The 72,089-nt window shown below is 47.1% G+C and overlaps 1 protein-coding gene across 1 annotated transcript; it reads right to left on the bottom strand.

The window, feature by feature from the left end:
- Positions 1-567: 567 nt before the first annotated feature.
- LOC120383130 (urotensin-2 receptor-like) lies at positions 568-33,310 on the bottom strand. Its single transcript, XM_039500752.1, has 2 exons — positions 32,168-33,310; positions 568-681 (listed from the first exon to the last, which is right to left on the bottom strand). Exon 1 carries the CDS (start codon positions 33,308-33,310, stop codon positions 32,219-32,221), a length of 1,092 nt encoding a protein of 363 aa, XP_039356686.1. The 3' UTR covers positions 568-681; positions 32,168-32,218.
- Positions 33,311-72,089: the final 38,779 nt, after the last annotated feature.

Genomic DNA, 72,089 nt, shown 5'->3' on the forward strand with positions numbered 1-72,089 from the left:
ATTTGCTATTGGCCCAGAGACAGAGCAAGATGCAGGATCCCTTTGCCTGAAGGGTCTAAGTAAGGTGTTTAGTGAATGACTCAGTCAGTTTAGAGGAAGTTCAAATCAATTTGCAGAGCTTTGGCCACTCTTTGCTTATTACAGCGAAGCCCCTCAGGCAAACTCTGTGCAGCTTCCTGGCCAAGTAGCAGCAAGACAGTACCGAAGCAAGCACAGGAGAGCCAGAGACTTCATGCTGCCTTCATGCATTGAAAAGCTTTGGCAGGGACACAGCTGGATCTAGACAATTGTAGGAGCAGGGTGCTAACCACCACCTCCAAAATCCAGCATCCAAGGGATTCTGATCAATGCTTAGGTACCACAGAGGCAGAAGCACTATAAAAACCATCAAGAGAGCCTGAAAAGAGCAAGTCCAAATTGTTCTCTTTGTATTGATTAAAAAGGAATCCAGGGTAGTATCTAAATTGAAGTGATTAAAAATCCCTCAACTAGCCTTTTATATAAACCAAATAGCAAACTGAGCCTTACAAGGTAGCCTGCAAGGCTGTTTTTCAAAAGACTTTTATGCACCAAAAATAAAAAAGGAAAGTTTAAAAAGCCATGCTTTCAAAAACATTTCCGGTAAGGAGCTGGTCTCATTAACTGCTCTCAGCAGGATTCAGAGAAGGATTGGCCGTTGATCTGAAAGGGAATAAAACCCAGAGTTACAACAGTAATGATTAAATCAAACCAAGAAAGCCAGGGCTAGATCATCAGCAGGTGTAAATTGGCATAGTTCCATTGAAGTCAGCCAACCCCCACCAGGTGAAAATTTGCATAGAGTACCAGTATCTGAGAGAACATCACTTAGCCTACAAGATCTATATAGGATTATAGCATAAAGTTATTTGACTAGCCTACTGCAGCTATATTATATATACCGAATACTACATGCAAAGTACAGAACCAGTTCCATTTATGTACTCCAGGAAATACGCTTATTACTAGCCCATATGCAGTTTGAAACTTGAGTGATGTATTTAATATTCCCCTTTAAGGGGTTTAATGTTGTTTCTCTTCCTGAAGTCATGGGATCTCTATCTGAAGTCATAGTTCTCTTGAAGAGATGTTTTGCATAGTTCTTCAAGTGGTTCTATTTTTATTCAAGTAGATTCCTCACGGAGCTCCTTCTTCTCAGCAGCCCAGACACAGATTGGATGAGGCACATTCATTTGGAGCACTTTGGTGAAACATTCAATTAAGAACAGCAGTGGAGTATTTTACTATTTCTCTTTCCAGATTGTTTCCTCTGCCTGTTTCAATGTTACCATCCTCAAGAGGGTTGAATTCTATTTCATTCAGAAATTTTGTAACAATGGGTAACTGTTGAGCTGACATGACTCTGCTTTGCTATAGGGATGCTGTCAAGGTTGTCATGTTTTCAAATTAACTTGCTGTGGCAGTGCTTTCATTTCACAGCATTTATCTTAAGATTTTTGTTCTCGGAGAAGTTGGAGTTTAAAGCAAAAAACACCCAATATATTGTGAATGTACATAAATGGTGCATGTGGGCTTTCCCTTCACACGCGTGTCCCGATTTATTTAGACACACGCACTCTCCAGTTTAAAAGATGATCAGAAGAAGTCTAAAATAAACAAGCCACCCTCTCTTGGTCAGGGGCATGGCTTAGTGTGGACTGATCTGCCTTTGTATTTCAGACGTCCAAGATCAGAAGATCGGAGTAGTTTGAGATCAGCCCCAGTCTCTTGTCAATTGCAGGATCCATTTTGATCTTTTTCTCTTGGAAGTTCATAGAATCATAGAATCTCAGGGTTGGAAGGGACCTCAGGAGGTCATCTAGTCCAACCCCCTGCTCAAAGCAGGACCAAACCCAACTAAATCATCCCAGCCAGGGCTTTGTCAAGCCTGACCTTAAAAACCTCTAAGGAAGGAGATTCCACCACCTCCCTAGGTAACCCATTCCAGTTCTTCACCACCCTACTAGTGAAAAAGTTTTTCCTAATGTCCAACCTAAACCTCCCCCTCTGCAACTTGAGACCATTACTCCTTGTTCTGTCATCTTCTACCACTGAGAACAGTCTAGATCCATCGTCTTTGGAACCCCCTTTCAGGTAGTTGAAAGCAGCTATCAAATCCCCCCTCATTCTTCTCTTCTGCAGGCTAAACAATCTCAGTTCCCTCAGCCTCTCCTCATAAGTCATGTGCTCCAGCCCCCTAATCATTTTTGTTGCCCTCCGCTGGACTCTCTCCAATTTATCCACATCCTTCTTGTAGTGTGGGGCCCAAAACTGGACACAGTACTCCAAATGAGGCCTCACCAGTGCTGAATAGAGGGGAATGATCATGTCCCTCGATCTGCTGGAAATGCCCTTACTTATACAACTCAAAATGCCATTAGCCTTCTTGGCAACAAGGGCACACTGTTGACTCATATTCAGCTTTTCATGCACCGTAACCCCTAGGTCCTTTTCTGCAGAACTGCTGTCCAGCCATTCGGTCCCTAGTCTGTAGCAGTGCATGGGATTCTTCCATCCTAAGTGCAGGACTCTGCACTTGTCCTTGTTGAACCTCATCATATTTCTTTTGGCCCAATCCTCTAATTTGTCTAGGTCCCTCTGTATCCTATCCTTACCCTCCAGTGTATCAACCACTCCTCCCAGTTTAGTGTCATCTGCAAACTTGCTAAGGGTGCAGTCCACACCATCCTCCAGATCGTTAATGAAGATATTGAACAAAACCGGCCCCAGCACCGTCCCTTGGGGCACTCGACTTGATACCGGCTGCCAACTAGACATGGAACCATTGATCACTACCCGTTGAGCCCGACCATCTAGCCAGTTTTCTATCCACCTTATGGTCCATTCATCCAGCCCATACTTCTTTAACTTGCTGGCAAGAATACTGTGGGAGACTGTACCAAAAGCTTTGCTAAAGTCCAGAAATAGCACATCCACTGCTTTCCCCTCATCCACAGAGCCGGTTATCTCATCATAGAAGGCAATTAGGTTAGTCAGGCATGACTTGCCCTTGGTGAATCCATGCTGACTGTTCCTGATCACTTTCCCCTCCTTTAAGTGGTTCAGAATTGATTCCTTGAGGACCTGTTCCATGATTTTTCCAGGGACTGAGGTGAGACTGACTGGCCTGTAGTTCCCTGGATCTTCCTTCTTCCCTTTTTTAAAGATGGGCACTACATTAGCTTTTTTCCAGTCATCCGGGACCTCCCCCGATCACCATGATTTTTCAAAGATAATGGCCAATGGCTCTGCAATCTCATCGGCCAACTCCTTTAGCACCCTCGGATGCAGCACATCTGGCCCCATGGACTTGTGCTCGTCCAACTTTTCTAAATAGTCCCGAACTACTTCTTTCTCCACAGAGAGCTGGTCACCTCCTCCCCATACCGTGCTGCAGAGTGCAGCTGTCTGGGAGCTGACCTTGTCTGTGAAGACAGAGGCAAAAAAAGCATTGAGTACGCTAGCTTTCTCCACATCCTCTGTCACTAGGTTCCCTCCCTCATTCAGCAAGGGGCCCACACTTTCCTTGACTTTCTTCTTGTTGCTAACATACCTGAAGAAACCCTTCTTGTTACTCCTAACATCTCCGGCTAGCTGCAACTCCAAGTGTGATTTGGCCTTCCTAATTTCACTCCTGCATGCCTGAGCAATACTTTTATACTCCTCCCTGGTTATTTGTCCAATCTTCCACTTCTTGTAAGCTGTTTTTTGTGTTTAAGACGAGCAAGGATTTCACTGTTAAGCCAAGCTGGTCGCCTGCCATATTTACTTTTCTTCCTACACATCGGGATGGTTTGTTCCTGCAACCTCAATAAGGATTCTTTAAAATACAGCCAGCTTTCCTCGACTCCTTTCCCGTCATGTTATTCTCCCAGGGACCTTGCCCATCAGTTCCCTGAGGAGTCGAAGTCTGCTTTTCTGAAGTCCAGGGTCTCTGTTCTACTGCTCTCCTTTCTTCCTTGTGTCAGGATCCTGAACTCGACCATCTCATGGTCACTGCCTCCCAGGTTCCCATCCACTATTGCTTCCTCTACTATTTCTTCCCTGTTTGTGAGCAGCAGGTCAAGAAGAGCTTTTCCCCTAGTTGGTTCCTCCAGCACTTGCACCAGGAAATTGTCCCCTACACTTTCCAGAAACTTCCTGGATTGTCTGTGCACCGCTGTATTGCTCTCCCAGCAGATATCGGGGTGATTAAAGTCACCCATGAGAACCAGGGCCTGTGATCTAGCAACTTCTGTTAGTTGCTGGAAGAAAGCCTCGTCCACCTCATCCCCCTGGTCTGGTGGTCTGTAGCAGACTCCCACCACGACATTACCCTTGTTGTTCATACTTCTAAATTTAATCCAGAGACTCTCAGGTTTTTCTGCAGTTTCATACTGGAGCTCTAAGCAGTCATACTACTCTCTTACATACAATGCAACTCCCCCACCTTTTCTGCCCTGCCTATCCTTCCTGAACAGTTTATATCCATCCATGACAGTACTCCAATCATGTGAGTCATCCCACCAAGTCTCTGTTATTCCAATTACATCATAATTCAAAACAGTCTTTCACCCTCAAAATACAAAGGTGATCAATCTGCAGATGGAGGGTGAAGGACTTTGATGGCATTGGTTCTACTTTTTTTTTCTTCTCCTAGATGTCTCCAATTGACCTCCACCTCAGCGTGAGAATAGCTGTATTAGTCTGACTAGCAATAAACTGGCTGGCAGCCATTACTAAGAGCTGTAAACAAGCACCTCCTTCCAAAGGGTTTTACTCATAAGGAAGTTTTCAGTGGAGGGCACACTCTGCATCATCTTCCATTGAAGGGGGAGCTGTCTTCACACTCATCCTCCCACCCAGGGAAAAAACATTTTATCCATGTATTTTCCTTAGTGGCAGGAATCTATCTGGGAGCCACAAGGCTTTGCTGGGGGCTTTCAAGATTCATCTCCACTCAGAGCCAATGTGGGTGTGTGGCGGGGCAGTTACCCCACTCCAGAGAGAAAAGGCTAGGCTGACTGGGGAAGCAGCCACAGCTGGGGCCACTCCCCAATCAAGCCACAGCTGGCCCTATAAAAGAGCTGTGAGCGAGGGGCTGAGGCAGTCTCTCTCTAGCTGTAGAGAGAGAAGGACCTGGCTGCCTGAGAGAGAAGGGGACCTGACTAGAGTAGTGCTGGAGAAAGGCAAGAGGAGCTCCAGCCTGGCAACTCCCCAGGCTGCAGGCCCTGAGCAAGGCCTACAGAGGTACTGAGGCTACACAGGTGTAGCCTGGGGCTAGGCAAAGGCAGCAGGTTGGAACCCCCCCTTGCAAGTGATGAGTGGTTTACAGACTGCAGTCTGCCCCAGTGAGCGGGGGCTAGATGAGGACTGGCAGTAGCCATTGAGGCAAGGTAGGGATAGAGGGTTGGGGGTTCCCCTGGGAGGGGAGACCCAGATTGTGGGGTACTGCTGGGGCAGAACCCTGAGGTAGAGGGGCACCGGAGTCCGGGAGGGACACAGGGGCCAGCGACAGGTGAGATACTGGCCAGGAGAAGGCGCTCCGTATGCTGGAGAGCTAATTCCTAAGATGACCAGCAGGAGGCACCGCACCGGTGAGTCATCGCTTCGCTAGAGGATGCTTCAGTGAATCTGTTTGGAAGTTCTATGTAAAGTAAATAAGGTTTTTAAAATGTTTAAGAAGCTTCATTTAAAATTAAATTAAAATGCAGAGTCCCCTGGACCAGTGGCCAGGACCCAGGCAGTGTGAGTGCCACTGAAAATCAGTTTGCCTACCCCTGGGTTTGAGCATTCATAACTGAATAGGAGGGAGGAAAGGAAGGGAGGTCTTGGATGGTACCATCAAAGACTTTGTCCTAGAAGATTGAGGTCCATTGCTCTGACTACAGAAGTTATATGGTGGATCGTGCAAATGCTATTCTGAGTCTGAACACACATTCTTACAATGATGCACCTTATCCCTCTCAGATATAGATATAATTTTTTTTGCATAGTGTATCTATAGAAAGTTTATTTGATGTAGAATGTTGCAAACAAAGTTTCAGGCAGGTAGAGTATTTTGGATTTGCAAGCTGTAGTAGAGAGAGAGCCTGCTAGTTAGTTAAGTGCTTAAAGCCACTGGCATGTCAACAGTCTCTTCATTGCCAAGAAATTGTGTGCAGTGTCAGCTGTCCTTTTAGATTCTCTTTGCTTTACACATTGCTGCTTCTGTGGAGTTAGTAATACAGTGCAATTTAAGGGGACTTCACTGTCATGAAAGGAAGAAGTTTTTGAGAAACTTTTTGAAGAATCCAGAAATTAAATCCTTTCAGTTAATAGCCTGAGTGAGTTTTCTTAAATGTTTGCAGATACTTCGGTGTGGTGGCATTTAAATCTCAATGTAGTAACATCTTTATTATCAAACTTTAGGACACTGCAAACCCCAACCATTAAAATAATCATGATTTTTAAGCCAAATGATAAGTTTAGGGTTCTTTTTATTTCCCTTTTGGTTTGAGCCTTTGGGTTTGTGTTTGAGCTTTATTCTGCAACCAGGTGGGGTAGATTTTTATTTTATTTTTATTTTTAAGTCAAGATTCTCGCATTACCTGACATCAGTGTTACAATTCTGGAGTTAACTGCACATCTGCCCCATCCGTGGTCTGCTCAGGGGCTCCCAGGCCTTCAGCTGTCACCTTGCTATGTGTAAGCGGGGGAATGGTCCCGCTATTGTGGGGAACTTTCCTGGCTTCTGCACTACCCCGGTGAAGTGGGCTAGCGAAAGGATCTGAGTCCTCGCTCCCACTTCCTTTACCCAGAGGCCTCCCTGCCCTTGAGGACTCCCCTTCCACTTTCCTGTTCGGCAGAGTTTTCGTAACTCCAACAGGGCTGGGCCCCCATCCCTGCTGTGGTCACCTAGGACAGGGGCTAGGGTGTCCCCACTCCGGGGTACCCTCTCTGCACTGATTATTCCATACAGTTTAAAGCAAATACAAGTTGTTTGTTTAACAATTAATTTTAAAAAAGAATAAGGAAAAATGGGAAAGGTTACAGGAGAAAACATCACCCTGCTCTGTGGCAGGGAACATCACAAACAGTGTCTCTGGAACGTCAGGGCAGTTTACAGTCTGTTCCTTGTAGGTCCCAGGCCTCTGTCTCAGGCCCTGGCTGTGCTGCAGGGATGCTGTGGGTTGGACACTTGCAATGGTGGTGGCCACACACCTCCGGGCTTTGGGTGGTGGGACCCTTCTTCCCAGCGTCAGCCCCCTGTCGGGTTAAGAACCCCCTCCCAGCCTGGCCTGCAAAGGCCCTTGGCTGGGGTTGTCTTTCTGCGCTGGGCCCTTTACCCAAGGTCCCCCCCTTGGCTGGCCCCAGTTGCTCACCACACCTGGCTCTATGGCTGCAGCTCTGCTCCCAACACAGGATCTGCTCTTCCTGGGCTGTGCCTCTGGCTCTGTGGCTGCAGCTCTGTTTCCAGCACAGGATCTGCTCTTCCTGGGCTGTGCCTCTGGCTCTGTGGCTGCAGCTCTGTTTCCAGCACAGGATCTGCGCTCCCTGGGCTGTGTCTCTGGCTCTGTTGCTGCAGCTCCGGCCCCTCTGGATCTGGCATGGCTCTGCTCTCCAGCTCAGCTTTGAGCCCCTGCTCTCTCCTTAGCTCGGCCCCACTCTGTCTAACCCAGGCAATTTGAGCTCACAAGAAACGGGACCCACCCTGGCCTTCTATCTTCTTAATTAGCCTGCTCACCCTGTCAATCAGGCTGACCTGGAGCATTAGCCTCTTGCCATTGTTCCTGGGGAGTGTCTCAGGGTCCTGATTTCCCATCAACCTCCTCCCCTTTTATTGCTGGGAACTAGCAACCAAAACACCCCCACTGAATGTTAGTAAGGGGGCAACAGTCCCCTTGCATATGGGAGGGAACTCATGTCCCTCTCCCTCCAGGCCAAGAATTTAGACTGACAGTCCTCCCTGCCATTCACTGTGACTATCCCAGCAGGTCTGACCTTAGTCCGACACCTGTGGTTTGCTGTCTCTTACAGGCAATAACAGGAGTACCAATGCCCAGCCAGCTTCCACAGAGCACAGAACATTTATTTTAGGAAAAAACATAAAACAATAAACAGCCTATACACATACTAGATGTCACCCACTTTCCAGCGGAAGACCCTGCAGGTCCCAATCCTTCAAACCCTGTAGCAGGGTTTTGTCCTCTTGGTTACAATCTTATGTCAGTTTTTGGATCAAAATGAAGGACCCATAGTCAGTCTAGACTTTCTCTTTATACCCCAAACTCTTTCTTTGTCTCCTGGGCCTCTTGAATCCAGTCGGACTCAGTCTGTGCAATTCCTCCACGGGGTGGCACTTCTCTGGAGTTGTTTACCTGTGCCAGGATCTGCAGTGATTACTCCCACACAAACACTAATTTTAATCCTTGGTGGGGAAGCTGAGGAACCCCTGCCCCTGCCAGGACGTTAGAATCCAGTCCCTAGCTCAGAGAACATTTATAGATACAAAAGTTTATGACTAATCCTGGTGGCACATTAATAGTCTTTTGAAATTTCCATGCTTCTAAAGTCTCGCCAGTGTCACATCCAGGAGCTGGGGCTTTAAGAAAAACCCACAGCAAGCGTTGTGAGATTTGTAGTAAAGTCCTGGGTTGGCAACACTAGAAGGGAAGAGATCAATTCTGAGCACCTTTCTCTACCAGCCCACACCACATAATCAGCCCTGGCTGCTCCTCCTTCCTTTCACTCCCTGTAGCTTGTCTGAATGCTGGAAGAGTCCTGATTACTAGGCAGAATGCCTCATGCTCCATCCCTGCTTTGCCTTTGCCACTGGTAGCATTCCCTGTGTGGTGCCACTCTGGACTCCAAGGGGGAACAGAACCGGGGTGTGAGGGGAGCTACCGAGACTCAGCAAGCAGTAGGGGGTAGCTCCAGATTGGCAAGGGGCATCCCAGCAGTTCCTACCGCAGCTGGTGCCCGGTGCTCTCTTTCCGCCCCCTCCCCTGGTAGCTGGCATCTTGTGCACTGATGCTCCCCTGCCCCCTAGGTGCTGGGCCTTGTCCCCCACCCCTCCCCAACAGCTAGCACATGTGCTCCTGCCCCTCCCCGAGGCCAGGTGTCTCCTCCAGGACCCACAGTGGCTGGAAGGCAAGGAGAGGAGAGATGTTGCTACCTGCTCCCTGGTGGCCAGCGCCAACTGCAACAGAACCTCTCTGGGTCCCACAGCTGCCTTCACCTCCACCCCCCACGCACATATGTGTAGAGGCAGAAACAGAGCCAAATCCTGCTCTCGCCTTTGTGGGATATTGTGGAGGCAGAAAACATTTTTTTTGGGGGGGACACACAATACATTAGATGCCCGCCAAATATTTCTATTGTGGGGGTTTTAGCCCCTCCTTCCCCCCTGATTCCACTGCCTCCGCTGGTCTCCATTCTAGAACCTCTGTGCTCCCAGCCTTTGTTGCATATGGCCTCAGAAAAGCAAGAGGTTTCAAGAGCAGTGGGGAACAGTTGCAACGCACTGCAGGCAAGAATCACAGTATGGGCCCTGAACTTAGAAACCCCATCCTCTCCTTTCAGTACAGCCCCAACTAGCAGACCCCCCCTAACCTCCTGGAAGTCCCCTGAAGACATCCTCCTGGTGTGAAACTAGTTCCCTAAGCATTCATTATTTGCAAACTATAAAGAGATGTGTTGCATTAGCTCAGCAATAATAAAAAGAGTGCAAAATCTATAAAGCCTTTCCCTGTGATCTAGCTCACAGGCCTCTGTTAGTCTCCTACTTCGCTCATTCTCAGGGCTGCCCAGAGGGGGGTAGGGGCAAGTGGGGCAATTTGCCCCGGGCCCTGCAGGGGCCTCCATGAGAATATAGTATTCTATAGTATTGCAACTTTTTTTTATGAAAGGGCCCCCTGAAATTGCTTTGCCCCAGGCCCCCTGAATCCTCTGGGCAGCCCTGCTCATTCTGCCTGGAGTTTATTTTCTCACCATATAATAATTCCGTAAAACAAGGCTTCAGGTGCATACGTGGCTGTGAAGGCATCTCATGGAAGATACTTCAGGAGGAGGATGGGAAATAATTTTAGACTCTGAATCTTACTTTAAAAATTACTTCCCAAGAAGAAAAATTATTGTGATGTTAAGTAGCTGAAGGATAAAATGACCCCATGTGATCTGTTGCAATGCTACAGCACCTGATTCTCACTACATACTACATAACAGAAATTTGTTTGCACACATCCCTATATCTGTTGCCACTAGCAATGCGTATACATAACTGTTGTGCAAGTAAGAGTTAATTGCATCAGAGTCTGAGGGACAAGAATTATAGGTCTGTTCCCATCTCTAGCTTCTATTAGGCCATCTAGTGTCCATCCTCCTGTGAGGATAGGATTGTTCTACAGAGTATGAGCCAGATCCTCAGCTGATATAAATCAACGTTGCACCATGGAACTCGATGAAGCTATGCCAGTGGAGGATCTGGCCATATATATTTTCTACTGGTTTATCTGGACTGATGTTTCCTTCATATTTAACAAGGCATCTGGGAAGGGATGCGTGAGGAAAAGGGTGACTGTATTTAGGGGTTCTAGGCTTAGTGGAAAGTTGACCAGAGATCACTGGGTTGTGCAAACAGCATAGTATGATAGCTATACTGTGCCATTTACAAATACAAAAATATATGTAAATGCCTAGAGCCAGAGCTAGGTACTTTAATTATATATAGCTAAATAACATTAAAAGCCTAAGTGTTCTCTACTGCATCTCAGTACTTCTAGATACAGTACACTATATGCTTCCTTGTAGTACCATGCTAAACGCTAGACACTCTTCTTGATGTTTTTGCCTTTCAGTTATGTCCTTGTATCAGCCCCAAACTACACATCTTTAGCTCCTTCAGGCTTTCCTCATAAGTCATTTTTTCCTCCAGTAAGCAAAAATATTCCATTAACGGATCAGCCTGTCTTTCTAATTCCAAACTTTAGAGATGTCCTAAATGAGGGAAGCCCCCTGGACTCTGGTTGTACTAATGCTGGCCAGGTAACCAGGCTCATGTTTCTTGCCCAATCTTAGATACTTTTCACACTTGCTCCTTAAGGTACCTGGTAATTCTCTGGTGTTGAAGGAAAACTCCATCAAAATAGGAGAGATTCAGACTGCTTCATGTAATTACAAAAAAGAAAAATCCCAGGGAAGACTGTTAGGGCTAGACTCTGTGATCCACTAAGGCCAGGTAAATAGTGCAGAGTGGACTTAAAGCAGCCAAACCTGTGCAGGGGAACTCTGCAGAGCTACCTCCAACACCAGTTATTACCCTCCTCCTGGTGTAAGGGGAAGGAAGGGGTGTTGGGGTTGTGAGCAGGTCAGGGGAAGGTGGGAGCAGAGTTCTACTATGCTGAGTCCATCCAAACAGAGCTCAGATGTAATGGAGAATCAGGGCCTAAGCATCTTAAAATATGAATAAAAACCAGTCAAACAGGAAGGGGCCATCCTGAAAATTTAAAGCTGCAGAATAGATTAAGAATATTATTTCCCAGTTGAAAGCCTTGGAAATCAGGGGCTCTGAAAGCTGTGTAGTAAGGTAAGCTCTGTTTTGGACAAGTACATTTAGTCATGGTCAAACCAACTCTTAATTAACCAAGTGTTCTCCCCCCCACACACTCAGTTTTCCAAATTATTAAATAACAGACCAATTAAAATGAGTTTAGCATGTAATTACTATCTATTCCAGATACTGCTGTCACCAGTTGCAGCTTCCTAAACCACCATCTGTTAACATGCTGAAAAATAAAGTCCATCATGCAGGGTGGATTTGTTTGAAATCAAGGCCATTTAAATCACCAAGTGGATTTATTTAAGCAATTACATAGCTTAATATTTTCAGATTCTTATTAATTGTACATTTTATATGTTAGAAAATGGGAATGAGATATTGCTCATTTACTAGATAATTAACTATTCATGATTTCTCCTGAGCTTCAATAGGATAGTAAATAGAATTTAATTAAACACACAAAACAGCATATTATTTTTTATTAACTAAAACCCTTAATACAATACATGACCTGTTGTGCATATTTATATAAAACTAACTAAAAAGTTAGAGGGTTTTCTCCTGATTTGTTTTTTATGCAGAAAAGCAATCTTTAACTCAAAACTTTTGACAGAAGCTCATGGATTCAGAACATTTATTTTTTTATTTAAGATGTTTTAAGAGATAAGTTTAGGCCTTAAATTTTATATTAAATTCAGATTTTATTTTAAACAGGTTTATTTTTAAAAAGGAAAATATAATTTTAAACAACAAAACAAATCCAATTTAAATTAAAAAAAAGATTTGTTTTTGGATTTTTCAAAAACTCATTAATTTTTATCCACCTGCCCTCATGCCTAAGTCAAATAGCTGAGAATTGAAAAAAACCAAAACTACCCCACCCCAGATTTTAAGAAGCAAACATAAAGAAAGGTAAAATCTAGAGAACTAGAATGGGGTAAAACTTCCACTAAAGATTTAACACTTCTCAAATAAGATCAGTGTCCAGAACTCAATGTTTTAAAGCATAGTATAAACTTTACAGCAAAAAAGTGAAACTTTCTAATATTGTCTAACAGTGAAGCTGATTTTTTTTCAGCTCTACTTTGCATCACAAGAAATCTTTATATAGCACCTTCCAGGAAGCCTCATTAAGCCTGCAAACAAAACAAAAAAAAAACACAACCCCCCACATCAACAGTTCTACGCTCTGAACTAGAGATAGGGGAACTGCATAACAGAGCCCTGCATCAAATTTTAGAGCCTTGGTGCCAAACACCCACTCTTGGAGATGTATTCACCTGGCCTATTCAGGCTCTGCAGAATCTTAACTTTTGTTTGAAAAAGGGAAAAATTAAAGCGATTATCTATATTAGAAAGTCCCACCAGTGAAACAATAGGGATTCTAGATACACTATATCTTGATGCATATAGATGAGTTTAGATTCACTCTTTTACCAACATTTTAGCTAAATCAAAATGTGTGAGGTTTAAACCAGTTTAAGTGCATCAGCATTAAGGATTTGCACCAGTGTAACCTGCATGAATTTAAATAGAATTATGCTGATGCAGCTTGTCTCCTGTAGAACAGCCCTAAGACTCTAGCTCCTGTGCCTGCAAAGATACTTGATTAAATCAATGAAATGTTATCTTCTGGTGTCTGCGTGGCATCTGAAACAATAGCTGGGAGAGGTGTAAAAATGGTCCCTAAAAATGTCATTGGGGGTTAACACTAATGTCTGATAATGACATTAAATATCAAATATCAATAAACAGTTTAATTGCCCGTAATTTTAGCAGATGAACGAGGAGTGGGGTGGGACTGGAGTCCATGGAGGAAACTAGGAGCTGCCTGTTGAGATGGAAATGCTGAGGGAAGAAAGGAGGATGAGAAACAAAGGTCAGAAATAGCAACATTTCTGAAGAGAAGCTGATATTCCCACTGAATGACATGGTACGTGACAATAAGGAACTGAACAAATAATAAATAACTAAAAGTTCAATTACTACAAAGGCCATATATAACCCTTCCCTTTTGTGGAGCCCTCTCTTTGACATCTGGGGGAGTTCCAATTGCTGTGCATTGAAGAGTGTCCATGGTCCAGAATTTATACCCCAACCAAAGCCTATAGTGAGATGGGGAAGTCAGTCTTCTACACAAATAGAGTTTGAACCCCATGCTTTAGAGCTTTTCAAGATGGGGTCCCAATTAGGATGTGAGAGGAAAGAGAAACTAGACATTTTCTATTAAGAGCAGAGTCTCTCCCAATACTATTTCCACATTTTCTTGTTTTTTTTTAAAAAGACCATTGTCTTCAACTAGGAGCAAGTAGCAGCTTTGATGCTCTTCTTGAGTCAGAGGTAGTGAGTTGCTGCTGTGTATCTCCACCTGCTCTTTTCATGCCTTTGCCCTGTCAGTAATGCAGTTTTTTTCAAGAATCTCTACTGTTTTGTTTCCCCACTAAATTCTTAAGACATACAATACCACTGCTGGGTCTTAACGTTCATAACAGCTCAGATGGTTTATATATTATATTATGCCTTCCTTGTATGCAATACAAAAGCAATAGTCCGATCATGAAAAGAATAGGGGATATGATGAAAAACTGCTGATCAGCTGCATTCTGAATGGGGCAAAGGATGTTGTCAGTGCAGATGCCCTTTCTTAATGCCCTTACATTTCCCGTTGCATTAAGATTCACTCTGACAGTGGAATGTCACACCAAGAAGTAAAAACATCTGGGGCTTGACTCATGCCAGTTAGTTGGACTGGACAGGGGGCTGTATGGAGGGGTATCTCTTTCTGCTAACAACCATCTACCATGCTGGGCTAGGCTGTCAGTCCTGCTTAGAACACACATCCAGTGTTCAGCTTTGAATTCCAGATATTTCTGAAGAAAATAAAAGCACCAGTTGTTTTATGCCCTTAGATAACAGGGACAGTAGAGATACACTACCTGGAAATAGAAACAAGTAGAGCTGCTGGATTGGGTCTGGCTGAGTTAAGGTGACCAGATAGCACGTGTAAAAAATGGGGACGGGGTGGGGGGTAATAGATGCCCATAGAAGATAAAGTCCCCAAAATCGGGACTGTCCCTATAAACTTGGAACATCTGGTCACCCTAGGCTGAGTACATGTTTTAGCAATGGGAGTAACTGTGACTTCTCTTCAAGTTCCTTTCATGATATTGTTTCCCTCACCTAATGGCAGTTAGAGCACTACAAGCAAGTACCTTTACAGAGACATATTAAATCCGTTGGACAGTTAAAGCTTTTGGCTGCAGATTTTAAATGTCTGAGGTGACATTTTGGCTCCATTAAAGTCAATGGGAATCTTGCCATTGCTTCCTGGTCCCACGGGAGTGCAGTGAGTATGAGTCAGTAGGAATTTAAAATGGGTACACACACTGGCTAAGCCATAGCCCAACCCTCAGCACAGCCATATTTTCCCTAATATAGTCTTGGTAATTAAAACAAAAACAAGAGCAGAACTTCCTAGAACTTAGGACAGGCAAAGGACAGAATTCTCAAGAAATCCACTATGGATAATCGATTCAGTCATTGCTTAGTTATGTGGAAATACCCTAGCACAGTACGATGATTAGTGCAGCTGATGGAGTTACTTGAAGACACAGTATCTAGCAGAATGTAAGTAAAGAACAGGGATAACAAGAACAATCCTGACAGCAGGGCCGGCTCCAGGCACCAGCATTCCAAGCAGGTGCTTGGGGCGGCAATCTGCAAGGGGCGGTAGTCCCTGTGTTTTTGCCCCTAAGCAGTGCGCCGAATTGCCGCCGCAGACGGTGGGGGCAGTCCGTACGCCGTTAGAGCGGCACGCGCATTTCCTCAGTGGCGGCAATTCGGCGGCAGCTTCTATGTTCAGCTGTCCGCGGCAGTGCAGCTTCTTTCTTCTGGCTGAAGACAGAAGCTGCTGCGGAAATGTGCGTGCCGCTGTAACAGCACACGGACTGCCCCCGCCATCCGCAGTGGCAATTCCGTGCGCTGCTTGGGGCGGCAAAAACAGTAGAGCCAGCCCTGCCTGACAGTGAGATGGCCATAAGCATTGTGGCCTCCCAGAGACATTAAAAATCTGCATACCCTGGCAGAGATGCCCTATGCCAACTTCCACCAATAATCACTTCAGACACTATCTTGTCATATTACATGACATGTGCATGCTCAACATACAAAGGAACGTCGTATGCAAGAGTCAAAACTTGCAAGTTTCTCCACTTTCCTGCTCTCTGTGGGGCAGTTTCCAATGGTGATTTGTGATGGAATGGCCACTTCCAGATAGCATGTCCAACAGGAGTGAATAGCCGCAGGGTTATTGTTGGACCAGCTCCTTCACTAAAACAAGAGAGTGACAAACACAGCATGAAAGCGCCGGGCAGGATTAACTGACCTTATTGGCAAGAGAGGGAACAGTGTGCCATGCTAGCTAGAAATAATGAAAGCAGGCATGCATTACAGCCTATGGCAGCCCAGCTACCTTCTCCCTCTCCTTGCAAAAGGCATGCAGACCCCACATCACTGCCAAGATTGCCAGAAGTGAGAGAGGTTTGCTGGTTTAAAGGTTGATCTAATTGCATTGGGCTAAATCCTGTTCGAGTCCCAAGTTACAATCCGAGTACTGTGTACTTTCACGCTGTGGAATTTGCCATAGAATCATGCTCCAGAACCACAGCTTTCATTTTTTAAAGAGTTTCTAGCACTCATGATTGTGATAGCCTTGAAAGCAGTGTGTAAACTGATGCAGTGCTGTCTCCCCAAGTCTGCAGCCAGCCTAAAGCAATAGCTCAAAGGGCTGCAGTGGTCTATCCGTCGTAACCAGCAGTTAACGTAGAAACCTGAACATGAAAAGTTAAATGCCAACATTAATCCTCCGGCTTCTGTGATTCATTTGTATCATGTCAGTACAAAAATCTTTGACATATTGAAAACAGAAGTGTCAGGACAGCATCAAAATAAATGTAATGTAACCCTCCCCCACTGTACAGCACTGATTCTATTTTCAGATTTAATTAAATTTTTTTAATGTAACGTAGGCTTCTGCAGAATTTGCAGAGACAAGGTGGGTGAGGTAATATCTTTTATTGGATTACCCTCTGTTGTAGTCTGTGCTGCTGGAGTGCTACACAATCTAGGGGCTTTGCTGCAGAATTTAAGTGCAACTTGCTATGGAGGGCATGGGGCCTTTCTGATAAAATGGCATGAACGTCCTGGCTATTTTGCGATGCAGGCTGTGATACATGCATCGGACTGTTTTCTGGGTCTCTTCAAGATGACCTGCTGAAGGAGGCATTCGTTGTCATGTCCTAAACCTGCTTTAAATCCAGTGACAACCACCAACAGGCAAGTTGAAATTCAATGAGACACTGGTGTTCAGGGAGGCTAGCTAGGTACTGCATGGAGGGGGACTTGGCTATCCTAGTTTTTTTTATTTCAGTAGCGGTTTGGGTTAGCCTGAGATTGTATCAGTTCTCCCTGACAGACTAGGTAAACTCCTGGAACCAAAGTGTGCATGGGGAGAGAAAAGGAATTGTTTGTTTTTTCCCCAAAACTGACTCATCAAAATGAAAGAGCAACTTAATCCCAAAGAACCCATTCAAAACTGTTCAAGGAGGCACTAAATTCAGCAGTCAGAATGACCGTCTGCACTCAGATCCCCAAGAGTCTTTCAAAGCAAGAGCAGAACAGGGAGCCTGTGGGATGCAGCAGATGTTCCAGCGGCTGCTTATCCTCCGTTAGGGGTGGGGAGCAGGGCCGGCTTTAGGGGAAGTGGCCCCCAACATTTTTTTTTTTTGGGGGCGGCGCAAAAAAAAAAAAAAAAAAAAAAAAAAAAAGCTTTTTTTCTCTAAACGGTTCCTGTAAAAAGTTCTGCTTTAAGGGATGTGCCACAGTATGTATTGGATGGCGATTAAGAACCAAAAAGCTGGACATGTCTGGAAAAATACAGATGTACGTTAACCAGAGACCTAAGTTCTTTTTAAAAGATGAGCAGATGTCCATTTTTAGGGACAGTCCCGATTTGGGGGGGTTTTTTTTTATATAGGCTCTGTTACCCCCCCCCCCTGTTCCAATTTTTCACATTTGCTCTCTGGATCATTGAGAAGGTTACTGCCTCTGACTGGGCAGCAGCAGTGGACATGGGGCTGGCTGGAGGCAGGGGCAGGGCTGACTGGAGGTAGGGTCTGTGGGCTGGACTGGCAGGTAGGCTGCAGGGGGGTGGCAGGGGTTGGGGCGCTGGACACAGAGGAGTGCGGGACTGGCTGGCTTCAGGCAGGGGCGGCGGTGGGGAGGATAGTCACACTCTTCAGGAAGACCTGATGGGAATTTCAGGGAATATTCTAGGCCTCAGTGGTTAGAGCCCTATTGATTTTGGGGAAAATCAGAGAACCAAAAATGAGAAAATGAGGGACACATGCATTTAGGGTGACCAGACAGCAAGTGTGAAAAATCGGGACGGGGGTGGGGGGGGGGGTGTAATAGGAGCCTATATAAGAAAAAGACCCAAAAATCGGGACTGTCCCTATAAAATAGGGACATCTGGTCACCCTACATGCATCTCTCTGTCTTGGTACAAAGTTCCCATCATGCTAGACTTGGGAGACAGGTGATCCGAAACAGGCTGAAACAGCTGGTGCTGGGAGTCAAGGAACCAAGACTCGATCTTCCCTCCACACCTCCTATTGCAGGTTCTTACCCTGGGAGCTGTTCCAGAAACTGTACTGATGCTATGGAACTGAGAAATATTTTTAGCAGCAAAATTATGTCAAGCCTGTCAAGCATAGCTGTTCACACCGGCACTTGTTGCGGCAAAAGTTTTGTCTTTCAGTTTTTTGTTTATTTTTAACTCCTCTGAAAGATAAAAGTTTTGTTGTTCAGTTGCCAGGGTAGACATAGCCTGAGGCTGTCTAAAGTAGAGAGCTTACAGCAGCGCTGCTGTACCAGTGCAGCTGTGCCGCTGTAAGAGCTCTCATGTAGGCACTCTGGAGCTCTCCTGTTGACATAACTAATCCCCCCCACAACGAGCGGTGGTAGCTGTCTCCTGCTGACACAGCGCTGTTCATACTAGCACTTATGCTGGCGTAACTTATGTTCTCAGGGGGGTGGAATATTTACATCGCTGAGCAACATCAGTTTTGCCCACAGAAGTTGTAGTGCAGACACAGCCTTACGCTAGAGTGAAGCTGCAGAAACTCTTGTGAAGTCACTCAGGATTTGCGACAGAGTAAACTGAGAGCAAACTTCACCCCCAACTCTTAAAGGTTGAATAAATCCATTGCACAAGCTCACAGGGCCTTGACCTGGTCGAGGTGCGGAGGGGGAAGTTTTCAGAGGCACAGGTGTCCCAATTGCCCTCTTCTCTCCTCCCAGGCACTCCTGCAATACAAATAGTTCACGCACTTGCCCCTTCTTCACCCCTCTACGTTTTTGGATGACGTTATATTCAATCAAACCTGCAAAGTAATTACTCTAGAGAAAACTTGGTTAGGATATAGTTCGCAGCTGCAGTCCTGATGGTTCTCAGCTGTGAAATTAACAGTTCCAAATTAAAAAAGAGGGTGAATTACAATGAGTTTGCCAGAAGTTACTATTGGAACATGTCCCCAAAGCTGTGACTCAGTGGTGTAAGAAGGTCCCAGAGGGCCCTGGTGCAAGAATAGGTTAAAGGCCCTCTTCCTGATTCTGCAATCCACCCCCTTCCAGCACCCCCATAGCCCCAGCTCCCTCACAACCCACTACAACCCTCCAGCTCCCTCCATGGTCCCCCCTTGCTCCCCTCCAGTTCTTCCTCAATCCTCTTCGAGCCTCCTTCAGTCCAACCCTAGCTCCCCCAACCTGGATCTAATCCCCCCTCCAGCCCCTTTTAGCTCACTGCCTGCCCCACACTTCCTGCCTCTCCAGGCCCCCACAAGCCCTCCCCCAGCTCCCCTCCAACCCTCCTCTCCCAGTGTTGATCCAGACCCTCTGAGCTCCACTCCAACCCCTTTTCCCCCATCCTCAACAACTCCAGTTCAACTCCCTGACCCCACCTCCCCAGCTCAGATCTCGGAGCACTGGGGGAAGGAGAGCTGGGAGGCAAGTTGCCAGTTCCTCTTCACTGCCACCTCTCCCATACAAAGTGGCTGATACTTCTACCTTGCATGCCACTGGGGGAGGGGGAGTAAGGGGAGTGTCTCCAGGCTGCTCCCAACCCCCAACATTGCGATGCCCCCATGCCTTCTCTGCATATCCTTGCCAGCTGCTCACATCTGAGGCCCAGGGTTGCCCCAGCTGGAGGGGACCCACCTCTCAGCTGCCCCCTTCCTCAGGGGCCAGCGGGCCCCGCTCTCCCCTGCAGGCCTGTCTCCTTTGCTGCATGGCATGGCTTGGCTCAACTTCTGCCAGGCTGGTGGTGGCACAAATGAGGTTATCTATGTGTGGCTAGATCCAAGTGTTCTACACAGCTAGAAGCCTCTTTCAGCATCAGCACAGACAGTCTGTCACCCCAATTTCTGGATACCTGCATTCTGTCCAATGGAGGTGGTCTGTACCTACCAACTGGTTACATCTCCAGGCAGTAGGTATCCAGATTCCTGGATGCGTGGGCCCTATCCACTGTACTAGTTAGGGGTGCAGTCCCCTTATCTCCAGACCGAGCATGGCACCCCACTTGTCTCTCTGGACTCCTAGGTTCTAAATTGAAATAGTACTCTGGTTGGGTCCCTATAATCTTGTGGTCCCTGGCCAGTGACTGCACCACTTGCACCACTGTAGTTACACCACTTGTGGCTTTCTCCAGTACTCCAGGCTTACAGACACACAGTTTAGTTGTAGTATCTTTGCTTGGATGAATCACAGTTATTTTGAATCAGAAATGCAGGCGCTGACTTTGAGATGCCAATCCGGATGCATGCAGAAAGCCTCATTGGACCCTAGAGCCTGAACAACGAGCGGTGATCAAGCAACTAGCAAAGTGGAGTTTGCTTTGCAACTTTGGGAACACCATGTAAATTATAAGTCACAACAGCTGCCAATGACAGCTAATATTGGAGGCCAGTTAATAATACCCATGTATAGGACACTGATAAGTGGTTTTATTCTGCTGAAATTAGTTATTTTGGGTGAGATCCACAAAGGTGCTAAGGAGCCTAAACTCCTGATTTAAGTGTGTGAGTCCTAGTTTTCATGCCACTATGATCCACAAAACTCCCCTCAAACCTTGTAGGTGCCTAAACACACTTGGTACCTAAGTGTTCAGGGTAAAAGTTCCCTCAGCACCTATGTTTCTGCCTCTGGGCCTGTGTCTTGCTGCCTCCCGCTAAGTGTTCAGATGCCTGTCTCCCACCTAAACCCCAGAGCAGCAGCAGCGACGGTAGCACTACCCAACTTATAACTATTATCCCAGTGGTTAGAGCACTCACTTGGGATGTGAGAGATCCAGGTTTCATTTCCCCCTTCTCTGCCAGAGGGGAACAAAGATTTGAACAGTGGTCTTCCACCTCTCCAGTGAGTGCTCTGAGCACTGGGATATTCTGACATGGGAGTCCCATGGTCTCCCCTGTTTGTTCCAATGTAGGTAAATAATGAAAGAGTGATTGGAGTAAGGGGAATAGATCTTGGCTTTCCCAGCTGGGTGCCCTCACCACTGGACTAGGGAGTCATTCTCACTGTCCCTCGCGCCCTATGGCTTTGAATTAATAGAGAAGATGGTGGCCCAGAAAGCTGGTTTGTGAGATGGTTAATTTCTATTAAAATTCCTTTCTGGGTCCCAATGAGGGACAGAGAAATAGGACCCAATTGCAGGGAGTGCTCTGCAGGGGGGTTCTCCTTTCCTCCTTCCAACTGTCCTTATCTAGAAAACAAAACAAAACAGGGACTGACATATTTTCACCTTGAGGTACCACACTGGTGATGTTTTTCTTGGCAGCGGGAAAGGCTGCAGCATTGGCTAGTAGCTGTGAGGCTCCATATTGAGTCAGGTGAAGGGGGATGATTGGCCAAAACCTATTAGGAGTGGGCTTAAGGGACTATACAGATGGTCTCACACAGGTGCCAATTTCAGGTGGAGAGTCAGTTTAGCTGGGAAGCCTGCTCCAGGAGACGCTCCTTCCAATTGGAGGGTTTAGCACAGCCCAGGAGCTCCCTTCAGCTGGAGAGTGTGACATAACTCAGAAGACTTCTGGAGCCCAGAGTTTAGTTCAGCTCAGAGCAAGCTCCTGGCATGAGCTTCGGGAGTTTACTTCAGGCCTGAGAGCCCATTCCAGTTTCAGAAGCTTCCTTTGGGTTAAGGGTTCAGTCTGACTAGAACCTAGAGCGCTTAGGTACTTTTATTACCCCCACTTCCATAGTGTCAGAGCCCCTCACCATCCGTAATGGATTTATCCTCACACACCCCCTGTGCGGCTGAACGTGCCATTGTCTCCATTTTACAGGTAGGGAACCGAGGCCCGGGGAGCCTACATTCACAAAGGTACTTAGGTGTGATGCTGGTTTTCTGTGCGCCTAGAAAATCACAGTGTGAGTCACCAAGCCTCCGTTAGGTGCCTAGGCTCCTGTACAATGAATGGGGAGAAACAGGCACCTTAGATTGTGGTTTACAAAAGCCTCTGAGCACACCGAGTGGATCGGGGCCCACACGTGACTTTTGCAGCCAAGCATCTATCTTCCCCCAGATTGTGAATCACAAGCAGAGATAGGCGCCTCCTTGCAGCCCAGATTGAGGCACAAAATGCCATAAAAAGGCCAGGGCTTAGCATATGCATCTCCTGTTGGCATTCCCCATTGGTTAGTTTAGACGGCTCCCCACATAGCATGCTGTTTTTTGTGGATCCTATTCTAGAGTACCTCCCTGTCCCCATTCATTGTATAAGAGCTTAGGCACCTAAACTCAGGCTTTGTGGGTCACAGTGTTGTTCCTGTGACTTTCTGGGTGCTGCAACACTGAGTAACACAACACCCACGTCTCTTTTGTGGAGCTGGGCCTCAGTGACTCACCCAAGGTCAAACAGGCCCTAACCAGGGAGCCATTCGTCCTCACTGTTAGCTTTCAGTTAGAACCCTTCTTGCCTTTAAAGGAGGATGTGTAAAGGGGACTTTATGAAGATGCCAGTAGAATTTTGTAAATTAAACCAGCATTGGTGCACCCAGTCCCCTCTCTCCCCCCAAAAAACATCCCCAAACAAACATCTAAATCAGCCACCAATGTTATGTGGCAAATTAAAATGTGTTAGCTCCCTCTGCTGCAGCAGCTATGCCAAACACTAGTTAGTCCCATGCAGGATGACCAGACATCCCGTCCTGATATTAGGGGCTTTGTCTTATATAGGCAGCTATTCCCTGCCCCCCCCCCAAAGTGTCCCGATTTTTCACACTTGTTATTGGGTCACCCTACTCCCAGAGCCCTGCTCCTTTCTCTGGAGGCTGCCAGTGAGGCTGGTGCACATAATCACAAGACTGGAGCCAGTTTGGATTCTGCCCAGTTAGAAACATGAGGGAGACAAATCAGGCTTTGAAAATACGATCTCTCTCCTTAATGGCTTTCTTCTCCGTGTGACACCATGAAAGGAATATTACAAAAGAAAGCAATATTATGACTTCATTAACTACAGCCAGGCACCTTTTAGAACTGGTGAGGGCAAACTACAGCCCGGGGGCCGCATCTGGCCCTTCAACCGTTTTAATCCGGCCCTTGAGCTCCTGCCAGGGAGTGGGGTCCAGGGCTTGCCCTGCTCTGCGCATGCCATGGCTCCACATGGCTCCCGGAAGCAGCGGCATGTCCCCCCTCCATCTCCTATGTGTAGGGGCAGCCGGGGGCTCCCCATGCTGCCCCGCCCCAAGCGCCACCCCCTCAACTCCCAATGGCTGGCAACTGCCGCCAATGGGAGCTGCAGGGGAGGTGCCCGTGGATGGGGCAGTGCGCAGAGCTGCCTGGCCGCTGCTTCTGGGAGCTGCTTGAGGTAAGTGCCACTCGGAGCCTGCATCCCTGACCCCCTCCAGCTCCCCAACCTCCTGCCCCAGCCCTGATCCCACTCCAAACCCCTCGGTCCCAGCCTGGAGCACTCTCCTGCACCCCCAACCCCTCATCCCCACCCCAGAGCCTGCACATCCAGCTGGAGCCTGCACCCCTTCCTGCACCCCAACCTTCTGCACCAGCCCTGATCCCCCTCCTGCCCTCTGAACCCCTCGGCTCCACCCTCCTGCACCCCAGAGCCCATGCCGCCAGCCAGAGTCCTCACCCCCCAACCTGCACCCCAACCCTCTGCTCCAGCCCGGAGCCCCCTCCCGCACCCTGAACTCCTCATTTCTGGCCCCAATCCAGGGCCCGCACCCCAACCCCCAATTTAGTGAGCATTCATGGCCCACCATACAATTTCCATGCTCAGATCTGGCCCTCGGGCCAAAAAGTCCCCCACCCCCGCATTTTAGAAGCTGAAGTGGGCAGTGAATTTTTGCCTCAGGTCATCCATAGGAAATGCCCTAATTGACCACTAGGGGACAGCACTGCTCCCCAGAAATACAATAGAAGGCACATTTAGCTGGATGTCAGTAGAGCAGCACAACAGTTAGGAAATAACTGTCCTAGGGTGGTATTCTCTAGCCCCTGCCATTCCAAACCCACGTGGACCTTTCATGAAATTATGAGCTATTTCCTCCATCCTCTTTCTTTGAAGGAAACATTTGTAAAATAGCCTAACTTGACTGCATATTTAACACTGACAGTGGGGAGGGTTTTTTGTTGTGTTGTTTTGGGTGAGGAAAAGATACACATTCCAAAGAAACTGACAAAGATTAAAGAAATGGCTTCCCAGGATTCTTTGGGAGCTGAGACATCATGGATGGGATACTGTAGGTTGTGTAAAAAGAACAGGAGTACTTGTGGCACCTTAGAGACTAACAGATTTATTTGAGCATAAGCTTTTGTGGGCTACAACCCACTTCATCGGATGCATGCAGTGGAAAATACAGTAGGAAGATATATATACACAGAGAACATGAAACAACGGGTGTTACCATACACACTCTAAGGAGAGTGATCAGTTAAGGTGAGCTATTATCAGCAGGAGAGAAAAAGAACTGTTTGTAGTGGTAATGAAAATGGCCCGTTTCCAGCATTGACAAGGAGATGTAAGGAACTGTGTGTGTGTGTGTGTGTGTGTATGTATGTGCGCGCATGCGCGCACGGGGATAAACATGGTGAAATAGTTTTACTTTGTGTAATGGCCCATCCACGCCCAGTCTTTATTCAAGCCTAATTTGATGGTGTCCAATTTGTAAATTAATTCCAATTCAGCAGTCTCTCATTAGAGTCTGTTTTTGAAGTTTTTTCGTTGTAATATTGTGACTTTTAGGTCTGTAATCGAATGGCCAGGGAGATTGAAGTGTTTTCCGACTGGTTTTTGAATGTTGTAATTCTTGACGTCTGATTTGTGTCCATTTATTCTTTTACGTGGGTTGTGTGCATCATGTGTTTTTGAACAGCTTATCATATCATTGCTTATTATCTATTTACTGACTATGCATAGCAGAGAGGGCTGCTTTGCCCAAGGGATGGCTTTAGGATTGACAAAAATCTAAATCACCAGATGCAGGAATATCCCACTGCTAGAGGGCTGGGATGGGAAGTGGCTTTATGCCTTCTCCTCTGGTCTTGCTGCTGGTGAGGAAATTGAGCATAAATTCCTGGTTCTGTATGGAAAGGAAGATCCAAGAATTGTTCATCTTGCTAGTGCCTCAGGCTGGCCCTGCCTCCCCCTTGCTATGAATTTAAGGGCCCTCTATCTAGAAAGGCTACAACATGTTCTTAGAATCACTCCTGTTATTGTTCCTCTTTTTATGTTCAATGACATATTAATGAAAACTGATGTTAAAACACGACTTAGGAAAACCTAAACCATTTGATCCAAATATTAATCTCTGAATCAAACATCCTGCAAACTCCCTGCCACATGTGTCAGCTTTGAAGTACCACCGAAGTCATTAAAAATGGACAGCAGGCCCTTCAATTATTTATTGGGAGCTTATTTTAAAAGGTGGAAGAGCCAGCAACAAACGGAAGTGTCAGCAGCAACTCAGCAAGGTTCAAAGAAGCTCATCTGCTCCTGGGAAACCAGAAATATTTTCACCAGTCCCACAGAAGAGCACTGTTCTTTTTTCAGCCCGAAGGTAGAAAAGCTATAGTGTCTGCAACAAAGAAACTAGCTGAGATGAACGAAGGGGAAAACTTTTTGGGGGAACTGCGTTGACTAGTGGTCCTTTTCATGGTTATTATTTTACTATAAACACATAATGAGTCTGGAAAAGTTTTCTCATGATGAAATTATTGATTTTGTTGAGAAATAGGCACAGTGTTTTGCAGTCGCAAACTCTGGCCAAACAACAACAAAATGCTGTACTACCTAAAACTGCTACTTCCCACTTCCCTGGAAAACTAGCTGAGACCTGGGCCTGTAAGTTTAGATCAGACATACCAAAGCCCTGTCTCAGTGGAGTTTGACCTGCATCATTTTTAAAAATATAAGGTTAAAAGTAGTTTCTGGTTTTGCCTGGTCAGACTAAAAATGAGCAACCCATGTACAATTGTTTTCAGATGTTAGAAAAAGTTTTCTAGACAAGGAGTTACATGTTTCTCTCAGTTACAAGCTAATTGACACCAAGGGAGTTACTTCTTATTTACAACTGGTTGCTAACTTTTGTGATTTTATCATTAGTCTTATGATATCTGGATTTTTTCTTAAAGCCCCAGCTCCTGGATTCATGTTATTGTGTGAAAATCTCAGCTTTCTTTTTTCTTTTCTTTTCTTTTTTTTAAATTAGGTTTCTAGCCCTTGTGGTTGTAGAAAAAAGCTTGAAAGCATGAAGCCAGTGCACCCTAAAAGCACAGAAACCTGGAGCCCACAAAAAGGACCTAAAATCTCATAACTTACTCCTATCTCATGATCTCTGGGGCCTGACTCATGATTTTTCCAAGCTTGAGGTTGGCAATAGTACAACTTAGTCTAAAAAAAATTTGCTAATACTGTTATAAAAGAGTTTTGTCTGGTCCATATTCACTAAATTTACCATGTTTAACAGAAACTATTCCAACCCTGTGTGGATTAATGGGGTCCTACCATGAGTCCAACTCCAGCGTGAATTGACGCCAAAATTGCAGGCAGCTTGCTGCACCACCCACACCCTCAATGTATCCTTTGGGTCCTACCTGTTCACTATTTAGCTATCCCTAGTGGCTAGGGAGGTTTGTTTGTCCACTTGGGTGTCCTATTGACCATCCGCCCAGGTCTGCTATAGTTAAAGGCAGCACTAAAGGCCCATAGGCCTCTGGGCCTTAAGGACTATTTCAGCCTCAATTAAGCCTTTGCTACTAGGGGAGGAGTTGGTTAGACTCATTCCAAAAGCCCTATGTGCTAGCACCTTAATTAACTGGGGGGAGGGAGTGTTAAAAGGAAGATGTATGAAGTCTTAAACCATTTTTGGAAAGGGTACTAATTCCTAGTTTCCAAAAGTAACAGACACCTCAGTTAAAACAGCAGGAATGGCTAGGATCAGTCAGACACAGCCCCAAGGAGCTGGTGTGAAATCTCCCCTCTATTTCTATTTTTGAACAGGATCAGTGCTCCCAAGTTTGGTAGTTTTGCTACTCCAAGGAAACAGTGAGAGAGGGGGTTGGTTACATACATATTCACTTGTTTACTAGAATTCTGTTCACTGGGAATAAGAGAAATTCCTGGGAAGTCACGTTTGCACAGGACTACAAGTCAAGCTGTAGTGGTAGAAGGCAGTTAGAAGGTACATTTAATGGCATAAGACTTGCCTGCAATGCTGCTAGCACGTTGCCGTTGAATGGCACAATGATAGTCACTGCTGGAGTCTGGTCCCTGGCCACTTTTACTTGTTACACTGGGCTCTCTTCCACCTATCCACTTAGTCTGCATTGTCTGCCTCTCTGTCAGTGCCCTGAACTTGCACCTCCAGAAGCAGCCTCTCCTGTGGCTCAGTGTGAAGGAGACATTATTGCTTTTGGAGGACAAGCTTTTGCAGCCACATGCTTTGGTGAATGTGAGTGATTATAGTGAGATCTCATGTGGAGGAGCCCCCCCAGAGATGTGTCAGAGCCTGCCAGCTAACTGCAGGTGGATGGCGATGGTTTAGGGGTGGGACTAGATTGAAGCAAACACTGTAGCACCAGCAGTGCAATGTCAGAATTTATATCTTCCCTTCTAAGACAATTCCTTCAGCCTTTTATTGCTGCTTTTCTCTGAAATGCCTTTGATTTGTCTAGTGTTCTGGAAATATGACATTCAGGGAGTACTCTAACTGCACTGTCATCAATGTCATACAAACTGGGTCAAACCCTTTCTGGGGCTGTGGCATCATGTGATACAATTACCCTTTCTTCTTTACTTAAGCTAAAGCATAGGCACTCATACTGTGGTATTGAAGAACCTAAATAGATTAGAACTTCAGAAGACTATCCTCAGATAGTAAGACTAGCATTCCAAATAGGAAATACCTGGCTAGGCAGCAGTGCTGCAGAAAAGGATCTGGGGCTTATAGCAGATCACAAATTGGATGAGTCACCAGGGTAATGCTATTGTGAAAAAGACAAATGTCATCCTAGGCCATATTAACAGGAGTGTTGTATCTCAGACATGGAAGGAAGTTGTTACACTCTTCTCGGCACTGATGAGGCCTCAGCTGGAGTACTGTGCCCAGTTTTGGGGCACCACGCTTTAAAAAAGATATGAACAAATTGGAGTGAGTCCAAAGGAGAGCAACAAAAATGATAAGAGGTTTAGAAAACCTGGCCTATGAGGAAAGGTTGAGAGTACTGGGCATGTTTAATCTAGAGAAGAGAAGGCTGAGGTGTGCATGATAATAGTCTTCAAATATGTCAATGGCTGTTATAAAGAGAATGATCATTTGTTCTCCATGTTCACTGAGAGTAGGACAAGAAGTAATGAGTGTAATCTGCAGGAAGGGAGATTTCAGTTAAATATTATGAAAAACTAACTGTAAAGTTAGTTAAGCACTGGAACAGCTTACCTTGGATGGTTGTTTAATCCCTGTCACTGGAGATTTTTAAGACTAGGTCATTAGACACACATCTGTCAGAGGTGGTCGAGGTATTCTTAATCCTGCTTCAGGGTGGGCAAAGGTCTCTAGATGACCTCTTGAAGTGCCTTCAGTCCTACATTTCTATAATGTACTTTATTCATCCACAAAGACTGATTTAACATCTTCCTAACTCGTTTAATCAATGGAGAATAAAATTACAAACAACATTTTTGCATGGGACCATCTTGTTACATAAGTGGCCTTTAAGGGCCTGTTCCTGTGAGGTGCTGAGCAATGGAAGTCACAAATACTCAATTCTTCACAAGAACAGGTTCCAGTCAGTGTGGGGTTTTTTCACTGTGTGGTCATGAGGAAACATCCCCTTTGTTCAGATATGAGCAAGCTGCAAGGACAACGTCTGCAATCTATATGGCCTGGTTCTCCTCTCACCTTCATATTGTTCTGTTCCTTGAGAGCAGCATTCCACCCACTACCAGCATGAGAAAGAGACACTCAGATCTTCCCACACCTCCTTTCAGAATGAAACTTAACCTTGTTTCTTTTTAATGGGTGGTGTTTGTCATGAAGACAGGCCCAGAAATATGAAACAAAGGAAAGGAAACAATTTGTTACAAATGATGAATCAAACGGTGGGTTAGTTCCAAAAAAGGCAAGTACTTAAAACGTTGTAAAAGTATCTGGCACATTGTGTGTCCTAATAATGCTCTTGTCATGGTACCTAGAAATCTCGGGGATAAGCACCTTAGATCAGTGTAAATCTACCTAAAGCTCACGCTTCAGGGTTTCAGCAGGCCAGTGTCCAGGATAAGTAAGGGATTCTCCCCCTCCCTGGTCCCATGTATTCTGAGACGGTTTTTTAAATCTCCTTTCTCTGAAGCATGAGGGATGACCACGGCTGGAGATGGTGGAGGGGGGCAGAGGGAGGTTGGGCCCAGTGGCGGCTCCAGGCACCAGCGCTCCAAGCGCGTGTCTGGGGCGGCAAGCCGTGGGGGGCACCCTGCCAGTCCCTGTGAGGGCGGCAGTTAGGGAGCCTTTGGCGGCTTGCCTGCGGGAGGTCCACTGGTCCTGCGGATTCGGCGGCAGGTACACTGAATCTGCGGGACTGGCAGACCTCCCGCAGGCAAGCCGCCGAATCCACGGGACCAGAGACCTCCCGCAGGCAAGCCACCGAAGGCTGCCTGACTGCCGTGCTTGGGGCGGCAAAAAAGCTAGAGCTGCCCCTGGTTGGGCCAGGGCACTGCGGTGGTGCTGAGCGTTCTTTCTCTCCCACTCAGGTGCTTGACTGGCTGCTTGTTGCTCACATGCTCAGAGTATAACTGATCCCCATATATGGGGTTGGGAAGGAATTTTCCCCCAGGTCAGATTGGCAGTGACCTTGGGTTTTTTTTTTCCGTTTGTCTGTTTTTGTTTTTGTTTTGTCTTCTTCTGCAGTGTATGGGTCACTTATCAGGATTATCTGAGTACATCTCAATGATTTCCCTGCCGTGGCAGGGGCCTTAGATACTGGTGGACCTTCTTTTCTCTGGGTGGTGCTGGTGGCCTGTGATGTACACAAGGTCAGACTAGAGTGGTCCCTTCTGGCCTTAAACACTATGATTCTATGACACTTTAGCTAGCTAGCTAGTCTGCACGGTACGGTAACAGTACAGGCTGAAGCAGTGCGTCCATGTCTTAGAGGAAGTGGTAGTGTTAGATGGAGTACAAGTACCACCTGATGGGAGTTAACATTTTTTTTATTATTAAATGCAAAGCAAATGTTGCATCTCTATTAATGAGTGCATGACTTATGGTGCAGTAGCCATGTGTCCTTGGTATTCAGCTCCAGTATGTACCTGGCTTTCTCCTTTTGTCTACCAAAAAGTACTGGACTAGTCTAACGTCTAAAACCCAGAATGTGTCGGTGCTGAATTCTCTGGTCGCAATTCGTGGCTGCGCTGAGCCACCCTGTGCCTCTGGTCCAACACAAAGCTGTCCTAAACCCGGCTTCAATGGACTCAGCAGGGATCACCCTAGTAGAAAGAAACTGTTCAATAGCAGAGAGTTGATGTAGTGGCTCCTCTGCCATGCCTCTCTGTGGCTGGACTGGGGTGGTTGGGGGACAGGGAAGATGGCTATGGCTTCCGTGCGCCCTGATCATTGCCGGCTGCTGTAACAGTCCCTGGGATCACTGGCAGCTGGTATAATTTACAGCAGCCCCTAGAGTGCTGTAAATTATCCCAGGGAAGTGACCCAAGATATGGGGAGAGGAAACATGGCTTAATGCTATCTTTGTCCCCACTCCTCCACTCCATGTTACACTGGGAGCAGGCCTGCTGAGAGAAATATGAGGCCCTGGTATATCATGTTCTCTGGGGTTTCAACCCCTCCCATTTCATCCCAGTTAGACATTTTGGGGGTGACTGTGCTTGGGGTCCTGGTACAATTGTCCTCCCTTTCCCAGCCTCTCATCAGCCCTGACTGTAGCAGCCAAGGATCAGGGTCTTTGGCTCTCATAATTACAGACCCTTGTCCTGAGTAAAGAAGTGATCAGTCGACTGAAGGGAAAACCACTGATGAACCATTTCTTCTTAATAATCTTGTCTGAATTGAGGTTTTACCCTTTTAAAAAAAAGGCTTCAAGCATATTTTTGAAATCAGTGTGCTGGAGGTTGGCTATTAGAGGTTAGGTGGAAGAACAATAATGAGTAGTTTATACTGAGCCAAAGTGACTTCAGTGGAGTTACACCAGTAATTAATTTGGCCTATTATTGTGCATTTCTGACTGAATTATCCCTCTTTTCTCTTAAAATGCAGTAGAAAGGTTCAAGGCTGCAGAGCAATTTCTGGTTGTTGAATCACACAATCAGGAAACACCAGCATGATATTTAATTCATTAAGTTCCTCATCTTGCTCTTAAAAGAGACTGGTGCAGACTGCATGGAGATTCTGGCATGAACATTGTTCTAATGCATGTCCCCCACAACTGTGTCACCAACTGTCACTGTTTTATCATGAGTCTCACAATATTCTTTTTTTTTTTTTAAGCCCCAGCTCCTGGAGTCAGGTATTTAGAGAATCCCAGCTTTCTTTTTTCTTTTTTAAAGTTTCTAGCCCTCATGATTACAGAGAAAAGCTTGAAAATCTGATCCCTAAGAAAGGAAAAAAAAACAGCAGCAATAACCAGGAGGCCAATAAAAAGAACCCCACCTGTCGTCTTATTCAATTTCACCTGGCCCATGAGTTTGTCATGCCTGGGGTTGGCCATACTGCCCATACAGCCTTTCCCCACTTCTGAGAAGAGTTTGATCAAAGTGCAGAACACTCTATAAAAGGGGAGTTCAAGTCCAAGATGAAATAAGAAAAGGGTCTTTAAACCGTTCCTGAGACACATTCTGAACAGTTAACAGAACTATGTACAAGCCAAGGGAGATTTCAGACCGCCAGGTTTCTAGTCCTGGAGCCTGGGCACCGGTACCCAGAACCAAAGTAAACCAACCGTGGAGCAGGAGCTAGACAAAGCTTGGAAGGAGTTTGCCCAAGATGTAAAGGAAATACCCCGAGAGCCAATTCCTAGCGGTACCTTGGCTTTGTGGGTCCCTTCAGCCTTACCTTGCACAGATATTCCTCTGGTTCCCAGGTGCCTGGAGCCCCTCACCCTCCTCACTTGTCCTTCAGCGTGGCCATGCCCAGGGACTCCGAGCCGTAGTCATACTGGTTGCTGGAGGACGGGGCCCTTCCCCAGGAGCACTGCAGGTTGGAGCTCCGCTTGCGGAAGGAGGAGGTGAAGCGGTAGAAGCTGCGGTGCCTGTTGCGCAGGTACTCCCGGTAGTTCTTGGTGAGCAGGGTGTAGAGGAAGGGGTTGATGCAGCTGTTGCTGTAGGTCAGGCAGGTCACCAGGTAGTTAATGCACTTTTGGGTCTGCGAAGTCAGCTGCAGGGAGCTGTGGTAGAGGCGCACCAGCTGCCAGACCCAGAAGGGCAGGAAGCAAGCCCAGAAGACCAGCACGATGCTGAAGACCATGATCAGCACCTTCTGCCTGGGGGACCTCTTGCCCTCCTTGTGGGGCGGGTTCCTCTGGGACTCCAGGTAGGTCCTGGCCAGGCGCGTGTACAGGTAGCCGATGATCACCCCCGGGGCCATGATGCTGGTGCTGAACAGCACGGTCAGGTAGGTCCTGTAGGCGTCGGCGCTCCACGTCGGGGCGCACATCCGCTTCACCTTGCCCCCGGCCTGGCCCGCCTCGGTCAGCGTGACCATGAGCATCATGGGCAGGGTGAGCAGCAGCGAGACGGACCACACGGCGCCGGCCGTGGCCTTGCGGTAGCCCCGGGCGCGCTTGAGGCTGTCCAGGGGCCGGGTGACGGCCAGGTAGCGCTCGGCGCACATGAGGGTGAGGGTGAAGATGCTGGCGTGCATGGTGAGCAGGTCCAGGCTGAGCAGGACGCGGCAGCCCAGGTCCCCGAAGTACCAGTCCTGCGCCAGGTAGGTGCAGACGATGAAGGGGATGGTGGAGAGGTAGAGCAGGTCGGCCAGCGCCAGGCTGATGATGGAGCTGTACATGGGGGCGGCGCAGCGCGCGGAGTGGCACATCACCGCCAGGGTGTACACGTTCCCCGCCACCCCGGCCACGCACATGCAGGACAGCACCGTGCCGAAGGCGGAGGTGATGAGCAGCTCGCTGCCGCCGCCGCCCGAGCCCGCCGCCCGGCCGGACGCGTTGCCTGCCCCGCCGGCGGTGAGGTTGGGCTCCATAGGGGCTCAGGGCAGGCGGCCTGCGGCTGCAGGGCGCATCGCGCGGGCTGCTGCGCCCTGCCTGGCGCGCTCCCCGGCGCTGCTGCTCAGGCGGGACAGGGGCCGCCCCCGAGCCCCTTCCAGCGCCCAGCGGCGCCCTTCCCCCGGTGCCCTCTGCAGCCCGGGGGCGAGTCGGCGAGGGGCAGGGCTCTGGCTCCGGCCCCCAGCCGCCGCCGGGGCTCCGCGCCTTGGGCACGGGCGGGCGGCGAGTGGCTCCGGGTTGCGAACGCTGCCGGGAGCAGCCGCGGCGGGGGAGCAGGGGGATGTGGCTATCGGACGCTCGGCTCGTGATGGGGGTGAGCTGAGTGCGTGTGTCTGGGCGTGCCCGGGTCACTCCGGGCGTGGGCTGGCCCCGGGCTCCGCCAGAGCCGGGCAGCTGCTGCTTTTCACACCCATCCCAGGACCCGCGGGGAGCGCCCCTCCCCAGTCACAGCCCCGGGGCCGAGTGAAGGCGAAACTGGGGACCCACGGACGCGCCCCACCCATCCCGGCTCATCCCGGGGGGAGGCAGGAAGGGTGCTGAGGGGCAGCGGGTCAGACCTCAGTGGTTTGGATCCCTGCAATGGGCAGAGCCCGGGGCACAGATCGCCGGCTGCATCCTGGGAATGAGGCCACCGGTTGCCGAGTGACAAATCCTGGGCAATAATTATTAGAGTGTTTTACAAACCCGGCTCCTGTTCCTGCCCCTCTGCGGAGGGCAAAGGAGCGGCTGGAGCGGCCAGGTGAGAATGACCCCTCCTGGTGTGAAGCCACCTGAAGTTCGTAGGCCTGCCCCCCGGGGAGAGGGGTTCGGGAACTGGGAACTGAACATTAGAGCAGATCCTCTGGAGGGGGAAAGGGGTGACAACATGGCAAGGGGTTTAGAAAACCTGATCTGTGGAGGCATGCGCAGTAGTCTTGAGGGGAGACCTAACAACAGGCTTCAAATCAGCAACAAAGGAGAGTTAGCTAGATTGAGATGTTAGGGAACTTTTCTGTTATAGGGACAGTTAAGCAGTGGAGCAGCTCACCTGGCTGGTTGGCTCCCTGGAGGTTGTTAAGAACAGGTTGGAAAAACACCTGTCGGGGATGGTCTAGGTTTCCTTGCCCCTGCCTCAGTGTGGGAGGCTGCACTAGAATAAATGACACCTGGAAGTACCTTCCAGCCCTGTGATTCTATAAGTTACGCTGGAGCTGGACCAGGTTGAGAATGAGATAGGCATAACCACCTCCTTGACTGCTGCCCTGCCCTTCCCTTCCCCCCTACACCAAGTTGATCTTGGCACAAGGGTCTTATGTATTTAGTTTCACAAAGACGCCCACCAGGAAAGGAAGGATCATTAATCCCCTCGTGAAGGCACATAGGAGCTGGAACTAGGGGTGTTGCTGTACTCTCTGGTTTGAAGTGGTTTCCATCAGATACAGCAGGGGTGGGCAAACTTTTTGGCCTGAGGGCCACATTGGGGTATGGAAATTGTATGGTGAGCCATGAATGCTCACAAAACTGGGGGTAAGGGTGTGGGAGGAGGTGAGGGCTCCAGCTGGGGGTGTGGGCTCTGGAGTGGGGCGGGGGAGGTGGGGCTTGGGGTGAAGGAGGGTGCTCCAGGCTGGGACCAAAGGGTTCAGAGGGTGGGAGGGGGATCACAGATGGGGCAGGCTGTTGGGGCATGGGCGGGGGGTGAGGGCTCTGGCTGGGTGTGCAGGATCTGGGGGGGGCTGGGGATGAGGGGTTTGAGGTACAAGAGGGGGTTCTGGGCTGAGATCAAGGGGTTCGGTGGGCAGGAGGGGGATCAAGGCTGGGGCAGGGGATTGGGGCACAGGGGGGAGGGGTTCAGGGGTGCAGGCTCTGGGCGGCACTTACCTCAAGCAGCTCCTGGAAGCATGTCCCCCCTCTGGCTCCTACATGGAGGCACAGCCAGGCGGCTCTGCACGTGCTACCCTCTCTGCAGGCGCCACACCCGCAGCTCCCATTGGCTGGGAGCCATGGCCAATGGGAGTTGCAGGGGTGGCATCTGTTGGCGGAACAGTGTGCAGAGCTACCTGGCCGCACCTCTGCATACTATGTAGGAGCCGGAAGGGGGTCATGCTGGCTGCTTCCTGGGAGCTGCATGGAGCGGGGCAAGCCCCTGACCCCGCACCCCGGCAGGAGCTGAGGGCCGGATTAAAAGGTCTGATGGGCTGCATGTGGCCCGTGTGCCATAGTTTGTCCACTCCTGATATACAGGGTTTACAGTTTGGTTTAAGGGCTCTCAGCACCTCCACTATACAAGTTGTTCCAGCACCCCTGTGCAGGCATGACTTTACTCCTGGGGGAATTCTGCATCACTGCACGTGAGCAGAATTCATGGCCCCCCCAGATTTCTTTGCTTCCCTGCAGAAAAATTACTTCTGATGGGGAAACTGCAAGAGCGGTCATGCGCCCCTCTCCGACAATGCAGACAGGTCGGTTTGGGCACCCAGTAAATCACTGTTAAGGGGTAGGGCTGGGCAGTTGTACAAGTGAGAGACACTCTCTCTCGCTCACTATTGCAGCACACTTGGTTTGGAGGGGCAGGGCTTTGGGATGTTTCTGAGGAGGTAGGCATGGGGCAGGCTCTGTCCCCTTGGGCAAAGCAGAATGTAGCAGCCTGCATGATTAGTGAATTGTTCCCATTGTTCTTAGTGAATTCCCCCAGGAATATAAAACAGGTGTAAACATTTTAAGGCTCCTTTACATTGCCAGAGTGGTGTAAAGGAGCCTTATTGTAAAGGCCCTAATGGGTATTATAAATGCTTATGGTGCTTTAGGGATTAGAACTGGTCTAAATTTTTGGACTGAAAACATTTAATCAAAATGTGCCCCATGAACTGTGCGCTACTGACTTTTCTGGCAGTAGCCAATATAAATTGTGAGTTTGAGTCCCCAGCCCTCACTTGCTCTTCAGTTGCCTATGATGTAACACTGAGCATATGGCTGCATATATTTGTTGACGAATAACTATAAGTAAAGGGTCAATGCTAGCTATACTACTATTAGACAAAGGGGGTTTGGGGATTTCCTCCAATGCTCCCCACTCCCATTCTCCATCCATTGTACTGTAGTTTACATAAATTACCAAAATAATGGAAACCAGTGTGATTATATTGTATTATTTTGACAAATAAAATATGCAGAATTTTAAAATATTGTGTGCAGAATTTTTATTTTTTTGGCGCAGAATTCGCCCAGGAGTAATGACTTGCCCAAGATCATACCGTGAGTCAGTGGGCATAGCCTGACCTAGCTGTATGCGTTCATCATCCTGGCACAACTGAACTGCTAAAGCCACATGACTGTGATTGGTCAACACCATCCTGAGCTAGAAAGAGTAGCAGTGGAAGCAGAGAAGTTAGCGCTAAAGATATCACATGAAACAACAAAGACAATGGTGACATCTAAATCCCTATTAGTCTGGTACCCTCCCACCCCACAGGGTCCTAGAGCCCAGGCTCCAGCCCGAGTCGGGAAGTCTACACAGCAATGAAACAGCTCCGCACCTGAGCCCTGGGTTTTTTTGTTTTGTTTTTTTGTGTGCTGTGTAGACATATCCTAAGAGGTTTTCTGCCTTTGAATTGAACTGCTAAAGGGGATTGCTGCGTGTTAGCTATACTATGCATATGACGAACGAGGCAGTAATCTGCCAAATTTACAGCATCATTGGAGTGATACCTGATATTATCAAGATGACGAAAACTTGAGTTTGTAGGACTTGTGCGTTGGATGAGCAGAGTATTGCGAATGTATGTGTTGCAGGTTCTGATGTCAGGGGCTGGGGCTGGGGCCAGGGGGGGTGGGAGGGAAACCCGCAGTGACATGAAGTGGCTGGCTGGACAGGATGCAGTCTGACGTGCTTCTCAAGGCTATGTAAAGAATGCAAAGCATGGAGGAAGATTGCTGGCCAGTGACTCATGTGTTGTGTTTATTGTTCATTGTAACTTGACTCTATAGTGGTTTGCACTATGAGATTGTGTACACAGCGGTGTAATGCAGCCTATGGGAGTGTGAACTGTAGAGTGCGCTAACATGTTGAGTTCTATCTGCTCCTTGATGACATAGTAACATAGTCCAGTTTGAAACAGAATTACATCAGTGTGAACTAGGTACCTTTAGTTTGCACCAGCAGGGTCTACACATAGGGCAGTCGGAGCACAACTCATGCGCTCGTTCTGCAATTCATACTCCTGTAATCTGTAGTGCACCACTGTGTAGACAAGCCCTGTGAGAGAATGTATGTGTGCATGTAGTCTGGGTATAGCTGCCCTCACCCACGGTGGCGCAAAGAAGTTTCATGAGTGTAATCCCTGGAGCGCTCCCCAGAGAGCAGCCCAGCGGGACATTGCTCCCTATTATACAGGTGTGTGGGTGCATAGAAGTGAAATCTTAATAATATTTAGCACTCACTTTTAAAGGACTTTGCAAAGGTGAGTAAGAAGTAAACCAAGGCACCGAGGGGCAAAATGATTGGCGGTGCCTATGGAGATACGTGGGTCGGTAGTAATTAACATCTTGGTCCAGGTTGTGGAGCAGTGGAAACTCACAGAAGCTGAGTAGCTTAAACCTTTTATCCCTCTATTGCTCAAAGAAATAAATTATTAAGATATGGACTTTAATATGTCAGACTTCTACATGTGAGATTGACTGTGACACCAGCAAAGGCATATACTGCTTAACCCCCCCCCCACACACACAAAAAAGAGTGACAGCAAGATAGGGTGATCAGACAGCGAGCGTGAAAAATTGAGATGGGGTGAGGGGGAAATAGGAGCCTATATAAGAAAAAGACCCCAAAATCGGGACTGTCCCTATAAAATCGGGACATCTGGTCACCCTATAGCAAGATTTAGACCAAGATATGGATCTTTCATGGGCTTTTCCTTGCCTTTTTTTTATTGCCATTTTCCTCTTCTTTCCAGCATTTCCTTCTTTGGCAAGTGCCAACTCAATGCCTTACCTTAAGTCTGCCAAATGAATTGAAGCAGATCACCCCGTGAACAGCAACAGAGAGAAACAGAGACAGAGGTAGCCCTTATGTTTCTCAGCTACTAAGTATGTATCATTCTGGGCATATTCAGAGACAGACCCTGACAGCGATGGCCAGGCTTCAAGAGCAGGGACCGTACTGAGGAGGCTGAAGGAGCATACCGATTTTGTTTTAAATGTCTGGTGGTTTAAATCTTGTTTGTTCGCTATCTGCTTTCAGTATCAAGGGAGTATTCTAGCTCAATTGAAATCTGAGCTTTAACGTGACAGCTGATTCATCTTGCTACCCTCAATTACCTAAAGGAATGAATGAGGTTTATAAGAAAAACGTATAAAACGATTTTGAAAAGAGAGATGGGCAAGGGTGTAGTTTTGGGCTGCAAAACCAGTGGAGGTCTGGATTCCGGCCCTGGTTTAAAGACTGGTGTGGGTTTGGGCCATCCGTATTTAAAGGGGAGATTTTCCAAAGGCAAAAATGGGAATTAGCCCCCCAATTCCTACTGACTAGGAACTGGATGCCTAGCTGACCGTTGTGCTTTTGAAAACCTCCCTGTATCTCCGGCCTGTTGAGATGATGCCCTTGTTTGTTGATGTTATTTGACCACAACTGAAAATGTTTGAGTGAAAGCCCCCGGCTCAGTTTTGTAGCTTACTACAAAGTGGCAAAACTCTCATTGACTTCAGTGTGACTAGGATTTGGCCCTGTGAAAATATTCGATGGAATTCTCATCTGTAATTTACTACACAGTCTGACAAGCAGCCACAGCATCAGGCTGTGCTGCTGTAACCACAAATATGTGTCTGTGTCTTCACAGCTAAACAAACTTTTAAATTACCTTGAATAAAGAGGCTGGGATAAATGTGATTTGAATCCTGCGGGGGGAGAGCGAGATTCTTCAGTACAGTTCGGCTGGACAGGGATTAACTTTAAGTGGTTCAGCTTTGGTATCAAAAGAGTTTAGAGCCAGGTACTGAGACTGAAATTCTTTCCACCATAAAGTCTGAATTCACCCCATGCATCCACCCTGTGCAAGGCTACATGCCATCCTGGCAGCTCAGCTGAGCAGCCGGGAATTCAATCGACTGTTTATAAGGCCAAACGCTGGTTGCACTGAAGTTAATAAGAGTTTTGGCACAGACCCCAGGGAGATCAGGATATGGCATAACTAGATTCGTCTTGAATGGTAGGTTGCATAAAACGTTTGCGATCTTTTTTGTTTTGAACCTGTTGTCTTTGCTTTGGCCCCATACTTCATTTTAACAGCCAGCACATGGCCAAAATAGGAGAGAATAGCTATTAATTCCTCTGCCACGTTATCTGGTTTTTTTGGGTGATCAGACATGATGGTAAAGACCAGCATTGTGACACGCTTTCCCTCTCTTGCCCCTACATTCTCCTTTCTTTTCACATGCTAGGGAGAGCAGAGACTGCAGCGCAGGATGTGTTAACGACCCAGCAGCAACATTTAATTATAAAAAGAGAACTTGAAAATGTGGTTAATAAGCTTCTGCTTTCTAGATATATTTTTGTTTCAGTGAAAGAATATTTAATTGAACAACGCTGAGCACTAATGAATCCCCAAAACGCTTGTTCTGGGAAACATGTGGGAGACCTCACACAGATTGCAGGGCATTCCTGTTAAGCTTTCATAAAGAGCAGTCTGCTCTCTGCCGTCATTCCGCAGCAGAGGAATACCTGGTCCCTGGAAAAACATGCATGTCTTCTATCGCGGGTTCAACTCCTGCCCACCAGTGGGAGTTGATGGTACACAGCACTTTGCAGGAGTGGGCCCACCATGTCTGAGAGAGACTTGCCTAATCAGTGTAGGGAGTGGGACTGTGAGGGAGAGAGAAATGAAGAAGGTTTGTACTTGTTGCTTTAAACAAGGCACAAATTAAGGGACATATTTTTAATAGTCAGAGTCATTAACTTTTGGAACAAGCTACCAAGGCAAGTGGCAGATTTTCTGTCTCTTGAAATCTATAAATTAGGACTGTGGATGCCTTTCTGGGGGATATGTTTGACTAAAGGATAAGTTATTGGGCTCAATAGAGGAATAACTGGGTGAAATTCTGTAGGCTGTGTTATATGGGAGTCAGACCTAATGGTCTCTTCTGGACTTTAAATCTAAGAAATCCCACACATTTTATTGGTAATTTCTTAAAATAATAAAATATAGAATATTAGTAATATCTATTAATTTATGAGTTTAATTTATTTACTAACCTTCCCCTACTGAGGTACTTGGGTCACGCACAAAAATACAATGCAGATAAAACCATCTTAAACTATACTTGACCTTCCATTTTATTGATCATCTGTTTTGAGAGGTAATGTTTTTTTCAGGTACTTAGAGCCTACTTATTAGAACTTCCGAACTAACTAATCTATTCACTAGGAAAAGAGTAGCAGTGGTGTACGTGATGGGAAAGGAATGAGGAGTCATGTCCCAGGTAATTTTTGTAACACCACTGGATTACTCAGCTAATAGCTGCTACTTCATTATCTACGGGTGGAAGGCGAGTGTGTGTAATTTGGGAAGCTGAAGGCCATAGCATTTGTAAATTGGAAACAGGCTTTGATTCCTCCATTCAGGTTTGACAGGCTTCACAGCTAGAAAAGAGGAATCACTCCTGGGTTGTGGCTTGAATGCCATGACCATTTTTTTTAAGTAGGATCCTGTTGGTTTTGATTCATATTTAGGATGAATTACATGCCTAGGATAATTACATGCCATCCCCCCCTCCCCACACACACTTTAAACTTCAGTGTCCCGTGTTTATTTAAGCCCTCCAGCACACCCTCCAGCCTTCTGAATGAGGAGGATTGGATGGGATTTCTTTCAGATCCAGCAAAGTTGTTCCCTTATCTGCTCAGCTGAACATGCTGCCGTAGCTGCAGGCTTCCTGTCTCAGCAGGGGCAGTGACATATCTTGACTCAAGGTTTATCAAGCCTGAATCTTCCACTTGGCAGTACATAGCTCCCACCAGGCACCACAGGCTAAGGGCCTTGTAATTCTGCTTTGCTGAAGAGATCATCTTGCAGGATTTTCATGCCTAGGTTTCAGACAGGTTCTACAAGCTCTAAAGGAGCAGTGGGTGGAAGGACGAATCCCCTCCCCCATTCATGTTCTTGTGTCATCTCAGAGCTTAAAGGCTGATCTTTGGACCCTTCTGTCAGTTTCTGATTTAACAGGAAGTGAACATACTGCACCGACAAATTAGCCAATCACCACACAAAATACCTGGGAAATTAAAAGTGCTCAGTTTGTGCTGAGCTCTCAGCACAAGGGCAGGGCAAGGATCGAAGGCATTCGAGACATCTTCAGAGATGTCCAGAGACTGAGCTGGCGAGGTCCCTGAGCACACACTGCCAGCTGAGGCGCCCCAGATCCATCTCTCAGCTCTGAGCCTGTAGGCTCAAGACTCAAAATAATCAACCTTGTAAGTGCTTTGTAGCTTTAGAGTAGAAATAGATGAGAATAAGGTCAGATTCTCAGCTGGTGCAAACTGGTGTAGCTCTGTTGAAGTCCAAGGAGCTACACTGGACTACACCAGCTGTGTATCTGGCCTATTGGGTATTCTCCCATGTGTAGAGCACGTCACTCCTTAGAGCTGAGCACAGTGCTTACAGCTGTATATAGTCTGACTCAGACCACATGGGGCAAGAAGTACTATGGCTTAGTCGTAGGTGTTTGTAGGATCTTGTTTGGAGTGTCTGAAAACAGATCTCACCCACTGCCATTGATGGAGAGCATAGCTTTCATGCCCTTTGGGCAGAGGTTAGAGTGCTGTGAAGAATTTCAAAGAATAGAGCCAGCCTCTGAAAGGACTGATGTTCTTAGGGTTAAGGCACTGGGTTTGATTGTACTTCTGCCGTGGGCTCCCTATCGGACCTTGGGTGAGTCACTTGATCTCTCTACCTCAGTTCCCAATGGGTAAAATGGGGATGAAAATATTTCCTTTATCTGACTTGTCTATTTAGATTGTGCAAGGGGACTCACTCTTACTAGCTGCCTAGCAGGATGGGGACCTAATTTCATTCAGGGCCTTAGGCACAACTGTGATACTACTAATAGTAATAACCTCAAGCCATTTCCTGCAGAGGCTCAACACCCCTCCCCCACGCCATTACAGCGAGATTTGGGAAAAACCCCTCTAGATTCAGGACCGTACACTGAAAGGCATCGATCAACCTCCTTTGCCACCCAAGCTAGTGCAAGGGAGGCAAAATACTGGCTGTTGGAGAGGTTTTCTGTTACACAGTACATCAGTGTACACAGAGCAATCTGTGCCAAACCGTTAACGGGCCTCTGCTCCAAACTGTGTGAATTGCAGCGCCAGGCAAAGAAGCAGGTTTGAGCTGGGAACTTGAACTCCCTGACGTTCTGGAAGCAGAATACCCTGGGTAGACATTGCTGCTTTTGCTGCTTGATCCATCTTTGTTCAAGTGAACAAAACAATCTAGGAAACAGTCGCCAGAATCTGCACCCACACATTTCTCTCCCACTGAGGAACAAATTCACTCCAGAGTGTGAACTCTTCTCTGACCTAACACATTTGGAAGCTGGGTCAGTACTCTTACTGCCCTTTGTAACCCAATCCTGCATTATTAAAGGGTTTCAAGTACAGACAAGGCAACTGCCCCTGCTGGTATCCACCTTCCCTTGCTGGAGGGACATCCCTGTTAGAGTAGAACAGGGATGTCTCTTTCATAGTCTTTGCTCCGTCTCTGTAGGAGCAGTTAATACTTAATTGTTGCAAAGTCAAGGTAAATACATTAAATATGTGTGAGGAGAGAAAGGGATTTCCTCTTGTTAAATAAATGGTTCCTGGTCCAGCCTTACTCTGAAGACCCGATTCAAAGCCCACTGAAATCTGTGGGACTCTTTCCTTTGACTTCAGTGAGTTTCAGATCAAACCTATGCTTCAGAAACAATGAAGTCATTGGGCCAACTCTAGAAATCACGAAGCAGTAATAATAGCTCTTGGGTAGCGTGTTGTATCTTGAAATCTCAATGTAAACCACCATCAAACCTCACAACGCTCCTGTGAGGTAGAGGCCGTGTATAAATCCAACCTTCTCACCTGCTGCTATGGTATTTATATCCCTTTCATCATCTGCTTCTTTCTCTTTTACACTTCTCTCCCCGTCTCAAGCGGCACCATGGAGGCACACAGTGAGGGGAAAAGAAGAAAGAGAACATGAAACAGCCCTCCCCAGTGAGAGAGGATTCCAAAAGCTGCCAAAATCCTCCAAAAAGCCAGACTTTCATCCTGCTTCTTGCCTCTTCTGCTTGGGAGTTTGCAGTCTCTGGAGATCCCCGGAACAGTTTGTGATATTTCCGTGCTGATGTCTCTGCATTGTAATTATTCAGTGTCACGGGTTTGAATCTGTCACTTTCAGAGGTTTCTGCCAACAGGGATTTCTGCCCAGGAAAAGCTGCAGCTAAGGGGTCTTGGCACGTGAATAAACATCAGCAAGTAAAATAAATTCATCATAATCATCAACTTTCGGGCCGCTCGCTTATGCAGCTGCAGCTCACCTGGAGTCAGTAGAGTTAGGATCATTAATATCAACCATGAATTTGACTTAATGTCTAGAGTTGAGTCAAACTTGTTTAGAAAAGTCCAGGCACCAGGCTAAACAGGACAAAATGGGTTAGTTACTCCACGTGTGCCCCTTACATTTATATTTTTGCACCTGTGTGACCAATGGGTCGATGGAATTGATGCACTGTTAGATGCTTCTTTTGAGCCTACATGGGGTTGTTACCAGAGTTCCCTAGATAAAGGGATCCATATAGGAGGCTGCACACAATGCATAGAGCTGCTACATTGTGCCACCATCTACTGACTGCTCCATAATGCAGAATGGAAGCAGATGTCTTTCCACATGCCTCCTTGCCAGCCCATGACATGGGGTTCTAGGGAAGAACTGGTTCTGGCAAGGATGAATTGAAGCAAAGTGAAAGATGCGGTGATGAAGAAGTTGGGTTTTTTTTTTTAATACAAGGATTTAAAATAAAGGATTAGAGAAATTCAATATGAAAACCAATGTCAGGAGACCGGATGGTTTGAGAGATAGGCATTATAATACACAGCCTTTCCCCTTTAGGTTATAGATGACCAGAGTCTTAAACAAGCCACACTTCAGCGTGGCAGGTGCCAGGATGAGACAAGATTAGATGATTTTCATGTTAAAATACTGATGCTTTTATTATTGCAAACAGCTTGGAGCACAAGCCCCGAGAGTTTGTCTATAAAATGGAGTATTTGATTTTTCCCCCCCACTAGAATCGTGGTGTTCTCATGTCCTGGCAGCTAGTGCAGAGACTCTGAGGTACATGACGTGCAAGAAAGAGAACATCAAAATCTTCCATGCTGTATAATCAGATCACGTTGCAATGTGAAAGTCTGGCATATTGCTCCATAAAGCTTTGGGGGCATAAAACGTCATTCCTCGCGTCTCAGGATAAATTCATGCCTTTTCCGCAACTTGTTTGGAATAGTCATTTGTATTTCTTCTTGTGACGTCTCCTGCTTTGCTTTCCTTTGATTTAAAGTGTATTTAGGGCCTGTCAAATGAGCCTGTTTTATAGCTCTGGAGACCTAAGTCCTCTGTTCTTCTGCAGAAGTACTGGTGCAAGCTTTCCCCACCAGTGTCCCTGTCTGGCCTGATGCCCAGGGCTTGTTTCTAAGGGACAGGAGAGTAGTTCACTTACTATGGGTCATTCAGACCTTTAGCCTTCCTTTCCTAGTCTCAGTAAGGGCCCTCCTATAGTTTGTCTCCCATCACATATATCAGCTGTCATAGTAAGGGGGAATGGTGGATTGTTCCCTCCACTTCAAGAAATTAACTATACAATAGTAAAACAAATCCTGCCTAACAGAATACAACAATCTTCCTCTTGCTCCGTCCAATCCTGCCCAATGCCTGGGGAAAGGAGCATGGCAGGTACTTAAGCATGTCAATTGATTGTGGGAGATTTTTTGGCGGAAAAACCCTTCCAGTAGGAAACAGTCTGCATAACATCTCTATCAGTTGGTAGCAGTTTTCAATCCCCATTGATATGGGTGTGATTTGAACAGCTGGCTTAGAAATGACAGCCACCATGGGCTTTTATTTTGTTGAAAATATTTATTGATGGGCCCAGCATCCTTCACCATAACATGTGAGCACCTCACAAATGGGAAGGAATTGAGCCTCCCAACACCCCTGGAGAGTAGGTACATGTTATCCCCAGTTACACTCAGCCAATGATTGGTGACTTCACCTCCTTGTGTCTCCATCCATGAAACACAATGAGATAGTGCTTACCTCCATCCCTACCTGGAGTGCTGTGCAATAAGACCTAGATTCACAAAGGTGCCACTAAATACCTTTGTGAATCTGAGGGTACGTCTACACTACGGGACTATTCCGAATTTGCATAAACCGGTTTTGTAAAACAGATTTTATAACCACACTAAACACATTAAATCGGTGGTGACGGTCCGAGTAGCGTCGATTTCTGGAGCATTGCACTGTGAGCTATCCCATAGTTTTGGCATTTCCGGGTTGAGATCCCAGTGCCTGATGGGGCAAAAATCATTTGGTTCTGGGTACAGCCTCACCTGACAGCGGCAGACAACGCTTGGTGAACCGTGCAGACGCCATAGCACAGCAAGCATGGACCCTGCTCAGCTCCATACCGCAATCGTGGATGTTTTAAACACCTCGCGCACTCGTGCAGTATATGCTGAACCAGGACCTTCGAACCGAGGCGAGTAAGAGGCGGATCGATGACAGTGATGAGGACGTGGACACAGAATTATCTCAAACCTGGCCCCGGCGCTTTGGAGATCCTGATGGTAATGGGGCAGATTCTATCCATTGACCGGCCGGACGCGATTTTGGGCCCGGGAAACAAGCACTGACTGGTGGGACCGCATTGTGTTGCAGGTGTGGACGATTCCCAGTGGCTGCGAAACTTCACTTTCATGGAACTTTGTGACTTGCTTGCCCCTGCCCTGAAACGCCATAATACCAAGATGAGAGCAGCCCTCACAGTAGAGAAGCGAGTGGCGATAGCCCTGTGGAAGCTTGCAACACCAGACAGCTACCGGTCAGTCGGGAATCAATTTGGAGTTGGAAAATCTACTGTGGGGCTGCTGTGATGCAAGTAGCCAAAGCAATCACTAAGCTGCTGCTAGGTTGTGACTCTGGGAAACGTGCAGGCCATAGTGGATGGCTTTGCTGCAATGGGATTCCCTAACTGTGGGGGCGATAGATGGAACCCATATCCCTATCTTGGCACCGCAGCACCAGGGCACAACCGGAAGGGGTACTTTTCAATGGTGCTGCAAGCACTGGTGGATCACAAGGACGTTTCACAAACATCCACGTGGGATGGCCAGGAGGGTTCATGATGCTCGCGTATTCAGAAGCACTACTCTGTTTAAACGGCTGCAGCAAGGGACTTACTTCCCAGACCAGAAAATAACAGTTGGGGATGTTGAAATGCCTGTCGTTATCCTGGGGACCCAGCCTACCCTTGATGCCATGGCTCATGAAGCCATACACAGGCAGCCTGGACAGTGGTCAGGATCTGTTCAATTACAGGCTGAGCAAGTGCAGAATGGTGGTGGAATGTGCATTTGCAGACCTCAGCCAAACCAATGTCCCCTATGTTATTGCTGCTTGCTGTATTCTCCACAATCTCTGTGAGAGTAAGGGGAGACCTTTATGGCGGGGTGGGAGGCTGAGGCAAATCACCTGGCCGCTGATGCAGCCAGACACCAGGGAGATTAGAAGAGCACACCAGGGCATCAGAGAAGCTTTGAAAACGAGCTTCATCAATGGCCAGGGTACAGTGTGACTGCTGTGTTTGTTGATGAACACCCAACCCCTTGATTGACTCAGTCGCAACTCCCCTCCCCTTCGAGTACAGCTTACTTATGCAAATAAAGTCACTCTCATTTAAAAGCATTAATTCTTTATTTTTCATTATAAGAGGGAGAGAAGTAAGGGTGTGCTTTGGGAGGAGGAAAGGAGGGATGGAGAAGGCCATTAAAACATCCTTCTGGTTGGGCTGTCCACGGGGTGGAGTGGGGTGCGGAGCCTCCCCCGCGTTCTTACACGTCTGGGTGAGGAGGCTAAGGAACATGGTGAGGGGAGGTGGTTATACAGGGCTGCAGCGGCACTCTGTGATCCTGCTGCCGTTCCTGAAGCTCCACAAACGCCGGAGCATGTCAGTTTGATCACGCAGCAGCCCCAGAGTTGCATCCCGCCACCGCTGATCTTCCTGCCGCCACCGCTGATTTTCCTGCCGGTCTTCCTGCCGCCACCTCTCATCTCGGTTGTCCCTCCTGTCCTCACGTTCATCCCTCCTGTCCTCACGTTCACTGGCCTCTTTCCTGTAATTTGAAACCACGTCCTTCCACTCATTCAGATGAGCTCTTTCATTGCGTGTAACTTCCATAATATCTGAGAACATCTCATCTCGCGTCTTCTTTTTCCTCCGCCTTATCTGTGCTAGCCTTTGGGATGGAGGAGGGCAGCTGCATGAGGGAGATAAATATTTAGAAAGATACATTTTACAGAACAATGGTTATACTCTTTCACAGTGAAAAGCACTATTCACCTTACATAGCACATGTGATTTCCTACAAGGTCGCATTTTTCATCTTAATAGTGACTGCTTGCATCTCTGGGGTTACAGATCTCACAGACACAGGTCCAGGCATCAGGATTCAGCTTGCATGCGGCCATGGTAAGCCACTGTCTCAGTGATTTACCCTCCCCAACGCATGGCTAATACCACGCTAGCTCCTGCTAATCAACAACCTTCCCTCCCCACCCACTGCTTGTCCGGTAGCTTGGGGAAGATCGCCGGTGACCAAACAGAAAAGATCATCGGCATTTCACCCTCCCCTGCTTCGCTACGTGCAGGAAAGTGTTTTTAAGCTGCTGCATTCCACAAACCCAGTAGAAAAAGGCCACCCCCTTACTTAAATTCCTGATTTTTAACCAGGTTATCCTGAACGATATCACTTTGCTGAGGATAACAGAACAAGATAAAGAGCGGATGCTTCTTGAATGCCAGCAGTCCCGGGACCATACGCTGCGATGCTTTGCAATGATACCTGATTACTTGCTACATGCATGGCATGGTAAAGTGTCCTACCACGGTGGGCAGAACAAGGATGCCTTGCCCAGAAACCTTCTGCAAAGGCTTCTGGAGTACCTACAGGAGCGCTTCATCGAGATGTCCCTGGAGGATTTCCTCTCAATCCCGGACATGTTATCAAACGTTTCTAAGTAACTATACTGTCTGCGAATGCATCCCAAGTCCTCAGGGCAAATCAATCATTAAAAAAGGCTTGCTTAAAAAACACTGTTTGCTATTTGCAAAGGTACACTCACCAGAGCTCCCTTCCAGGGCGTCATTCTCTGCAATAGTTGCTTGCAGGGCTGGGAGCAGGGTAATTCCGTCAGGGTGATAAAAGCTCCTGGCTGCTGGGGTCACAGTGCTGTGTGCTCTCTGCGGAGGTCTTCCTCTTCTTCTTCCTCTTCATCTTCCCGTCTGCATAATCCTCAGACATGGCAGAGATTACAACCCCACCTCGGAATCCACAGTCAGAGCCCCTAAAATTGCATGCAGCTCAGCATAGAAGCGGCATGTTGGACCTTCCATTTGCTTCTTTGGTTTTCTGGTAGGCTTGTCTGAGCTCCTTAACTTTCACTCTGCACTGCACGGAGTCCCTGCTGTGGCCTTTAGCAGTCATAGCCTTAGAAATTCTTTCAAATACTTTTTCATTTCGTCTTTTGGAACGCAGTTCTGTTAGCACTGAATCATCTCCCCATATAGCGATCAGATCCATTACCTCGCGGTCCATGCTGGGGCTCTTTTCGATTCTCAGGAGACTGCATTGTTAACTGTGCTGATGAGCTGTGCGTGGTCACCTGTGATGATGAGCTCTCCACGCTGTCGAAGCAGGAAATGAATTTCAAAAGTTCGCGGGGCTTTTCCTGTCTACCTGGCCAGTGCATCCGAGTTGAGAATGCTGTCCAGAGCGGTCAGTGGTGCACTGTGGGATAGCTCGGAGCAATACCCGTCGATTGCGCCACACTAACCCTATTCCGATATGTTAATACCGATGCGCCTACTCCTCTCGTCGGGCAGGAGTACAGAAACCGATTTAAAGAGCCATTAAAATCGATATAAGGTGCCTCCTAGTGTGGACGGTTGTGGCGTTAAATCGGTTTTACACTCGTAAAACCGATTTAAACGCCTAGTGTAGACCAGGCTTGAGCCTAGGTGTTTGGTGTTAAGTCAGTCACTCTTGTGAAAACAGAGCAGGATTTGGCTTATTATCTTATAGCAAATAACACACAAAGGTTCGATGTTTCTGAGGACTAAGAAGGGATGAGGAGAGGACAGTTGGTGTTGTGGTTCAGACATGGGAGTCAGATGGTCTGATTTCTAATCATAGGTTGGCCACATGCTTCCTCTGTGACCTTGGGCAAATCACTTCATTTTGGTGTTCCTCAGTTTCCATTTGTAAAATCGGGACCATACCTACTTCAAAGGGGTGCTATAAGGCTTAAAATTTGTCTTGAATGAAAGGAACTATATGAGAAGTCAAACCCCATCAGCTAAATAAGAATTGTCTAGCTGCCCTTTCTGTTTAGATATGAATTGGATCACATCCCCAAACTGCTTCTCTGTGGGACGTTAATTAGCATTCTTGGAACCATGTAATGCTTAGGCATTTAATCAGTAGTAATCATTCAGGACAGCCCTGTTAGCTAGAGCACAAAATATCTGATGGGCTTTTATTCAACAGATACATTTAAGAGGTGCTTTTGTTCGTCACAGGAGCAGTAGCTTTTATAGGATAAGGAGCAAGGAATGAGAAATATTCTCTCTCTCTCTTCTGTATATATAAGAAAAATTGTATCTAAACATCATCAAGGCAAATCTCAAAGGGATGTAGCTTCCTCACAGATCGAGTGCCATGCAGATCAATCTCTAGCTACATCTTTAAGATGGTCTAGCAGGATGTTCAATCTATGACCATCATTGTCTTATCTTACAGTGCCACTGAAGCTTTGGCACCCATGTTATCGCTGGGCATGTAGTGGCATTAAGAAATATGCTTAGTAGTTCTTTGGTCTTCTATCCTGATAATATGTCAATACCTAGAAAGCCGCTGAAACTGAACCATTGCTAAGGGATTGATGGGTAGGTTCAGTTAGTTACAAATATCCTCATTGCTGTTCTTGTCCTGCCACTTAGCATGGAACAGCTGATGAAGATGACTAAAATGGAAAATGCCAATCTGCCACAATTTGGCTTACCTCACCACTCATGGTTCACTGCCATACAACAGAGTCGATATAACCATAGTTCGATAGATCTGTAGCTTTGTGTCTTAATCTTAATGTCTCCACAGAGGCCACTGAGGGGCCCAGCACATGTGGTGGCTGCTGTTATAGAAGAAAGGTTTCTCAACAGACGGCTTTTTAAAGTTTGCCATGAGGTGTCAGCAGCTCTTTAACTTTAGAGACACTTGTACAGAGAATGAACGTTCCTGCAGCAAGGAATTTGTCTATATAACAGGTTTCTTTCTGTTCTGGAATGAATAGGAGAGGTTAAAGGTAAATTTGACTCTGTCAAGCAGCTCCTAGGAAGAAAACACCTCGTACAATGCAGATGAATAGTCTATTGAAAGCTTTGGGCTTTTTGTTCTTTTATACAGGAAAAGGAGTTAGCTGAATAAAGAGGCGATGAAGCACTAGAAGAAGAGGTACTAAAATGGGGGAGAAAATGCACAGCTGTAAAATGTAATGGTGGCTCGGTGCAGCTCAATAGCTCTAAATCAAGAGCTGTACCAACTTCTACCTTGTAGGTCTCAAAGCCCAGGGTACTGGGAGCCATCTTAGCACCAGATTTTTAAAGAACTACTGCAGTGGGCTTCATGATAGCACAGCAGACAAGTGACCCAATCTTTGAAGACACTTACATGGATTTGGGTGTGGGGCCTACTGGCTAGCCCCATGGAGTGTTGGGAGTGGCCCCCTAATGGCCCCTGGAGATCGCTGGGCGCTGCAGTGATAAAAGGGTGCTAGGCCCTCTCTAGTAAATAGATTAAGGGCAAGCATGTATGTGAAGCCTGGGGCCTGCTGGAGGGAGGGGATAGGGTAGGTTGGGTGGGTGGGTGGGGAGGTAGAGACCCTGACTTAAGTTTTTCTTTAGGTTGGGGTGAGGCCTCTACTGAGATGCAGGGAGAGGTCTGGGTCTTTACTCCATTTCCCTCAGTGCCTAGGCTGGGGAGAAGCAGGGACATTTTAACTCCTCTGCTTACAAGAGCATGGGGGGAGAGTTGGCAGCTAGGAAGAACCTTTATTTCCCAAGCCCCAGTGGCCTGGAGAAGCAGCAGTAGGGGCCAGTGTCTTCTCCCATCCTTCCAACTTGGGGCCATATCATAAGAACATAAGAATGGCCATACTGGGTCAGACCAAAGGTCCATCAAGCCCAGTATCCTGTCTACCGACAGTGACCAATGCCAGGTGCCCCAAAGGTAATGAACAGACAGGTTATCATCAAGTGATCCATGCCCTGTCACTCAATCCCAGCTTCTGACAAACATTGGCTAGGGACACCATTCCTGCCCATCCTGGCTAATAGCCAATAATGGACCTATCGTCCATGAATCTATCTAGCTCCCTTTTGAACCCCTTATCAACTCTTCTCTTTCAAGGCCCATGGAGATGAGCCATTGGCTGCGTCTATCTTCCCTCCCTATGATGGGGCATCTACCCCACACTGGCAGAAAAGGGAGTAAAAGCAGCCCTAGGGAGGCTGCGCAGGAGGCAGCCAATGACAGAAGGGCTTATAGGAGCAGCCAATCAGGGCTGGGCTGGCCCATATAAGAAGGGCTGCAGAACAGAGCAGAGTCAGTCACTCCCTGGAGCTTAAGGAGGGAGGAAGACTGGCTGCCTTACAGCACAGAGCAGCAAGCACCCTGGGCAGAGCAGTGCTCCAGGCAGAGACCCAGGGAGTTAAAGGCAGTTCCTGGAAGGTTGCAGAGATTTGCAGACTGAGGCCCTGATGCAAGGGCAAAGAAGGTGCTGGAGCTACTGAAGGGGTATGTGGGGAGGGGCTAGGAGTGCAGCGCTTACCTGGGGCTCCAAGGTGAGGTGGGCTAGGGAGGCCTCCGCGCACTTCTACTCCTAGGCACTGCCTCCACAGCTTCCCATTGGCTGCAGGGGTGCTCGGGGTGGGGTCAATGCATGAAGGCATAGCCCTGTCCCGGGGCTGCAGGAAGGGGCCAGCAGCCACGTGAAGCGAGCGTGCAGGAAGCCACTCAGCTCTGCTGTGCTGTCGGTGGTGGGCAGGGCCCCGGGCTGTTTTAAATTGCCTGGGGGATGCACGGGCGGGGGAGTGCCTGGGAGCAACAGGTGGGGCCAAGGGAGAGACCCTGGCCCCAAAATTGCAGGAGCCCTGCGGGCCACATTGGGGAGGTTCTCGGGCTGCAGATGGCCCGCGGGCCGGGACTTTGAGACCCCTAGAGGTATAGAGGAAGGGCTACCAGCCTGGAATATGGAGGAGGAGGGGGAGTAGCTGGTGGAATTCAGTGCTTTGCCCAGTTCCCTTAGCTCTAGGCTGGCCCACTGGTCTTGAGTGGAATATCAGTTGAATGATGACTGAAGGGCTTTGAGATCTGTTCCGTCTGGAGGTTGTATGATTTCATTTACTTAGTCCTGACTCTCATTTAACAACTAAACCACACTCCCACCCCCAGTGGCTTCTGGGAGGTGTAGTTCCATTGGATGACCACATCCAACAGGGAGGATTATATGAGAACAGTTGCATCTCCAGGCCAAGTCATGAAACACTGACTAATGTCGTTGGCACGTATCCCAGCATTTTGTTTGTTGATTGAAGGTGTTACGTCTGTGTGATCCTGAGGTGCCACAGTGCAGTTACTCTGCCAAGATTCAGATACCTCTGAAGTCTCAATTAAATATCAATTGAGCATCAAACATTTGTTTCACATACAGTTACTGTAAGAGAGACGTAGCTCAGGGAGAGCCACAGCAATGCATGTCATCAGCTGTTGGGTTTAAAGCTGGATAGAGTCAATAATAGTTTGCTCACTAGTTCTATAATGCAAATAAGTGACACTTTACATGGTTTCTAAATACACTTAACATGCAAAATGTCACCGAGGAAATCTCTGATATTCAACCATTCTGTTCAGCCATTACTCTGAGTCTAGTATTCCCCTCTACTATAATGCATGTAGCTTATTATGCTGTGTGTGACACATTTGGGACACCTGGAATCTCCAGAGGCTATTGCATCATGTTATATTTGCCTTTATGAGCTAGGGATTATATACTGGCCCTATGGGGGAGTTACAGGAGTTTTCTACAGGAACTAAAATCATTGGGGGGTAATTCATGCAAATCCCTTGAGTAACCCTGCGTGCCCCTCAATGCCAACTGGCAAAGGGCCCACCATACTGTAACCTACATCAGGCCTGACAACCTCTTTGCCTGCACACACTTGTGTTGGACATGCTCTATATCTAAAAGGTGTCATGTTTGGTATCATATGTTAACTGGTGGCACACTGGTCCTGAAAATCATTATGTGATGTCTGTACAGACTGTATACAAAAGGTGATAGAGGTGTGCTGGATATATGGTCTTAAAATATGTTTGGGAGGCCGAGTCCTAGACAAAGGAATATGTATTTGCCTGTCTGACTGGCTTGGTTACAGGTAGAGAACAATGAAAGTATATTTACATATAAGATGAACAAAGCCATCGAGCTAAACTAGTGGGGGAGAAAACTATTTAAAAATCATGTTGAGGGGGACAGACTCTGCACCCCAGGAAGCCTTTCTGGGTCTTGAGGCAGATACAACAGACTTTGAATGATAGAAGGGGAGCAAAAAGGACATTTTAGTTGTCCATCACAGAGGGGATGGATAGGGCACAGCACCCTGTGAGCCTATGAAATCTGGATCCTCTTGACCTGAAAGGCAAGAGATGCTGGTAACTCGATGTAAGTAAGAAAACTGCTCAGGCAAAGATTGTAGGTTGCTAAAATTAAATTTTAGTCACTGGAAAATGTTTTTTGTTTGTGACCATAGCTCTCTTTTATTCTTGCTTACTGTCACCTAAATCTATGTTCTTCGTTAATAAACTTCTTGTTTTATTACAAGCCATCTCAAGGTGGCTCAAGACTCAAGATTGATTGGTGATCCCTCAATTCAAGGATGATCTCTACCATGGATTTACATATGGGTCCTAGAACTGCAAATCCGCCTGCAGTAGGTACAGACATTTTGTGGCAGGCCAGCGGCTTGCTGGGAGAAAATTATTTCTGTTCATTGATACCTACAGGAAATTCTGTAAGCTGACTGACAAACTTATTCCTAATTGCAAAACCGACACCGTGAATGTGCCTGTCCTCTGCAGATTTTTCTTTCCAGAAAAAAGTGTAGCCTCCACCTTCTTCTCTCAGTTGATCTTCATCTGGGCACCTTGTCTCACTCAGGGCAGCGACGTCAATGTTATACCTTGCAGGTTCCCTGGCGACGATAGCAATTCTTCTTTCCGGCCATACATTATCTTTGTTATCCATCAGGGTGCGAACATTCCATGTAGCAAAAGTCACTGTCTTTTTATAGCTTCGACCACAGGCAGAGTGATCCCACTGGATGCGATAATCTAGCCTGGAGTGTATGAGACAGCCTCGGTTTAGTGCATCTTTTCTAGCCCTCTCCCCATGCGGGGTGAGCAGAGGGGATCCTAAAGAGGGCTACTTTGTTGCGATAGTAGCTGCCAAATTGCACCCCTGGCTCATTTCAGGTGCCAGACGACCATCTAACTACTGCCCCCTATGTGCAGATTCATGGCTAGGGACTGCCAGATTCACTAATCCTGTCCCCGTCACCGCAGGGCTTGGAAGGTTGGAAAGGTGTTATTTCCCATGGTAGAAGCCTGCGCATGATTTCTTTTAATGTGGGGAAGCCGGTGCGCCTACAGTGACCACACGATCATGACAAGTTGGAGGTCTGGGGCCCAGTGCCAGGGAAAGTCTGAGACAATTGGAGGGCTGTGTATTAACAGGGGATGGAGCAAACTGTATTAACAGTCTCTTTGGAGACAGCAAACTTAATAGCTTCTGTGAATGCCCAGTGAGAGGGACTGGTCACTGCAGGGAGTCATAGCCGAGGAACTTGGAAACTGGGGTTATTACCTGCAAGGCAAGATTTGGGTTGGCAGAGACCTGAAGAGTTTGCTGGCAAAGCAGACAAGCTGGTGTGTCAGGGTGACACAGAGCTTAGTAGCAGCAAAGCTCACTCCTGCTGAGGTAGAGCGGTAACACAGTGGCTCACAGTTCTGAGCAAGATGTCATGCTTTGGCAGGAAAACAAATCTGGAGAAGTCTCATGCCCCTGGGGGCAGTCCTTCCTAACCTCTGTGGTGATCAATTTATGGTCTGAAGCACACGATTCAATTAGCACAGGAACCACAGGCCAGATTTTCAAAGCAATTTAGGTGCCTAGTGGAAATTTCAAACACACTTAAGCAGGTTAGGGACCTGACTCCCATTGGGTCACTGGCACCTCATTAACCACTTTTGAAATTTCCACTAGGCACATATCTGCACCTTTCAGTGCCTAAATATCTTTGTAAATATGGAACTGAATGTGCAAAGTGCTAATTTCCTCTGGCAATGGGACTGAGTTGTCTCAACACTGTTTTGAAAGCTCCCAACAGTTCATCAGATTCAACCCTCTTGCATGAATAACTACTTATGTTATTGAAGTGTCGCTGTAGCTGTGTTGGTCTCAGGATATTAGAGAGACAAGGTGGGTGAGGGGATATCTTTTATTGGACCAACTTCTGCTGGTGGGAGAGACAAGCTCTGAGGACCTGAGGAAAAGCTCTGTGTAAACGAAAAGCTTCTCTCTCTCACCAACAGAAATTGGTCCAATAAAAGATATTATCTCACCCTCCTTTCTCTCTATTTATATTATTATGGATCAGAGAATTATCCGCTACTGAGGATATTTTTACAACTTCAGCTAGGGTATATACAACAGCTACAGTCATGCATGCTATTTAAATACCAACTGATCATTTTAAAAAAATGAGGCATGAATCTATACTGCTAGCACTGGAGGAGTAAATACCATTTGCTTATTAAGTACAGATCAGCTGTGTTTTACTGTGCAGCTTCACTCCAATGGAACTTATCCGAACGCATAGTGCAGTGTATTTAGAAAGGATTTAAAGCATTGCCTGTTGGTATTACACAGCCAGTGAGTTTACTGAGTGACAGTCATTCCATGGTATCTCCCCAGCTCTGCACTATCACATATTAATGCTTCCAGCTGTTAGCGTTGAGTGTGGCTGGGTTTCAGCCATTCGAAATGAATCTGCCCATTTACGTTTTACCCTTTACCCTGCGAGGTAGCTGGTTTACTCATGCTTAATCCTCCAGATATAGTACCTGATACCTAACCTCTTTTGTTTGCATAATGTGAGGTTTTATGCCTATGGCAAGGCAGTTTACATTCTTTATCTGCAGGCTTCAGAAATACTGTGAAAGGAAATCAAAGCTCACATGGAGGCAAGAGCTCTTGATGTTTCAGATTTTAGAACCATTCAAAATTTCTATTGCCAGGAAGGGAAACAGGCTTTTGTACAGTCTGTCTTTTGTATAAGTCTTTTCTGTAACTTAAGAGCTATGGTAGAGGCCAGAAAAGGGCTTTGAGGAAGACTAAGCCAAGTTAAACTATCAGAACATGCTGGCAGCTCCCTCGTGTAACCATAATGGCCAAGACTCTAGTGCAGTGATTCCCAAACTGGGGTTTGTGAACCTTTGGGGGTTCGTGAAATGTTACAGGGGGTTCTTGGGGAAAAAAATTCCCTAATAGTGGACAGAACTGTCCCTAGGGATCCTGGGCAGCACGGGCCCAGCAGCCCGGAGTCCCTGGACTTCCAAGAGCTAAGCAGATCAAAGCAAGCATATCTATCACACTGAGGAGATTTTAAACTTCAAGACTCCTTATAAGAAATGGAAGGGAGGTGGCTATTTTTTGCTGTTTTTTAAATTAAATAGGCAGCTCGTATTGTTTTTAAAATTATTATGAAGAACAAGTTTAAGCTTTGTTGTAACGTGTGTTGTTTGCCTGGACTGCTCAAGACCTGAATGCTTGTGTAGGAGGAACTCTTTTGAGTGAGATCTTGGAAGAGTGTTGCCAAGATCACTGCTTTTATAATTTATACTCAAGTACAGGAGAAAAACCCTGGGAATATTCATTTTTAAGAGGGGGTTCGCGAGACTTGACGTGCTAGTGAAAGGGGTTCACAGGCTGTTAATGTTTGGGAACCACTGCTCTAGTGTCTGATCAAAAAAGTCAAGCACTCAACAGTTAGAAAATGCCAGAGTTAAGGTTGCTTATGCAACTTTAATTCATTTCCCTTTTGTCAATGTACAGTCCTTATTGCAATTCAGCTAGTACACCTTCCTCCACTGTACTCACTCACTAGAACTTTCCTAACTCACCTACCATCTATCATGGAACTGAATCGTATTAAGAATACATCTATTTCTGCCTAGTGAGTTTCTCACACTTTTAAAGCACCTATAACCAATCCAGGTGCTAGTTACACTATAGAAGCGCCCCTACCTGCAATAGAATATGCCACTCTACAGCCAAAACGTTATATTTCCCACTCCTCTTTCACGGAGATGACAATTTGGTGCTCTATAATTTACTGCTAAACTTACGTTGCACTGAATAAATAATAGGCAGAGGTCCAATTCTGCTCTTACAATGATCTGCAAATGTGTAATTCCTTTCACCTTGATTTACACTGGTGCAGGCAAAAGGAGAATTAAATCTTATATCTTCAAACACTACCCCAGAAAATATAGAAAGATCATGTCGAGCAAACAGCAAGGAAAGCCAGCTGGTTTAATGCAAGATGGGGCTAAAAGGAGATGCTGAATGATGTGTCTCACAGACCAAGGCACTGTTAGGTTGTAAGAAGCAACATTCTACTAAGGATAAGACACCTTTGGGGCATTCTTCTTCCGTTTAGGGAATCAGACTCTGACTTCCAGGATCTTTAGCTCAAAGTCGGGAGGCAGTGGCACCTTAAATGGATTTCAGCTCATTGGTTTTGTGAATGAAGGCAATTGGCCTGAATCATCTTCAGTGGGAAGTAATGAAGCTAAACTCAAGCAGTTCTCTGGCAGATTTCCCAAGGTGCTTGTTGGAACTCAAGCTGTGATGCAATTAGAGGACAATTTAATTTGGAGCTCTCTGGGGAGTTCATCAACAAGATAAGGGATTGCCAGTAATTATTCTCATTTATCAAGACAAGACATCAGTTTACCACACATTGCTCAGTTCCCCCTTTCACGTTGTTGGAGATCGTCTATATTCTTATAAACAGGAAATGAAGGGGTAAATATTTGGTTTGGTTTTAAACTGCTAGTTCCTTTGATCATCTTGTTTACCATAAGAGAATAAGGCACTGAAGTTTCCTTTTTTATTATCAATATTAAGACTTATTGTCATGTGGTAGCTGGGAAAACAACATCTATTAAAATTACAATTTTGGCAGCCTTGAACGGAAAACAGTCTGTACTGTTTCGAGAGTGGGCACAAATGCAGTATAATTGCAATACATTTGTCTAATTAATATGAATACAAAAATAACAGGGATGTGAACTAATTTCAGTTCATAGGTAATAATCATAACTGAGGATAGCAGGATATTGTGGATTCTTAGCAGTCAGTATGGAGGATATTAGATTGGCTGGTTAAATATTAGTAGATTTGGAAAGCTTAATATGTGGTGACTAGATAGCAAATATGGTGCATTTTTATTATGTTTCACGCTGGTAGGTTTCTCCATGACACCGGAATGTCCTCCCATGTTCTAGTGAACCAGCACTCTGGAGTGCACACACCATGGATTTTGCCAGCTCACAGCAAAAGTTAATCCCAGTGAACTTTCTCAGGAGACTGGCAATGTAGCCTGCAGCCATGGGCATGTTCCATATGCCATTGGCTGGGTCAGATTAAGGCATAGGCAGCCTAGGCACATGCCTAGGGTCCAATTCATGAGGGGTGCCCAACCTGAGCTCCCGCTGGTCTGGCTTAGATACCATTGCAGCTGCAAGGAGGAGCAGTGCTGGCTGCCCCAGTGCCCACTCAGGTTTGGCCTCATGGCCCTTCCATCACAAAGGGGATGGTGGGAAGAAAATTGAGAGGCATTGCTACCTGCTGCATGGGGGTCGCAGCAGAGCTCAGGTTTTGCCCCACAGCATCCCCTTCATGGATGGGCCATGGGGCCGAGCCTGTGGGATATCAGAATAGCTCATAGTTAGAGCACTTAGCACCCCCCTCTCATCAGCATCTCCCATTGGCTATCTTAAATGATTCACCACCTAGTATGCTGGGTTTTGTGCCATTCTAAGGCACCTATCTCTCCCCATTCATTGTAGGGGGAGCCCAGGTGCCTAATGGAGGCTTTCTGGATCACAGTGTGTTCCTGTGATTGTCTACGTGCCATGATGCTCATCATAGCACTGCACAGGTCCCTTTGTAGATCTGGGCTGAGATCCTCAGTGGTGTGTAGGTGCCTGTCTCCCATTGAAATCAATATGGAAATGCTGTTGAAGATTTGAGCCTTACAGCCTGAGTGAAATGAGTTGATGAATCTCAGTCCAGCTCCCAGGGAACAGCTGTCAGTGATACAAAATCACCATATTCCAGACTAATTGACCCAGTCACTGGTGGTCTAAACAGAGGCATAGGGCTGATTTGATCAGAGAGAACTGTGGTTCTGGCAAATCAGCAGGGCAGAGTGTGGCAGGCCGTGATTGGATAAATGGAAAATTTCAGAGGCCAATACAGGCTTCTCTCACCAAGGCTGAATTCACTTAAGTCCACAAGAGAGTGCTTTTTCACTCAGAGAATCATCATGTGGAATGGAAATTGCTCAGCAACAACATGAGCTATACAAAGACTAATGAATCTGAGGCAATTTGGATCAGTGTAGACATCACTAATATTACTGGCCATGCTTTTCTGCTACCCGGGTAACCTCCATGTCTGCTTTCTTAACTTCATCTTTTTGTCTGCACAAAATTGTTCTACAATCTTTCCTTGTTTTGGGGTCAGGGTTGAAGACTGTTTAGTTTTAAGCTAAAGGGGTCAGCACACTGGTACTGTTAGGGTTTGTTTCAAAGCATTTGTGTTTTTTGGATTTTGTTTTTTATCTTTGTTGTGTGAGCAACCTCACTGCTGTGTAGTGTTAAAAGACATGTCTAGTAAAAAATGAATCCATACTTAGTGATTCTGTCCATCTTAAAGATCTGGGCTTAAGAAACCTTCCTACCTCCCTGCAGACCATCAGCTCAAAAACAGGATGATAAACAGAACAAGGGAAAAAGAAGGAGGCTGTGGCAGCCCTGAGGATGGGGAATTTGGGATAATAATACAATAACTATTTCTTAGCCCTTTTTCTCTAAGCAGCACAAGGCACTTTATGAAGATGGGCAAGTATTGGTGCCCCTCTGCTGAGCACAGAATATTTCAGGGATTTGCTGGTCAGTTTCCGGTTGAGAGACAAATCGGTGATACTGAGGCCTGGTCTACACTAGGACTTTAATTCGAATTTAGCAGCGTTAATTCAAATTAACCGTGCACCTGTCCACACCAGGAAGCCATTTAATTCGACATAGAGGGCTCTTTAGTTCGAATTCTGTACTCCTCCCTGATGAGGGGAGTAGCGCTAAATTCGACATTGCTATGTCGAATTAGGCTATGTGTGGACGGAAATCGACCTTAGTAGCTCCGGGAGCTATCCCACAGTGCACCACTCTGTTGATGCTCTGGACAGCAGTCCGAGCTTGGATGCTCTGACTAGCCACACAGGAAATGCCCCGGGAGGGAGACCCTCTCTCAGTACCAGCGCTCACACAGCGAACAGGAGGACAGGTGGCGTCAGGAGGACCAGCAGGCGACTCAAACGCTGCTTGGACTAATGAGGGAGCAAACGGACACGCTCTGGCGCCTTGTGGATGTTCTGCAGGACCGCAGGCAGGAGCAGAGAGCCCCCCTGAACTGTATCTGCAACCGCCCTCCCCCGCCACAAAGTCCCAAACCCCCCTCACCCAAAATAACAAGAAGGAGGGGCGACAGGGGCCGTGAAAACTGTCACTGCACCCCAGCAGAGTGCTCAATTACCCAAAAGCTCTCAGTCCATAAATTTTGAAAAGTCCTTCCCTTTCTGGCTCACCCAAGCCCAAATCCCAGTTTCATCCCCCAACTGTGTTGTTGAGTATTAAAAGTAGTTTGCTGTTAATTACTGTTTCCGTCATGTTTCTTTGCAGAAGAATTTGTGTGAAGGGGGTGGGGTTTGTAATTGCATAGGACATTCACCATTACCAGGGTACAGACATGGGGGCAGGATCAACAGCAGGTCACACACAGAATGCAGTCACTAGGCACCCTGGTCAGTCTGTGAGGTGTTTTTAATGTTCTGTTCATAGGCGGCAGGTGCCCTGCTCAAGGTATATTTGGAGGTGGGTCTCTCCCCTGGCCCTGCCTGGATCGGGCCCTGGCCCCTGCGGGTTTCCCCCCGCCCTGCCAATTCCCTGCCTGGAGCAGGTCCCAGCCCCCACCTGCCAACCCTCCCCCGGCGTGTCATCTCCTCCCCCGCCCTGCCGCGCTGCGTCCCTGCCTGACAGTAGAGCGGCTACCCGCAAAAATGCTGTCTGCTGCCCCAGGGTACTAGCGCCTGCCATCCACAAATGGCAAGGCAGGCTGCCCTTACCCTGCCCTTCTACCATAGCCCTGAGCCTCTACAATGCCCCAAACCCTCAGCCCCAGCCAGAGCCCTCATCCTCCTACACTTCCTCCCCCTTCCTACACACCCCTCACCACTTCCTACGCCCCCACCCCCAGCCCAGAGCCTGCACCCAAACTCCGTCCCAAACCCTGCACCCCTCACCCCTTCCTGCACACCCACCTGTAACCGTCCTTCCCCCAGAGACCGCTGTAGGAGCAGCAGCCTATCATTCCTGGAGTCTAGAAGCGGTCTCTACATCACTGCACACCCTACCCACCACAGTCTGCGTCCCTGTTTCAACCCTTTAACGCGAAGTCATTAGTAAAGAAAAGGTTGTTAATTAACAATGCTCCATTAACTTTATTTTTACACGGGTGTTGGAAGGGGGGAAACGTGGTGAACGGGGTATGTAACCGCAGAAAAAAGTCAACAGTAACTGAAACAGGGGCAGGTTCAGCTTCTCTGTAAAGAAACAGAACAGTCACAGGTTACCCTGCTCGCTGAGGAACCTAGCTTTCAAAGCCTCCCGGATGCACACCGCTTCCCGCTGGGCTCTTCTAATCGCACGGGTGTCTGGCTGAGCATAATCAGCAGCCAGGCGATTTGCCTCAACCTCCCATCCCGCCATAAAGGTTTCCCCCTTGCTCTCACAGAGATTGTGGAGCACACAGCAAGCTGCAATAACAGTGGGGATATTGGTTTCGCTGAGATCCGAGCGAGTCAGTAAGCTCCTCCATCTCCCCTTGAGAGCGTCCGGCACACTCCACCACCATTCTGCACTTGCTCAGCCGGTAGTTGAAGAGTTCCTTGTCAGTGTCCAAGGCGCCTGTATAGGGCTTCATGAGCCAGGGCATGAGCGGGTAGGCTGGGTCCCCGAGGATCACTGTAGGCATCTGCACATCCCCAGCATTTATTTTGTAGTCCGGGAAGAAACTACCTTCCTGCAGGCGTCTAAACAGACCAGAGTTCCTGAACACACGTGCGTCATGAACCTTGCCCGGCCACCCGACGTTGATGTTGGTAAAGCGTCCCCTATGGTCCACCAGTGCTTGCAGCACCATTGAAAAGTAGCCCTTTCTGTTAATATACTGGCTGGCCTGGTGGGCGGTCCCAGGATAGGGATGTGAGTCCATCTATAGCCCCACCGCAGTTTGGGAATCCCATCGCGGCGAAGCCAGCTATGACGACCTGGACATTTCCTGCGAGCTCAACCGTGGCAGGCGGAAGGCGGGAAACACCCAGGGGCCCCGGAAAACACTCGTGGGGGCCCCTGCGGGACGCGGAGCCTGGGGCAAATTGCCCCTCTTGCCCCCCCCTCTGGGTGGCCCTGGCTGAGCATAATCAGCAGCCAGGCGATTTGCCTCAACCTCCCATCCCGCCATAAAGGTTTCCCCCTTGCTCTCACAGAGATTGTGGAGCACACAGCAAGCTGCAATAACAGTGGGGATATTGGTTTCGCTGAGATCCGAGCGAGTCAGTAAGCTCCTCCATCTCCCCTTGAGACGTCCGAAAGCACACTCCACCACCATTCTGCACTTGCTCAGCCGGTAGTTGAAGAGTTCCTTGTCAGTGTCCAAGGCGCCTGTATAGGGCTTCATGAGCCAGGGCATTAGCGGGTAGGCTGGGTCCCCGAGGATCACTGTAGGCATCTGCACATCCCCAGCATTTATTTTGTAGTCCGGGAAGAAACTACCTTCCTGCAGGCGTCTAAACAGACCAGAGTTCCTGAACACACGTGCGTCATGAACCTTGCCCGGCCACCCGACGTTGATGTTGGTAAAGCGTCCCCTATGGTCCACCAGTGCTTGCAGCACCATTGAAAAGTAGCCCTTTCTGTTAATATACTGGCTGGCCTGGTGGGCCGGTCCCAGGATAGGGATGTGAGTCCCATCTATAGCCCCACCGCAGTTTGGGAATCCCATCGCGGCGAAGCCAGCTATGACGACCTGGACGTTTCCCGGGGTCACTACCTTTGAGAGCAGGAGCTCCACGATTGCGTTGGCTACTTGTATCACAGCAACCCCCACGGTAGATTTGCCCACGCCAAAGTGGTTCGCTACTGACCGGTAGCTGTCTGGCGTTGCAAGTTTCCACAGGGCTATGGCCACTCGCTTCTGCACAGTGAGGGCTGCTCGCATCCTGGTGTCCTTGCGCTTCAGGGCAGGGGACAGCAAGTCACATAGTTCAAGGAAAGTGCCCTTACGCATGCGGAAGTTTCGCAGCCACTGTGATTCATCCCATACCTGCAGCACTATGCGGTCCCACCAGTCCGTGCTTGTTTCCCGGGCCCAGAATCGCCGTTCCACAGCATGAACATGACCCATTGCCACCATGATGTCCACGGTGCGGCATACCCTGCTTTGTGAGAGGTCTGTGCCACTCTGTGACTTCCTGTCCTCACCGCGCTGCCGTTGCCTCCTCGCCCAATTTCTCAGCATCTGACTGTAGAAGAGATGGACGATAAGGTGCGAGGAGTTGACAACGGCCATAAGTGCAGCGATGATCGCAGCGGGCTCCATGGTCGCACTGCAGTGCTGTGGCGTCCGCGCTGTCACTGACAGAAAAAGTGCGCGAACTGATTTCCCGCCGGCAGGAGGGACGGTTGAATTCTGACAGTTACCCAAGACCACCCTCGACACAGTTTCCCCCCAGCATGCATTGGGGGAAAATCCCAGAATTCCAATGGGCAGCGGGGACTGCGGGACTGTGGGAAGCTATCCCAGGAAACTTCCGCATGCGTAAGGGCACTTTCCTTGAATTATGTGATAGCTTCCCACAGTGCACCACTTCCAATGTCGACGCTTGCCCCGTTAGTGTGGACTCACAAAGTCGAATTAGTGTCCTTAGTGTGGACACACAAATTCGACTTTGTAAGGTCGATTTCAAAAATTCGAATTAACTTAAATCGAACTAATCTGGTAGTGTAGACATACCCTGAGTCAGTGTTAAGAAAATACCCAATATACACCAGGCCTGGAACAGAGGGGCCAACAGCACCCAGGCAACCTCCTCTTTCAGGAATCTCAACCAAAACACCAGGGCCTCATTCTCAGGAAGCAACTCTGCCCCAAGAATTGACTCCAGTGAGAAAGCAACCTCTCCTGCTGCTTGCTACAACTTCCCCCAAAAGAAACTGGATCACAAAGCTAATGACAATGCAGCATTTTTTCCCAAAGACTGAACAGTGCTAAGATGTTAAGAAAAAACCAGTGCAACTATCTGTAACAGCACCAGCTGGTGACTCCTGCCAGGACAGTTATGCCTGGTGTGCATCTGGGGAGGAAACTGAGGCACAGAGAAGATAAATGACTTATCCATTTTCATAATAAACCATAGGCAGAATTGGGAATAGAGCCCAGGTCTGCTGATTACCAGTGCTATGCGCTACCCACTGTACATGCTGCTACCCTTGAGATAGTTATGCCAGAATAGATAGTGCCTGCATCACCATGACTGTGCCACAGGGCTGCATCAGCAAAGGATGCTATGCCAGCAGTAGAGGGCTGTGTAGCATGAGCATGGATGTGCTAGAATGGGGAGTATGGGGAACTTCCCCCTATACGTGCAAGTATCAGTGGGGGAGTAGGGAATATTGCCAGCCTTAGGGGAGAGACTGCTCAGAAGGAAGGCTTCACCTAGAATAGAATGTTCCTCTTTAATATGTTCTGCATCCAGAATAGTAGTGATATTTCCTCTAAGTATGGGGCTTTGGCAGGAGCAATCTGGCAGAGGAAAAATATACCATAGTTTGTGCTAAACAGACTAGGTGTGGGTGGCTGGGTTATGCACTCCCAGTGAGATTCAGTATTCATCAGCTATTACAAAGTGGCATTGCATGATAGAAAGCAAAGAGCAGGAAGCACTTTTCTAAATGGTTCTGCATTAAACAAAGCCCAGCTCTTGGAGATTTGCAGAATTCTGAGACATGAACCAAAGAACGAAGATAATAATGAAGCCATTGTCAGATACCTAGGTAGTAGAGGGAAGAAAATGAACCTTGGCAATGTTTGTTCTTCCCTACTTTCTGTATAATCTGCCTCATATTTTACAGGACCATGAAAGGAACTTAACGTCCCTCCCCCTGTATTCACATCCATTAACACTGATGTCGTTCAGAGTATAAATATGAAGCTTTACGGTTATTCTTTACAGCTTTTCAATGCTGTTTGGGATGAATGAGCTTCAGTGAATGGAAGTCAGCAGCGCACCGAAATCGCAGTGTGTTCCTGTCCTGCTGAGGCACTGTGCTTATTGTTTGTAACCATTTCTCTATACCCTTTTGCTCAGTTTACCCACAAAAAACATTTCTAATTCCCAACCCTGCAAACTCAGCTTGGGATCTAAAAGTCAGGCTGGTTTATTGCCTCAGCATCATTAACTCTGGCCCATTGGAGATGGTCCTGAGTGCAGTTAAGGTTCATTAGAGGTAGACCTTTATCTTAGACCTTTATGGGCTTATGGTACAGCATCAGGAAAGCATACATCTTGGGTGCCATAGAGACTGAAGGGCTGGGGGTTAGAAAAGCGTGTTACTTGTAAACAGAGTAAGTGTGCTCTGGAGTCCTCAAGAGACAAACACACAATCCCCCAGGGGCGCCAGATTTGTAGTGTGCTGCTCTTTCGCGTACATCCACAGAATGCTCCTATGACCAGGCTGAGAAATACAGTTCAGTGTGAAGCCCAAGTCTGCACAGGAATCAGAGTCTAATTTTAATAAAGAGCTTCAGCTTAAAAAAAAAATCTAAAGAACTAAACATCACAAAGCCCGTGGAATGCAGTTCTGAATATTTGTTGTGCGGAAACTTGTGATTATTAAGGAGGCTACATGGATTACAGCAAAGTTTCCTTCTTCCTCATGCAGCAGCTTTCTCAGTGGGAATTTGACATCACAATCTGTCACCATGACTATAATGAAATTACTAAGGTGAACTGGGGAAACTGCTTTTTGTGAAACAGCCTAGTCCGAATCCTTCTCATGCATCAACCGTCATTTAGGGCTGGAATATGGCTCCACTCTTGGCACATCCTTTGTTGTTAAGTCCCATAACTTTCCCTTTCTAGCGCTCTTTGCAGCGAGTGCTTTTGCATGTTCCCATAGCTGCCCAGTGGCACACCTGCCATGGGAGATGCGCTGGCTTCATTCTTAACCCATGTCATGTCCCAGCTGTTTCCACTTGCTTTCTGGCTAACTTTAGAGCTAAGGTGCTGTTGAACTCTGCCCAATCTCTGGCATTTGTTATAAATTAATTCAATATAATAGTGTTTTCCTGAGGCATTTGCCTTTGAAGGCTTTTAGACAGCTGTCTAACTTGCAGGGGTTGCGGGGGAGGAATTTCAGCTTTCAATTCTAGCTATTAAATGGAAGCAACGTTTGAGTTGAAGCTTCAGGGTTTAACCTTAAAATTGTAGATTTTTGATGACAAATGTTTGTTTATGCTGGTGAATGCAGTCGTCGCCTTGCCAATTTGTGACATGATTTCCTTCCGGACACCCTCAGTTGCTTGCATTGACTTCCCTCTTGGATTTCTGTGCCTTCTAAAGTGATGGCTGAGTTGGGAGTTGTGGGGGTTCTCATGATTATTACCCAGTGCTGGACAGGCTTTGGGGTTTTACTTGCATGGTGGTTGAGCTGTCACTTACAGCGTCTTGTGGCAAATGCTAAAAATCAACCACCAATAACTCCAAATCAAAAGGGGGCATGAGGTCATTCAGTAATGGTAATTAATAATCCCTAGCTCTTATCTTGTGTGTTTCATCGGTAGCCCTCAAAGTGCTTTACGAAGGAGTTCGAGATCATTATTCCCATTGTACTGCTGGGGAAGCTGAGGCACAGGGAAGGAAAATGACCTGTCCACGGTCACTCAGCAGGCCAGTGGCAGAGCTGGAATGGAACCCAGTTCTCCTTAGTCCCAGTCCAGTGCTCTATCCACTAGGTTTTGCTTCAATGAATCATTGTGGCCACTTTACCCTTAATCTCTAACTAGAACATCAGTCTGCTGTGCACATAAGTGTCATTAACCAAACAGTCTCTTTCACTGATGGGCCTCAAAATGTGTTCCAAACTTACAACTCCCTTGAGTGAAGAGGTATTATCCCAATTTTACTGTAAGGAAACCGAGGCACAGAGAAGGGAAGCGACTTGCCCAAAGTCACACAGTAAATCAGCAGCAGAATCAGGATTAGAACCCAGGAATTCTCTAGTCTAACACCACTAGACAGCTTTGCACTCTAGTGTTGTGACAGGCTGTCCGTGGATAACTAGGTTGCACTTACAAGCTGCTTGTTGCTACGTCAACACCTGAGGTACTGGTGTGATCAAAATGGAAGAGTAAAGACCTTTGATTTCCAGTTTCAAGAACTGACCTTCAAGTAACAGGACAGTTTGCAGAGTGTTGATTGCAAACACAAGAACAGGAAGTCGGCAGCAATAAATGTCCTCTGATTTATTGCTTGCAGTAATAATGTAATAACCAGAACCTTATAAGTGGCCCCCCTTGCTGGAAGTCTCAACCGAGAAGTCAGGGCCCAAACAGCCTATGGGTTTTGAATGCCCCTCCCTGGTCAGGACTGAGGCACACTGGAAGAGCAGCGGGATTAATGACTGTGTGTGTGTGTGTTGTGAGGGTTACAAGCCAGCTGCACTGCTGACCACACCTGCAGTCTCAGGGCTGGTCTACACTATGGGGAGAAATCGATCTAAGATACGCAACTTCAGCTACGTGAATAACGTAGCTGAAGTCGAAGCATCTTAGATCGAATTACCTACCGTCCTCGACGTCCGCGGCTCCCCATGTCGACTCCACTACCACCGTTCGGGTTGGTGGAGTTCCGGAGTCGACAGGAGCTCATTCGGGGATCGATATATCACGTCTAGATGAGACGCGATATATCGATCCCCGAGAAATCGATTGCTACCCGCCGATACGGCGGGTAGTGAAGACGTAGCCTCATACCTCCATCTTTCTTGACAGACAATCCCATGAGTCTCCCACCTTTACACAGGGTCCTGGCTATAGCAATCTCTGATTCAACCTTGCTTATCCAGCAGGCCTGACTGGGTTCAGCCCCTGCAAGTCTCCCCTTTGGGAGCCCATGCTCAGTGGCGAATATGGTGCCCAGGCAGCCTTTTGAAACCAAAGTATTGATTAATCACAGCAACAGGAGTGAAGCCACCTCCCTGGAAGCTTGGGAAGGTCAAACTCCTTCCAACCCCAATCAAGGGATTGTGTCAGTCTGTTCCCCACAAACAGCTCCCTGACAACTGCCTGCCTCTGGTCAGGGAGGCTTTTTACCTGTGTCTGGTGCTTTTGAGCTGTTTATTCCCAGCATTGGCATAGCACGTCCTGTAACTTGGCTGTGTCTAGAAGTAGCATCATCCCAGATAATAGCTCAGGTCCTGTCTTAATGACCCCTGCTGTGTTTACTGGGAGGTTGCTTCTCTGGATCCATTTTATTGCTTTTTAGCTTGTTTCATAATAGTCCTATTAAGCTAAATCAACCCTTGCATACAGCAAACTTTCCAATAACCCAGTGTAGCCATACAGTAATTACTGCAATAACTGGCTCACATACAGTATGATACATTATCGCTGTGTCCTTCACAGCATCTGAATCCGTGCTACCCATAGCCGGGTAACAGGAAAACAGCAGCACTTAGGATGGGCTGGGTGCTAACACAATGCTTCCAGCCAACCCTGCATTGAGAGGAGCTGTAGCCTGTAAGGAGGCAAGTAACTGTTGACAAGTTATTTGAGTGGATTTCTAAAAAATAATATGGAATCTTTCCAGTCCCATGGCAACATTCCCCCTTTTACAAACAGGGAAACTGAGATACGGAAAAGAAGTGACCTGCTACCCATGGCCTCTCTGTCAACACCTGGATTAGAGCCTGGGAATGATTATTGCATCATTATTAGGCCTACATTTAAGCCAGGCTCCTCTCCCTGACATCTTCCATCTACCCTGTTATGGTGGGCCCAGACCCCTAAACATCTAGTTAGAACAGTGGCTCTCAACCTTTCCAGACTAATGTACCCCTTTCAGGAGGCTGATTTGTCCTGCATATTCCCAAGTTTCACCTCACTTGAAAAGTACTTGCTTACAAAATCAGACATAAAAACACAAGAGTGTCACAGCACATAAATATTACTGACAAATTGCTTATAGTCTCATTTTTACCATGTCATTCTAAAATCAATTGGAATATAAATATTATACTTGCATTTCAGGGTATAGTATACAGAGCAGTATAAACAAGTCATTGTCTGTATGAAATTTGAGTTTGTACCGACTTGGCTAGTGCTTTTTATGTAGCCTGTTGTAAAACTAGGCAACTATCTAGATGAGTTGATGTACCCCTGGAAGAACTCTGAGTACCCCCAGGGGCATGTGTACCCCAAGTTGAGAACCGCTGAGTTAGAATGTCCAGTTTAAAACACCACCCAGATTATCTAGATAAAACCATACAAGATTAAAATCTTCAGGTTCCAATGTTGTTCTAGAAGCTTGTGACACTGAAAGTCATGCCAACTCACCACTTCATTTCAGCTAATGAGGATTTTGCAAAAGCTCAAAGAAGAGCGACCCAAGCTGCCAGTATCAAGGAGCCAGCGCATGGAACGTGGGAGCTGCTTAAGACATATAGTAGAAGAAAGGAAAGAAAAGAACAAAGAGAATTAACATCTGTGCTGCCCACTCCCTGACCTCAAGCAACAGCAACAGGTGAGTGAAAGATGCTTCTCATTCAGCATCCTTGAAAACGTGTCTCTGCATTGCAGGGAAGGCACAACAGAGTGGGAAACACCCTGCAGCACAGTAGCAATTGGACAACCATATTCCCTGATACAGCTGTGGGTCCTCCTTTTCCTCCTGCAGCAGAGATAACGTGACTTTCCATCTGTCTCCCCTCCACTCCCCTACAAGTCAATGGGAGCTGGATGAGGCCCTTACAATAGCCGCCACTTCTGTTAGTGATATGCTCATGGAATTGCCTACTAATTTATACCATTATTGTAAAACTGAACCTATGCCATTGTGAGCTCCTCTCATAGCAGAAAGATGTCTCCTGGTGATTAGTGCAATGGGAAGCTTCTGCCACCCCTTTCCACAAGCTAGGGACCTAGTCGTTGTTGCCTTGTATCTTGTGCAGTCATTTCCACAATGCAAAGTGAGTGTAACACACTAGCATTCACACTCCACTTGCAATGGAGAATTGGAGCCTAGGTATTTCTGTACCATATGGCGCTGACACAAAGGTGGGTATCTATATATTGAAAGTTGTTCCCATGTTTATCCTAGAATTAGCGTTCACCACAACCTTCTAGCCTTCCTCTTTAATATCCGCTAGTTGATGGGCTAACTACAGCTGTAATCAAGAGAAACATTCCATTGCCTGAAGATACTCCAAAAATAAATAAGAAAAATGACTGTCTTTTTAAAAAATGAGCTAATACATTGACATTTTGTTTAGTTTAGTTGTTTTTACTAAACTAAGTGCCAAGTATTAGTTCATTTAAAAAAAATGCAAATACTTAGACATTTGTCGTCACTATTTTTAATAAGCGACAAGCTATTTCCGTTTAAAAATGAGCTTACATCAAATACCTGGCACTTACTAAACATTAGCTAGTTAAACTTTGTAAGAGTCCCATGAAGTGGCTCTGTAAGAACTGAGGCAGGCCACTTGACACTCTCAGAACCAGAGGGATGGGCTCAAAGCTGGGGATTATAATGTAAGGGTATGTCTATATTGCAAAAAACCCTGCAGCAGGGAGTCTCAGAGCCTGGGTCCATGGATTCAGACTTGCAGAGCTTGAGTCACTTGGCCAGGAGCTCGGGCTTTAAGACTCACTGCTGTGGGTTTTATTTTTGCAGTGT

This window comes from Mauremys reevesii, linkage group 15 (genome assembly GCF_016161935.1).
Source record: "Mauremys reevesii isolate NIE-2019 linkage group 15, ASM1616193v1, whole genome shotgun sequence".
Taxonomy (NCBI): Eukaryota; Metazoa; Chordata; order Testudines; family Geoemydidae; genus Mauremys; species Mauremys reevesii.

What these genes read in the sequence shown, in the direction of transcription:
- LOC120383130 (XM_039500752.1), bottom strand. Translation starts at nt 33,310, where the DNA reads ATGGAGCCCAACCTCACCGCCGGCGGGGCAGGCAACGCGTCCGGCCGG.